Source organism: Juglans microcarpa x Juglans regia, chromosome 4D, assembly GCF_004785595.1.
Source record: "Juglans microcarpa x Juglans regia isolate MS1-56 chromosome 4D, Jm3101_v1.0, whole genome shotgun sequence".
In the NCBI taxonomy this organism is placed as follows: Eukaryota; Viridiplantae; Streptophyta; class Magnoliopsida; order Fagales; family Juglandaceae; genus Juglans; species Juglans microcarpa x Juglans regia.
In genome coordinates, this window is record NC_054600.1 from 20,100,939 (window position 1) to 20,171,896 (window position 70,958).

Below are 70,958 nucleotides of genomic sequence, written 5' to 3' on the forward strand. Positions count from 1 at the left end.
GGTTTGTACTAGTCCAGACATTTCACAGGCAGTGAGCGTTGTTAGCAGGTACATGGCTAATCTGAGTAAGGTTCAGTGGCAGGCTGTGAAATGCATACTCAGTTATTTGAAAGGGACTTCAAATTTTACTTAGTCTTTGATAAAGAAACAGATTTCAATTCCATCGTTGTTGGTTATGTTGATTCTAATTGTGTTTAGGCTCTGGAATTGAGGATTTTTTTTATCTCTCCTACTCCACATTTGTTAATAGTGAATTCATTGAAACCAATCTCGCCAATGGATGTAGGCTCATATTGAGCCAAACCACTTAAATCTCGGTGTTTTATAAATGATTGTCGTTATTTTCTTTTGATTTTTCTGCCGCTATTTCACTTCAACTTAGCCTCTGATAACCAGTTAATCCCAACGAACTTAGTATCAGAGCTACACCAACTTGATGTTAAAAAAGCGTTTCCGCTTGGTGAGGTTGAAGAGACCATTTATATGCATTAGCCAGAGAGGTTCATTGTTGAAGGTAAAGAAGATCGTGTGTATAAATTGGAAAAAATCATTGTATGATTTGAAGCAGTCTTCGAGGCAATGATATAAGTGTTTTGATTCTTTTATAATTGATCATGGTTATTTAAAGAGCAGCTATGATAGTTGTGTTTATCACAGACAATTTTTTGATGGGTCTTTTATTTATTTATTACTTTATGTTGATGATATGCTTATTGATGTCAAAGGCATGTCTGATGTTAGCTTATTGAAAACCAAACTCAATAATGAGTTTGAAATGAAAGACTTAAGTGCTGCAAAAAATATTTTGGGAATGGAGATCCACAGAGATAGGAAAGTTGGAAAATTGTACTTGTCCTAGGGAAAGTATATTGAGAAAGTTCTTGAGAGATTTGGAATGTCTAATTCCAAACCATTAAGAACATTACTTGCTAAACATTTTAAACTTTCAGCATCCATATCTCCTCAGACAGACAAGGTGAAAAAGTTTATGGCTAGTTTGTTGTATTCCAATACAGTGGACAATATTATGTATGCAATGGTTTGTACACTTCCGAACATTTCAAAGGCAGTGAGCGTTGTTAGCAGGTACATAGCTAATCCGGGTAAGGTTCATTGGCAGGCTGTGAAATGGATACACAGGTATTTGAAATGGACTTTGAATTTTGACTTAGTCTTTGATAAAGGAACAGACTTCAATTTCAGGATTGTTGGTTGTGTTGATTCTGATTATGTTGGGGCTCTAGGATTGAGGATTTTGTAATTGATCTCTTGTACTCCATCTTTGTTGATAGTAAATTCATTGAGATCGACCCCGCCAGTGGACGTAGGTTCACATTGAGCCAAACCACTTAAATTTTAGTATTTTGTGTGTGATTGTCATTATTTACTTTTGATTTTGCTTCCGCTATTTTATTTCAACTTAGCCGCTGATAACCAATTAATCCCAACAAACTTGGTATCAGAGCTACAACAACTTGATGTTAAAGCAGTGTTCCTGCATTGTGAGCTTGAAGAGACCATTTATATGCATCAGCCATAGGTGTTCATTGTTAAAGTTAAAGAGGATAATGTGTGTAGATTGAAAAAATCACTATAAGGTTTGAAGCAGTCTCCAAGGCATTGGTATAAGCGTTTTGATTCTTTCATGATTGATTATAGTTATTTGAGGAGTAGCTATGATAGTTGTACTTATCATAGGCAGTTGTTTGATGAGTTTTTCATTTATTTGCTACTTTATGTTGATGACATGCTTATTGTTACCAAAGGCATGTCTGATGTTAGCTTGTTGAAAACCTAACTCAGTAATAGGTTTGAAATGAAAGATTTAGGTGTTACAAAGAAGATTCTGGGGATGACGATCCACAGAAATAGAAAAGCTGGAAAGTTAGACTTGCCCCAAGGAAACTACATTGAGAAAGTTCTTGAGAGATTTGGAATGTTTAATTCCAAACCAGTAAGAACACCAGTTGCTACACATTTTAAACTTTCAGCATTCCTATCTCCTCAGACAGACCAGGAGGAACAGTTCATGGCTAGTGAACAATATTTTAGTGCAGTAGACAATATTATACATGCAATGGTTTGTACTCATCCAGATATTTCATGGGCAGTGAGCGTTGTTAATAGGGACATGGCTAATCCAGACATGGTTCATTGGCAGGCTATGAAATAGACTCAAGTATTTGAAAGGGACTTCAAATTTTGGTTTAGTCTTTGATATAGAAACAGATTTCAATTACAGGACTGTTGGTTATTTTGATTCTGATTATGTTGAGATTTTAGGATTGGAAATTTTGTGATTGATCTCTTATACTATACCTTTGTTGATAGTAAATTCATTGAGACTGACCCCGCAGTGGATGTAAGCTCACATTGAGCCGAATCAGTTAAATCTTGGTGTTCTGTGTGTGATTGTCATTATTTTCTTTTGATTTTGCTTATGCTATTTCACTTCAACTTAGCCAATGATAACCATTTTTTTTTTATAAAAGAGTTGGGGCCATATGTCCAAGAGTGACCTCTCCTCGATTTTATTTATAAACCTTCAGTTATGGCGGAGGAAAACCGTAGAAATAATAACACATTTTGGAGGGGGGGTTACAAGATAGGAATAAAAGAACTCCAAAAACCCAAGTGTCAAAACCAACCTTAAACTCTATAACTATAACTCTATAATTTATAACCAAGAACCAACAAGAGCAACATAATATTATAAGAAAACAACAAAAAATCATAATTAAGCAAATCTAACATGAAGAAGACCCATTTTGTCCGTCTTCAACATTCCTTTTGGTAAGTGAGGGAGTAAAGAGAAATCCTCCCACATAATACTATTACCATCTGAACCCATTCGAGCCAAAAAGTCCACAAGAGCATTGTCTTGTCTATCCACATGAGAAATAGAATAGTTCAATGAACCAAGAATCTCAAGAATTTATTCCCAAAAATCTTCAAAATACCATAGACCACAATGAGATTTTAGCACCCACCGGAAAACAACCATAGAGTCAAGCTCAATATCAACATTAACTAGATTCAGACATTTCACAGTCCGCAATCCAAATAGGAGCCCCATCCCTTTAGCATAGTTACTAGATCGGAGGCCAATATGTTCCGTAAAACATCTAATCAACTTCCCACTATGATCTCTTATTACCCCTCCAGCACCCGAACGACCTGGATTGCCTAAAGAACTATCATCCACATTTAGCTTCACACGATCTCGAATAGGTTTATGCCACTTGACAATGCTCATAAAACTTGTTTTCGGTGGTTTAATAGGTATCTTGAGACTTTGTAAGATAACCTCATCATCATGAGAAATAGGGGTCGTACCTGCTTTCAGTTTTTCACCCACTCGTCCAATCCAGTATAAAATCTCCCTCCAAACTGCATTAATTGAGCTGTAGAGACCTTCCATACAGCATTTACATCTTTGAAGCCAGAGTCGCCAAGTGATAATCATAGGAATAATTCCCAAAAGTTGGCCAAACTGAGAACGTTTAGACGCCTTACCAAACCACATAGAAATAGTGCTATGCCAATTTTGCCGAGGCACATAATTCAAACCAACAAGCACAATAGCTTTCTTCCATATCACTTGAGCAAAATCACCATCCGCCAAAACATGGTTTTGATCTTCATAGCTACTATTAACACAACAATCACATTTGGAGACAATGGGAATGCCCACCTTTCTCAACCGATCATCAACATTTAACGAAAAATTGAGAGCCTTCCAAACAATAACATAAATATTATGAGGTAAAATAGAATTCCAAACCCAGCACGACCACTGTATCTTGAGAGATCAAACTCTCAAAATTTCCCACGCATTGTTAGTAGAGAATTTACCATCAGAGTTACCTGTCCACACTAAAATGTCTTCCCCTGCTTTAGCATTGCAAAGAGTACTAAGAATAACAGCCAAATGTCTCTCCCCAATTAATCTTTGAATCAAAGATAAATCCCACCCATATTCCACTCTACAGTCCATCACTCTCAGCTTCGGACAATCAGAAATGGGAATTATATCACAAAGTAGGCTCTCCTCAAGCCAATTATTCCTCCAAAAGGAAATATTGCCATCCTTTAGTTTCCATTTGGAATTTTTTAGAACCTCTAGCATGCAAGGCATAATACTTTTCCAAAATCTACTTCCTTTTCGCCTGATTGACAAGAGAAATATGATTATCTTTTATGTATTTGCCCTGAAAGAAATTCGACCACAATGAGTTCTCCTTAAAGACTTTCCAAGCAAACTTCATATGAAGAGATTTTTGAACCTCGTTGAGGTCCTTTATACCTAACCCACCCTCTTGACAAGGCTTGCTAATATACTGCCAAGAACACCAATGTTTCTTAGGTTTGCCCTCTCTAGCACCCCAGAAAAAGTTTGACATACATTTTTGAATCATGGTTAGAACAGACGAAGGAGCATGAATAATAGAAAGAGTATGAATAGGAATACTAGCAAGAATATGTTTAATAAGTAATAGTTGATCCCCATTAGATAAAAAATTATTTTGCCAACCCCCTACTTGGCATCGAATCCTGCTCACCAGATCATCAAGATGAATAGCCTTAAGTCTTCCAGATATAATAGGAATGCCAAGATACTTGAACGAAAGAGTACCCTCAACAAAGCCAGTAATACTAAGAGTCGATCTTCTCCTATTCAAAGAAATCCTCTTGGAAAAAATAATAGAAGATTTAGCTTTACTCACTATTTGGCCAGACCAATTTTCATGAAGCTCTAAAATCTCAAAGATCGACTTCATAGAAGCTTTATTCTCATTTGTAAAAATCACAATGTCATCGGCATAAAGAAGATTAGAGACAATAGGCGTACCTCGAGGGTGATAGAAAGGCAATATCTTGCCGTCCAGAAAGGCTTTCTTAATCATGTGTGAAAGATCTCCTCCACCATAATATTGCCATTGATAACCAATTAATCTCAACATATATTGGATAATAAGGGAAGTAGACATCCAATTAATACATATGAGATATATAATTAAAAACAAACAAAAGGATAATGAAGCCAAAACATTGGTTCAGGCTCATGTTTCTCATATAAATTCAAGAAATGGCCATCAAATTAAGGATGGTTTAGTTTTTATGCAAGACCACAAAAGGTTGGCAATACGGTGACTGAGAGTGGTTGACTATTTCAATATGTCTATTAATAAAGCTTTAATTCCAAACTCTCATCCTCCAAATCCTCGAAAAAAGAATTAATTAAGCACCGATGTTTACTTCTAATAAAAGAGAAAACATATGACTATCTCTCAAAGGAGGAGAAAACTGAAAATTGCTATTGGATTTGGTGGCAATTGGACCTCACTTAATTTCAGGTGGTAATGTAGGTTTGATGGTAAAGATTGGTAGATCAACGAATTTTCATCCCATTGAAAGGGTGTGTGGGATCACTGAATCCAGCATTAAACAATTACATATTTGGGATTTTTCTTCTAGAAAAAAGATTGTTGAGAATGGAGGAGATGGAGAGCTGGAAAAAAAATAGAGCTCGAAAATATCATAGGAGCCAATATAAAGTCAAATAGTTTAAATGAGGCATCAATTGCATGCATTGTGAGTGGGCAGTGGATGGAACTCATGCATGGAAGTAATGGCGCGTGAGTGTCATATGTTGGTTGTACAACTCGAATGTGGAACATTTTCTTTTTTGATCTCATTTCATCTAATCATTTCAAGTTTTCTAAATTTTTAAACAAAATACAATAAACAATTCAACCTGTTAAAATCATAAAACAAAAATAATATTCAAATTAGGAGGGGTGTTTCCTACCAGGGCCATTCCAAGTAGACCTCGACCCAATAACCGAGCCAGCCTTGGCCTAGGTTTAATTATTCCAAGGCCTTAGGGCTGATAAAAGGGCCCGAGCCCTCTACATCAAAGGGAGAAGAGTACAAAACATGGAAAACTACACATAGGGAACAGACGAAACCCGCCGACTCTGACACCCCTTGTTACACCTAGGATTAAGGAGTTACATCATTAGGCCAACGGAAGATGCAAACGACCCTCCATTCTCTGACGAAGGGGAACAGAAGTGACTGCGTCGTTCACCCACTGCTGAGACTTGCCCAGGAAGCAATGCAATGGCTCAAACCCAGGATCCACGCCGCATTATTGACTCTGCCTTAGAAGACCACATGGTATTAAATGCCCAAACTATTACAAACATGGACGGGATGACTTAACCCTGACAGGAGTGGCAAAATGTCCCCCAAATGACTTAGTATAAAAGTCTCACCCTAGGTATGAAGAACTCTCTTTGAAATTTAGATATGAAAGCCATTACTATATCCTTGAATGATACTAACTTAAGCATTGAAGGCTTTCTAGACAACCCCAAGCCCACTTTCTTCGTTGTATTTGCAAGTAACAATCCCAATCCAAGTTGATAGAGCCTTGTCCAAGCATACGAAACACGATGTTAACACTAATAATATTTTATTCAACTTTCAACTTTCAACTCAACTCACTATTCAACCTCCCATTATTTAATAAAATGTTTTATTGTGTTTTGTTTAACTTCAAGATTTGAAATTAAAAAATATTTGTATATATTTTAGTAATGTTTTAGAAGAAAATTATGAGAAATTTATAGATGAGATTTGTTTCCCCATAAAAACTGGTCCATCAATAACTCTGTCTTTTTCCTTGTCCCCATTTTTATTGTAATTTTGACAACCAACCTTCGGGCATGTGACCTTTTCCATTTACCTCAATAATACACAAAAGGGAAATGCTTATTCAACCGATGGTTTACCAATGTTTGACCGATGATTTTTTTTATTTTTTTATTTTTTTTTACTTAGTGATTAAGAAAGTCAATATTATTTAATTTATGTATTTTTTATTAAAAAAAAGTATTTAAAAATATAAAAAAAAATAATTGAAAGAAATGAAAAAAAAAATTTCTGAAAATGCACTGCATCGATTCACCATCGGTTGGAACTATCGGTCCCAGTAGCACTATCCTACACAAAATATTAGAAATGATCAAGAATCGCACAAATTTTGGGGTCATTGTGGTTTGGATTTCACAACGCACGATTTGACAAGATGAACAGCTTGCTTCTCTAAAAGCATTGGATTGAATTATGCATCTATATATTTGTATAATATAACTTTAAATTGGGCTGCATTGAATTATATATATTTAAAAATTTACATAATTATGAACAATATTTCTTTAAATTTGAAGATGTTCACTATTCAAATCTTATTTTACTATTTTTTCTCTCTCCTCCCCATCTCTCTCTCGACACCAACGCAAATAAACTCTCTCTCGAAACATTTTTTTTCTTTTCGCTCTCTCTCTCGACACCAATGGAAAGAAATCTGAAAAGAAAAAATAATTTTAGGAAAAAATAATAAAAAAATAAAATCTTATTATTATTTGGCTCAAAGATGCATAATTCAATATGAGAGTTTTTCTTGATATGCAAAATCAATCTCCAAAAGATGTGATTTTGTATATACATATAAAGAAACCAATATTAGTACTCTAAGATCGAAGCAACACCATTGGCCAAGCGAGTAGTGATAGGCTTATATGTTTATAGCTCTTTCACATTTATAGACAACTTTAAATATAATAGTATTATTTATTAAAATTAAACCCATCAAATTAAAAGTAAAAGTCTAAATAAAATTTAAAATAATATTATTTTATTATATAGTTGTAAACATGAAGTTGTTATATAGCAGTAAGTTTATCATTTCTCTTGACAAAAGGCTACTTGTTTTCAATTTTCAGGTTTATTGTCCAAATAATAAATTGTTTCTAATTAAGATCAACCACAATTTTTTTCTTAATTTTCTTTTTAAACTTTGGAACAAGTTCAAATAATTAAGATCAACCATATTATAATCTGTCTAAACCATTGGAATCAAACCGAAGCCAACCTGCCTAGCTAGTCCATCTCCTTCACGAGAGGTAGAAGCCAAAATTGTAGTCTATTAATTAGAACCCTAGAGGGAAAATGTAAGGAAATATCAAATAAATGATCACAAATAACTAAAATTAGTCATAAAAATTGATATGCATGCATTTTGAACACTGAATGACGATTCCACTTTGGGAAAAGCTTCCAGTCGGATGGGTTTAAAACCCAATTTCACACCAGTCAATAGATGGACGACACGTAGGCACTCCAAGAAAATGAAATCTAAACCCGTGTACATACAATTTTGCTCTCCCTCGCTCCGAATGTCTCTCCCTCCCCATTACTACACTCGAGGTTCACTTAGAAAAGGGAAAAAAACTCTGCACTCAAGCTTCACTCAGAAAAGGGAAAAAAAAACTCTGTTCAGAAAAGGGAAAAAACCCATCTTTGCACTCGAGCTTCACTCACACCAAAACGCCCACCACAAGTCACGACGAAAGCTCCACCCGACGTGACGCCCACCACCTGCACTCGTCTTCAGCCGACGGAAGGTAAAGTATCGATGGTGGGCGTTGGCTGAAGACGAGTGCAGGTGGTGGGCATCGCGTTTGGTGGGACTTCGTCGTGAGTCGTGGTGGGCATTCCGGTGTGAGTGAAGCTCGAGTGAAGAGATGGGTTTTTTTCCTTTTCTAAGTGAAGCTCGAGAGTCATCAACCATGGCCTCGACTCTTGCGGTGTCATCTGTGGGTGCACGGTTACTGCATCTACTGCGCATATTAGCACCGTTCACCACCCGACTTAGACCGACATACTCCTCTAAAATGGGTTTTACCCCGATGCATCTCGGGACCACTCTACTAGCAAGAAAGCTTCCAGAGCCACTTACTAAGACGATTTTGAACCATATCCTGCTTTGCTGGTTATGTTTGTTTGCAACCACTGCCCATTTGTTAAACACTTGAAGAAAGCTATTGTGAAGCTGACAAATTTTTACCTGAAGAAAGGACTTGTAGTGGTTGCAATATCTTCAAATTCTATAGCTACTCACCCACAGGATGGACCACAATTCATGGTAGAAGAAGCTAAGCTACTTAACTATCCTTTCCCATATTTATACGATGAGTCACAGGATGTTGCACGAGAATTTGTAGCAGTTTGCACACCAGAGTTTTTCCTATTTCAAAAGGATGGTCGAAGGCCATTTAAACTGGTATATCATGGTCAATTTGATGATTCCCGACCCAGTAATAATGTACCTGTTAGTGGAAGGGACTTGAGCAGAGCAATAGATTGTGTTCTCAGCAGCCAACCAATACCATCAGTTTAGAAACCTAGTGTTGGATGTAGCATAAAGTGGCATCCTGAGACAACTTTGTAATCTGTAATCAATTGGTTGAACTTCATGAAGACAAATTACAAAACAGTGTAGTGTTTCTATCTGGTATCAAAGCCTCTTATGTAATGGACGAACACTATTTTGATTAAGCATGTACTAGTATTTTTCTTCCTTCTCTTAATCTTTTCAGTCTTTCCGTTTTTATCATTTTGGATTTCTTAAGGCAAGAAAGTCAAGGAATGCTGTAAGATTTGATATTTTGTATATGATTATGTAATATGAGCTTTGATCGTAATATTTTTCATTTGGATGACAGCCGTTACTTGAAAAAAAAAAAAAAAAAAAAAAAAAAAAAAAGAGTGAAGCTCGAGTGCAAAGAGTTTTTTTCCCTTTCTAAGTGAAGCTCAAGTGCAGTAATGGGGGAGGGAGAGACATTCGAAGGGAGGGAGAGCGAAATTGAGTGTACACAGGTTTAGATTTCATTTCTTGGAGTGCTTACGTGTTGTCCATCTATTGGCTAGATGTGAAATTGAATTTTAAACCAATCCGACTGGAAATTTTTCCCTTCTACTTTGTCCAGCTTTTGCACACTTTAACTTTGTTAAGTAACAGTAAAGAAGGGAGACAGATAATCCAAGTGGGGATGAGAACTGGCCTGGGACATTGGTTTCTGTTCTCTTAGGCAAACACAAAGCTTTAAGTACATGACATATTGCACCAATCTAAGCCCATATATGCAAAGGAAGGAACCATGCAAAAAAGAAATGAGAGGTTTGGTTTGGCTCGCTTCCCTAAAACTAAGAAGCCAAATTATTAATAATGATCTCATCCTTTAAATATCTCTTGATCTCCTTCTTTACACGGGGCATTGCAGGTGTGACACGTACGTACTCTAAGCTTCTTGGGATTTTTTTTTCTTCTCTGTTTTGTCTAATCTAAATGCTATGTCAATGTCATGATAATAGACTGATGTTGAAGGCCAGCTTGTGATTTGCTTTAGTGCTTGACCTTGTGAGGCATATTGCATGGATTAGGTATTAATTTTCCTTGCTTTTTGAATCGATCATATATAGGTAGACACGCTGACCAACTTTCCGAAAGTGATGAAGATATATGATTTTGGAATGCATGCAATCCAATTGACATTAAAATATTTAAAATACTTTTAAATGATGACTTCTTGTACTAAACTCCTTTTCACTACCTTATCTCACCAATAATATTCTTTATGATTGGAGGTACAGTACCTACTACTTGCATTCTCAGATAAAGAGGAATCCACCGTGCATGCATGCACTTCGCTTTTTTTTTTTTTTTTTTTTTTTTTTTTTTTTTCTCTTCTAACCAATAAGATCCCGTCCTTTTTATAAGATATGAGTGAAAACAAAAAAAAAACTTATTTTTTTCTTCTTTATCCACTATTTTATTCTATTGTTATTGTTCTGAGATATTTTTCGAGACCAGTACCCCTCTTCTTGCATGCACTTTGCTTTTATTACAGCATGCATGATCTTCTACCAGAGAATTACTCCTTAAAAAAATAAGATTTTAGCTCATATAATATATATATATATATATATATATATATATATATCTTATCTTTTCAGAATAAAGAGGCATAAGAATCTCCAGATCATGATGCTGGATTTAGGTTTGCTTTGAGCTACTAGCTAGGACGGTCATGAAACAGCTAGGATAATTTATAGTACTACTTGCACATTTATTGTTCTGCTAATTCATTTTCATCTCCTATTTTTTAACACGATTAACCAAACTGTATGTGGAGGTGAAAGTAGACGTACCTCACTAGCTAGAAAATAATACATAGGAATAACCAGATTATCAAAAATACATATCCAGTTTCTTTTAGGACATTTTGATCTCTTATTTTAAATTTTCCTGGATATGTTTTAATTTGTTCTTCCCTTTTTTTCATTTTGCCATTACCAAGATGATATACTAAGTACCAGACCTTTTGATCTCTTCGATGTAGAGTAATACTTGCATGTAACTCTTAAGAGTGACTATTAGGCTATTTGATCTCTTCAAATATATATCATGTGGTGCCATGTGATTTATTAAAAAAATAAATAAAATATATCCAAAACAAAAGGATGAAAATACAAAAAAAAGAAGATTGAAATCTTAAGTTCTCTGCATTTGTATTTTTTTTTTTAATTTTTAAATAAACAACCTGACACCACGCACGTCAAGAGAATCATCTTACCGATAAATTTCATATCATCTCTATAACCAAAATGAGGCCTAAGTAACATTATTTGTTAGAAAAAGATCCATTGGGAGTAAAAAAAAAAAAAAAAAAAGTTTTATTATTCATCATCTCACACATCCGCTTCAAGTTAGGGATGACATGACTAATCAACCAATCTTAGGGTAAACGGTCTCTTCTTCTATTTATTTATGTTCAACTATTTAATTCTTCTTATAATATATATAATTTTACTGTGAATATATATATTATATAGCTGTAGCTATTTTTTTTTCACTCATATAACTATCTAATTTAATTCATTAATCCGAATAATGAATAAAAAAATGAAGATGTGCATGCAATTTTTTCTCTCTCTTTTTCTATAAAGATTAGAAAAAAAAAAGAATAGGAAAAAGTTTATGTTTCAACGAATACACACCACATTTATTTTTATTTATTTTTTTAATTTATTTTTTAAAACAAATTGAATTTTTTTTACTCATTATTTATATACTATATATTTAATAAGAAAAGAAATATAGTATGTTGTATATGAAGATAATGAGTAGAATTTAAAAAATATATATATATTCAGCTTGTATTCTGACTGATAATATTCTTTTATCAGCGAGTGTAATTACGTGAGAATGTGTGAATATCATTTATAAATAATTAATTTGTCGTTTTCTTCCTCTGACCCAATATTTTCCCGTGATGTGTTTGTTTGGTCAGTAAATATGATTAATAATAATTTTTTTAAAGTCAGCCTGAGCCCAACTCAAGCATGCCTTTCAGGCATTTGTACCGTGTTCCCAGTACGGCCAAACACACTCCTAATAAGATGTACGACTTGGGAATTTTGTACATGTTCAAGCAAATTTTCAATGTATTTTTAGACCAATAGGAATAAATAAAAGCAACTCGAGATTAATTTTTTTCTTATCTTAGATAATATTGCATAAATGTAGAAATGAAGATAAAAAATCTATTTATAAATTTGTTTATTGGTATACTGGCTGATGCGAAGTCTGTCACATCAACTATATACAATAAGATATATAATTTATATATTTTAATGATTATAGTAAATCTTACAATAAATAATGGAACCAAATGGAAGTTAGAGAGAAGCATGTATTTCTGGGTTATAAACAATAATATAGATAGATGAGATGATTTTAGATGAAAGTTAAAAATTGAATAAAATATTATTAGAATATTATTTTATAATATTATTATTGTTTTGATATTTGTGTGAGAATTTAAAAAAACTGTAATAATGAAATGAGATAAAATGAAATATTTTTACTATCTAAACGGAAAATGAAGTTGGTCTTTCATGGAAAACATAGAATCTTAATTTTTTTTTTTATAATTTAAAGGGACTTCGAATTGTGCTTTGGAGGTGCAGATTCATGTGGATACTAATATTGGCATCTAAATGTAATTAATTAATACTAAACTGATCATCTCCTACTAGTTTGAGCCAAAGACTTGAGATCTAGTGGGGTCATATATTAATATCTACAGGCAATTCTGACCTGAAATTGGTCCCAACTATATATATATATATATATATATATATATATATATATATATATATATATATATATATATATATATATATATATATATAATAGAATAGATAGCTAGATTACCTGCAAATAATTTCGAACTTTGCATGCATGCAGGCTCACATGCACACCCATGCACACGGTGAATTCTGACAACTGCCGCACGCTAGCTTGAAATATATAGCAGAGGGCATGACCGGCCACCTTTTGGATAATTTTCTTCTTCTATACAAAAGTGCATATATATATATATTGGATCACAATCTCGAAAATCTTATCAAAATATTGGAACAATCCCTCAATTGGGAGGTAACTGATTCAATTTTTTTTTTTTTGGGACCGGTCCTCTGGGATTGAAGGAATTCCAATGACTGTTTCTTTATTTCGCAAGAGGAATTTTTTAGTGTTAAGTCAACTTGCATTAATATTAAAAATGAATCATATTTAGTTCATGATGTCTAACCCATTTGTACTTTTCTTGAGAGTTTTTCGGGACTCCAACGCTTTCCTTTCGTAAGTCGGATAAACTTTCAAACCAAATTAAGTACTTAAAATAAATAAAGTGCAGAACTACAGATCCTTTACACAAACAAAATATAATGTAAGATTCTGTGGATAGCCACGCGGCCAAAAGCCCCAAGGGGCCCTTACCTTTGTGGTTCACTTTAGATTCTGTTGCTGCACTGAATCAACTGGGAGTTGGTGACAAGGATCGAAAGTAACATGCAAATATATAGCAAGGACTGAGCAGGGAGAAGAATGCATGCTCTCGAGAGCCAGAGGCCCTATATATATATATATATATGATCTAAAAGATATCGATATCTAGAAGACAGTGATAGTACAGGGAGACATAATAATGGGTTTAGCCAAGGATTTTGGTTTTTGCAATTAATGTGTATGTAGGGTAGGTATGTACATTAGGCATTCCTTTTAAAAACATCTGTAACTACAGGTTGATGCCGTAAGTAGCCAATGCTTGACCCTCCGCTTCTTGCTTGCTGTAGTAGAGAATTAAGCATTCAATTGATGCAGAAGGAGGGGTGATGTCACGTACAATTAGCCGAGTCTTAAGGACTTTTTTCTGCATGGTCTAAGTTGCTTGTTCAGCAAAGTTGTCAGGAAACAGACTTCATCAAAGTCCCTCAGAGGAGGCACACGAGAGTTGGGTTTTGTGGCGTAATACAGATAGATAAGTCCAAAGCACCCACTTCATACGCTCAGATACTGACAGACTGACTACAAATGTGAGTGATATCATCGTTGGCGTAGAGTGACGAGTATTTGGCATCTACATGTACGTGCTTTTCTCTTATGAGTTAGTCAAACCCTTGTTTCTTCCGAAGTTTTCTTTTTTGTTTTTGAGAAAAATAAAAAAAGGATGCCCTCGGTTCGGTGTGGAAGGATGTCATCCATAGGTAATCGGCGTCACGAGTACTTCATGGAGTACTTTTGGGTTTGTGTTTGTGGCTAATAGTTTGCAGAGAAGTTTGCCTCAAAGGCAGCGAGGATGCCTGTTTTAGTGTCTTATACCAGCTGATTTTGCCCGCTCCGCCTCTTGCTAGGGCCCAGTACCACCCCCATTCGTTTCTTCCTTGCCAAAGAAATTTGTCCGCATTGGAGGGTAAGTTGTCGTGTTTGGATGTTGAGCTGAAGTAAAATGAGTTAAATTCTTTATGAATAGTACTAATGAGTTGAGTGGTGAAGTGAGTTTTATGGATCCACCTAGGATGAGTTTAGATATGTTTAAATGTTAAGATGGATTTAGATATATTTATGGAAAGTTGAAAAAGATTATGGGTTCCACGTGTAAAGAGGTGTTGAGTTAAAAAAAAAATTGTGGATTTCATGTATAAAAAGATTTTGAGTTGAGTGATGTTTAATAATTTAAGAGTTGTGTATTTAGATATTAGGATAGGTCTAAAACAAAACCAAATTGAGATGATCTGATCTCATTCAAGGATCCAAACAAAGCCTAACAATTTGTTTGGAGAATCTAATAAAAATCAAATCAAACATATTATAGAATTGCAAACCAAAGCAATTTTAAAATTACAGATTTGATAATTAAGGGTTTTTTTTTTTTTAACAAAAGGACACCAGGAGCTAATACAATATAAAAACAACACCATGCATTTGCACAACATACTAAAGAGCTGAAATTTAAATCGAAACCCAAATGCCCGAGATTGAGCGCATGACTTTGTGGCAATGGTCATGATTAGTAATTGCCATAAAAGAAAGAGGGTAGTACATGGGGTCAAAAGGAAATGGATTAATGTTCGCCTAATTTTGGATGTTTAGGACCTTGATTGAGCCTTTAGGTAAATATGATAGATGGGCCGGTCAAGCCCAATGGCTAATGGGAGCATCATATATTGCCTACATGTATGGAATACATGTATGGAATGGAAATGAGATATTAACTTCATATTTTTTAAGTAAAAATTCTTCTTATCAGTTATTATTTATTATCTCACATCCTATTTAAAAAAAAAAAACTATAAGTATAGAATGTGAAAATGAATAGTAGTTAATTCATAGAATTCCTCTTTTACATCAACTTATAAATAAATAAAAATAAATAAATAAATAAATTGTTTTCGAATGCATCTCGAGATTCATCATTCAACACTAGATTGGCACTGATATCTGAAGAAGTAAATGCTCCAAAAGGAAAGGGTCCTATCCACAACTACTTGTATACACCAATATTTTTAATGATATATTGTAATACCTTACCCCCAAATGTGCAAACGAAACGAGTTATGGCTATAGATTTGATGGGTGGCTTCCCCAGTTCCCAAGTATTTGAATGCTTGAACAAAAATGCTTGACTCCCTCCTCATCTTAATCAATCAGAAATTAAAATTAAAAAAAAAAAAAAAAAAAACAACTATCTAGCCACTAGTGAACGCATCATCTAGATCAAATCAAACCTGTACAGATAAGTTATTTGAAATAATATTCCCTCCATTCTGTCAGACCACTTTTACGGTGTTCTTAACCATTGAATAGATTCTTGTTTCTAAAAGCAGTGGCAACAAGTCAAACAGAGTCTTTTCCAACACTAAAACAAGAGGCAAAAGGACACAGATTCCCCTCATGCACTGGTTGAAAAGCATACCAAATAAAATTGGTTGCCATAATTTGAGGGTCTGGTATCATAGCAACAAGCAATCATGCCCCTAGTCTTTTCCTACAACCATTGGAAATACAGGGTTTACTCCCTTGCCTACTTCAACTCTAGTTCCTATTTGGAATAAAAGGATACCAAAAATGAAAAGGTTTCTCAAAGCACTCTGCACCTGCAGAAGAACCTAATTGAGTGGTTTCTCAAATTTAATTAGTTCGTTATTGGTGCTACTTGAGACAAGGTCACCCAGTCCAGCGTAATACATTGTCACTCTGCTGATACATGCAAGGAAATGATAACATGACTAGCACATGTAAAGATATATTTCAAGACATAGGCAAAGCACACACATTTATGTTTTAACCTAGGGCATCAAGTTCCTTTGACAAAGGAATTATTACCTCAGTAGAAAATCCGAGTCATCAAACTTCTGCCACAACGTTGTATAGGAAGATTGAAGATTTGTAAGTTATCGTTTTCCAAGTAGATAAGTTTAGCACATGCTATGCTAAACTGAAAAAATAAACATCATTCCTATAGTTCCTACGACTACGTTCTAAAATTAAGGGCAAAGGGTTTTAAGTATGGCTCAACATACAAGAGTACTTTCTACACCATTTCTAGTTTTCTTTTGCAATCCAAACTCGCTAATCATAAGAGATTGGCCAGACAGAAGCTTGACCCAAAATAAGGTACAACCCAGATCAACATCTTCATACTTTTGTTAAAACACCAAAAGCATATTTCAGCTTTCTCATTGTGCAACCTACATTCTTTGTGCTCTCCAGATCTTAAAACTGACCGGGAAAACTGGTCTATGCAAAAGGAATATTCTAAGAACTAAATATTTTCTGAATTCTTGTCCGTGCAATCATCTCCATGATCTACAACACAAGAAGCACTCCACCAATTATGATGGATGCTGAGTTCTGGCTGATAATGGACATAGTTCTGAATGTATAAAGACTTCTTTCACAAAAAAATTACCTCACAAGATTTTGCATATGCAATTCAAGTTACTCGCGCTTAGTGGTCAGCAGAAACTCAGAAGTGAAATGAGAGGGGAAAAAAAAGGGATGTCCTAGCCTTTGATGCCATAATCAAACCTGATTTGTTGAGTCACCGAATTGCACTGGGTATGATAAGCCTTTCTGAGCAATCCTAGTGCTTTAGGCTGTGGGTCCAGATGGTAGAGCCCATCATGAAAGCAATGTGAATAAAAGATTGCTTTTCAATTTAACTTCTGGGTTATACGTGCAATAGACAACAAATTTGCAGCCAGAATAGGAACATAAAGCACAAAGGATGATGTTATGGATGGAGTACTAATAATTGAACCTTTACCAGAAATAAAAGATAAAGAACAATTGGCAACTTTAATTCTTTCTTGTCAGAACAAAGTTCATGGGATGAAAAGTAGGAAGTTGTATGTATCATGTGATCAATAGATCTGACTCGATTACCCAAGGATCATCAAACTTAATGGACAATGCATTTAGAGACATTGCTAAATTACTTGAATGGGCAAGATATGAGGATGCAACAGTAGGTGTTTCCAATCAAGACATGAGCTGAAGAAATTGTTCTAGCTCCTCGGTGCTGAGTGGCCCCCCAGATTTAGGAGGTGCAAAAAAGGAATGATTTGCAATAAAGCGAATCAACAAGAACGGCCTCCTGTTCATCAGGTAGGATGGCCATGAAGTTTCGAACACATCTCCCAAGTATGGGGTGTCTTATGGTAATAATCACAAAACAGCTTTCCCTTATCATCAGAGGCAACCTCAGTGCCATGGCCTTTGTCTCAAATTTTAGGATCTCCCATAGTAGCCAATGCAGAATGTTCGGGAGGAGATGAATGAAGCATAATAGCCTAATGACTTTCTTCATTCTCTTGAACTGGGGACAGAATCTTACGCCAAGATTTGAACTCTAATTTGAAATATTCTGACCATAGTCGTCCCAATTAACTCATAGATACGCCTGTCTTCAATGAACTACTGAAGATCTGCATAGTGTACCAGTGAAGACAACTGTGGAGTTCTCTGCGTCCCATTTTTCATAAGTGGGATTGGTCACCAAGGGCTCTTTGGTCTTTCTGTTCAAATAGCTAATTTTTCCTTTTCTTCGAGGAAACATTATTGCAAGCTATGACCAGTTTAGATAATTGATCCCGTCCAATTTCACAGTTGTAATCTGGAGGTTTGAATCCTCACTCAGGACTCAGGGAGGTCACCTGACTCACTGCCCCTTTCTTATGAGTTTCGGAATGCTGACCAACTCCAGACATATCCTAATCATCCGTTCAACTATAATTCCAGTGTCCACACCTAGTCTCAATACAATATAAAAATATGACTAAGTAGCAAGAATCAAATCATAGAGCAGTAGTGAACATGATGTTGAATCAAGAATCGCATCAAAGAACAACAGTAATAAGCATGTCGGTTTCCCCTTAAACAAAAAAATTAAAGATAAAAAACTTAAAACTACCCAGCCTATAAAGAAGCGAAGAAAAAAAAAATAGACAGGTTAAGCAACATTTTTTGGCATGAATGGAGCTCACCATTAATAGTTGCCGTAAACTAGCGGGTGGCGAACTGGAAAATTGTGAAAACCTCTAAAATCACTCAGATAGAGCAGTCCTGCCCTTCTTGATATTCAACTAAGCCAAAATATAAATGAAAAATGAAGTACAAAGAGGCAGCTTACCCTATGACCATGAAGTGATGTTGGAAAAAACACCATCGTGCCAGGAAAGATCTTTAGATTATCAGACAATGGCAAGAGGCTTCAGTGGTGCCACTTGCGACCGAGAATAGAGGGCACCCAAACCCAAAAGTGCAAGCATGGTCTGCTACAGGTTTACCTTCGTGAGCCTAGTAACTCAAAGTAAATGACTGAGACACTAAATAAGCTCTGACACTAATGAAATTAAAAGAAGAAATGATAGAATATGCTCCGCTATTTATACAACCGCAGGAGAATCTAGACTTGAGTAACAAAATCCTATAATTAAGTAATTATAGACAAAAAATGGGGAAAGCATAAATTTAGGAGTAAATTAGCTACGTTTTTTTTTTTTTTCTTAGGACAGAGGGATGGGGGATTCAAATCCAAACCCTTAAGGTTCCCGGCTCATTGCCACTTGAGCCAAAGGCCACTAATGAGTAAAGTAGCCAATTTTTCCAGCCTAGGATTGAAACAGTCTTTCAATTCTATAGAGTGATATGACAAGAGAGTGGTGGCCTCATATTTTGATTTTAATGGTTTTAAGGTTAAGGGTATTTTAGCTGGCATTGGTTCGGTCTAGCGAACTAGGCCCCTCACCAATGGCCAAACCGACCCCTTGGTTGGAACGGATTGGTTTGACCAGTCCGGTTCGGTTTTTGGCCCCTTTTAACACCCGTACCTTTATTTTCCCACATTGTATAGTGGGACAATTGGTAAACCCATATCAGTAGGGGAAAATAAAAAGTAATTAGCAAGAGCTGGACCGCATTTGGCACAAGTCTAGTTTAACATGGTAATATATTTCAATGATCCTATATTATTCCATAGTATACGCACAAGTCGATACCTAATTGCAATACAGAAAACTGAAAAGAAACTCACGGTCAAAGTCATTAATTCAAGAACACAGTCCTGAATCTAGAAAAACTACTGTAACTATACAAGGCCAAACGATATTGCAACCACGAGAATCTAATAGCATATGATGCTCATTCTATGCAGAAAGTGCATGCCAATCACAAAAAACCTGACAGCTATGCACCACAAAAGTTAGTACCAGCTACTTATATTTGAGATAACAAAGATGCTCATTTTCACAGTTGAACACCAAACAACTTCACATTATTCTTCTTGCCACTTTGAGTCTTGCTTTCTATTGATTGCCCAAACACTTCCTCCCCCAGCTTGTCCATGTCGATCTGTTTGGCACGGCATTCAGAGGTGCAAAATGCACGCAAGTAGCTGCATTGCATCATCAAGTACAGTCTTAAGAAAAAGGTAATGCAGTAATTTACTGAAAGTGCCAGAAAGAACTGTAAGAAAATAAAAATTACTTTCACTGAAGAAATAGATTATCTATGCATCATTTCATCAACCGGTTTTGATGAAAAATAAGCATTCGAGATAATTTTTTTTTGGTCGGTAAACAAAATTTTATTGATCATAATAATAGGCACAGGTATACAAGAGTATTGCATTGCAAGCTAGTTTTGTGATACAAGAAATCCATGGAAGTTCATGCCATTAAAATCAATTACAACCGATCAATGGAATAAGGTATTGAAAAAAAATTCTAAGTTCATCCATTGATTGCTCTCGATCTTCGAAGCTTCTTATGTTCCTCTCCCTCTAAATGCACCACCATAGGCATATTGGGACCATCTTTCATATTGCTGAAATTTGAAATTTACCCCTAAAGACCTCTCCAAGAAGCTGGGAGATCAATCACCCTTCTCGGCATCACCCAAGTTAGTCCCACCCAAGTGAAGCAATAATTCCACAAGGTTGTGGCAATCTCGCAATGAAGTATTAAATGATCAACGGACTTCCCACTCTTTTGCACATAGAACCCCAATCTATAACAATGTTTCGGCATTTCCTTAAATTATTAAGTGTGAGGATCATTCCCAAGGAAGCCACCCATACAAAGAAGAGTGCCTTCAAGGGTGCCTCTCTCTTCCAATACTCTTCCATGGGAATGGACTTGTATTATGAGTGTTCATGTCATGGTAGGAGGAGTGGAAGGTGAAATTCCCTTTCTTGGAGCGACGCCAAAAAATCTTGTTGTCAACTTCACCCCTCATGCAAGTAGAGTATACTAGATCATAAAACTCTGAAAATGTGTCGACTTCCCAGTTTGAGTACCATTAGATAGAACCAAGAGGTCCGCAATCAAGGCTTCTTTCATTCTTGCCATACCATAGAGTTTTGGATAAGCTTCCTTGAGTGCCCTATCACCACATCATATGTCGTGCCAAAATTTGGTTTTGGCTCCGTCACCCACCTTAGAGTGTGTATTTCTAAAATTCCTGTTGCCACATTCATGTTTCAAAATTCCTGTTGACCAATCAGATCTGCCGCCACCTAATTTATAATAATGAAGTCTAAAATTTAGGGCACATTTTTCTAAAAGTGTGTGGCCAGCTTTTTCCTAGAAGAGTTAGAATTTAGTTAGAAGGTTATCATGGGGAAAATCAATTCCTACTAGGAGTAGGAATGCCATTCTGTTTTTTTATTATTATTATTGGCAAAATAAAATTTTATTAACATAAGAGATTAGGCATAGCCCAAGAACGAAGGAGGTATACAAAGAGAAGTAGGAATGGCATCCTTCACCATCAATATAATTATTCTTCAAGTTTTTGCAATTATTTTCATGAACGTTCAAGTTAGATATCTAAAGCCTGCTAATAGATTCCTGCATCTTTCTTGAGTTTTTTTGTCATGAAGAGTGCAAGATCCAGTCTTTAATACTAAATTCATCAAGAACTGAATACCGACCCACTCTTGGTATTTTTCCTATGATTTTTATCCAAACCCTATTAGGTCAGGTGAAGTTGATTCAGCTCTTGAAGCTAAGGAGTGAGGTAAGTAGTATGATCATGCCCTTGTTTTCAAGGGGTCAAGTTGAGTCCTTACTGCCTTTGGCTCCTAGAGAAGTATTGAATGTTCTAAGCCTTAATAAATATGTCACATTGTAATTTTTATGCTTGAAGAGATAACCAATATAATTTCAGCTTCTGACCTATGGTTTTTAGGGAATACGTAATGCATTCTCTGCAATAAAAAGATTAGATTTTGAGCAAAAGTCTATATAAAGAGGGTACGCCAGCCGCACCTAATTCCATCTATAGGAATCACCCTCCAACACGACAAAATTTAGTTTCTAGTTTCCTGATCTGATCACAAATTCAAGAATAAAACCTTCTAAGCTGGATTTTGGTAGAAAAAAGAAAAAGGAACAGCACGATCCAAGGGGCATATGATGAGATAGATTGAACAAATAGATAAAAGCAAAAATCTCCAACCAATCAACTAGAAGAGCATCAGATATTCATATAATCATGAGAAGCACAATTATTAGGATTTCCTCTACCGTAATTTTCTTAGCAACCAAACATAGCGCAGCTAAAATGTCAACAAACATCAAAAAAAGGAGGAGAAAACAGAGACAGAAAAACCAGAATTTACGTTAAATAAGGAACATTTAATCGGTCCCCGGTAATCTCCACTCAGCTGACAATAGTTGAACTATATTGCTTAATCGAAGCAAAATAAAACAAAAAATCATATCTTCTTTTTATTTTGTCTTAGCTTCATTCTCTCGGGAACCGAACAGACAGCTAAGAAAAGGAGATATGGAAACCTTACCTGTACATGAAGACTTCATCATTCTCGGAAATGCTCCTCTTGCAGCGGTAACATTTCTCAAGAAAATTACCAACTTGCCCCACAAGGCTGTCCTGCTCAACATCCGGGTGCGCCAATGTCAGAATCCCCGGCGGAGGATGATTGCTCTCCACTGAAACGCTAGGCGGTGGCCTTGCAGTGGAGGGAGCCTTACGCACATCGTAACGGAGCTCCGGCGAGGCGGTAGTCGGCGGAGGTAGGACCTGGTTGAGAACGCTGGTGTCACCGAAGCTGGAGGAGCGAGCGATTCGCGAGCGTTTAGCCGCCATCCTTACTAAGAGAAAGGTAGGGTTTTAGAAAGAGATAGAGGCAGATAGCGATGACAGCACAGAAATGAAACCGTGAAAAGCTGAGAGAGTGAGAGAGAGGAGGAGCGGGAGGGGGCGAAAAAGCAGGGTGCTTTAGTGAGGTGGTTGAGTGAGGCTTCATGGCAGGTTTATATAGGCTACCGTGGTCCCCAGTTAGAGCGCTTCGTCGTCCCAAAGGAAGGGATCGGTGATTTTTTCTCTCTCTTTTTGGGGGACGGATAAACGGTACGGATGGAACGAATGTTAGTAGGAGACTCGATCAATTGTGTGTAGTTCATGAATAGTGCGAGTTAGGGTAGATGGGGAGGCCAAGTGTTATCAAATATTTTTAGATATTTTTTTAAAAATATTGTTCAAATATAAAATTTTTTTTAAAATTTTTTTTTTTTTTATCTAATCATTACATATTTTTCAAATTTTTAAACAAAACGCGAAATCCTATACAAATTTTTCAGATTTCCAAATAAAAATTGTATTCAAACAATTTTTTTACTTATTCAAGTTTTTCTCTCATTTTTTAAAAAATAATAAAATATCTTAATTCAAATTATTTTATTATTATTCACAAATATTCTGAGATATTCTTAATATTTAAACGAACCCTTAGATTAAGTTTGAGTTAGATTTGTTTCATTAATTTATCGAATATTCATTTTGATTTGAATATTACTTAAAAAAATTAAGTTTAAATTGATTAAATTTAAATTTATAAACAAAATTCATATAAGACGCGTTTGGAATCCTAAACAAAATTCAAGAAGTTGGGTAGATCCACCAAACGAAATAGAGGAATGCAATCTAAGCTAATTTGATTTAATTGTCATAAAGAAGGACACTTTGCTAATGAATTTGACTTTACGTTTTTATCACCTCAAGAATTTGCAATACGAGGATACTGCTGTTGTATTGACTAGTAGTGATGATGTTTCTTATGCTTTGCTTAAACCCTTCCCTGTAGAACAACATCAAATTGAAACTAAACCAATTTTTCTAAGGTTTTGTTCAAACTTAGGAAAACGAATATATTTTATCTTCAAGCAGTTGCTTCTTCGAGTTCTGTCAGTATTGCAGCAAATCCAAGCTGTATGAGTTTATGATACTTTAAGATACAGCATATGAGAAGAAGACAAAGCCGTCTTAGCTCAGTCGGTAGAGCGCATGGCTTTTAACCATGTGGTCGTGGGTTCGAATCCCACAGACGGCGTGTATCGTTTTTTTATATGCTGTTTTGTAAAAACATTCAACACAGCTCAAGCATCAAAGCCACCCTCGTCAGGAAAAGATAGCTTACTGTTGGGCAATGTATGTCTCTCAGGAGACACTTGAGCCTCATGCTCAGCTATTGAAATTCACAATATTAATAAGAAAACTCTTGTATATAATAAGTTTTTCCATAAAGTAGATATATATATTCCTTTCTTAGAATATGTTATGCAACATCCTTAAACTAAAAAGTGAGGTGGTGGCTTCATTGCTTCAAGCCTCACATCTCATGGTTCTCATGTTGTCACAGCCAGGGGGCAGAGCAATGACCTCTATGCAACATAGGAACATTCTCACTAATATTCTGGATTTGGGACTCTCCATAGTTGTTTATAGAGGGCAAATGGACCTGATACATTTAGGAACCACAATACCCACTACACAAAACTGACATTCTCATCAGGGTCTTCTTTACCTGCAGTTCTCTTGAGCCACACGGTATTACCAGTTGGCTCTGATGCCAATTGTTAAAATTCTGGAGCATGCTGGTCAGGTCACTCGACCTAGTACCACCTGCTGTAGGACTCAGGCATACACTAGCATAATGCTACACAAAGTAATTCTTGGGTAGTGCATGCCTTCCTATAGTTGCCAATTCAAACATAAAGTGTTAAGGCAAATTGGGTCTTTGATCACAGAAATTGCAGGATGGGAAAACAAATACACCTGAAAAATAATAGCTACTGATCTAAGCAGGATTAGCTAAACAAAAAGTAAAAGGAAAAAAAGTGGGGAAAGGGAATAAGCTTCCAATATGTACCAATTGTAGGCCTTGGCCTAGTCCTTATCTTCAAGATTTCAGGACGAGGTATTATGGATCCAGATGCCCCATACCCCTAGATACTCTTAACTTTAGTGCCATCTTCAAGATATCGAGTTTCAACCTTACATGGCTTCCTGCATAACCTATGCATCACTTTAGAGAAACAGATGTCAAACAAAGAAAATAATACCAATGATTGTAAAGCAGATGCCAAAAAATAATTCCATAACCACTCACTGGGTCAAAAACTTGAACATTTGATACATGCAATGGTGCCTCAACTGTAAAGATTCCACCTTCATGACCTTGCCCTTGTTTTATATGCTTTTTTATCTGAGAAAAGGTATGAACCATGAAATGGAAAAACATAAGAACAAATTATGTCAAAAACATGTTCAAATGGTACGACATATGTAACGCCCCGATCCCGAAAGTCCGGAGAGTTATCTCTTAATACTTAATATCAACTTCAATAACACAACTATAAAATCCAGAAAACTCCATAAAATGTTAATCCATTTAATCAATCCAAATATCTAAGTTCCTTCATAGGGACAACAAAGAAATTCTCAATAACATAAATTAAAAATTCTCTAAAAACTCGAAAATATATTTAACTCATCAAATCAAAATACCCGAAAAATAAATCAGTTTACTAACTACGAGTCTCAAATAAGCACTTGCCCTCAGGCACGTATTCCACTACGATCATCACACCTTACTAAAACTTCATACTCTTATTCTCCAGCTGAACCATCAAAATTATCTGAAAAGTATTTGGAGATAAATGGTGAGTTATCAACAACTCAGTAAGCAGAGGACATATACTAGTGTGTAAACATGAGCATTTACAGAGTTCAGAATGCAGAACAAAATATTTTCTTTTAGAATGTTGAATCAGAATATTGTTTTCAAAATGCAGAGTCAGAACATGTTATCAAAAATATCAGAGGGAAGATTTACAAATAATTTCATTCAAAAATATCATTTGGCATACCATAAATGATCATCATCATCATCATCAGAACATCATATCAGAATAGAAGCCGTATATAACCTCTGTGGTAGGGTTGTGCATCTACGGATAGCCGAGCTGAACATAAATCACTCTGTCACCAAGGTGTGCACTCAAAACAGAGACCACTACTATAAATCGTGGCAGGGCCGTATCCACTATTATAACTCGTGGTTGGGCCGTATCCACTATTATTACCCTTGGTTGGGCCGTATCCAATATTGTAACCCGTGGTTGGGCCATATCCACTATTGTTACCCGCGATTGGGCCATATCTACTATTATAATCCGTGGCAAAGTCGTAACTGAACAGAGCGGAAACAAAATCAAATTCAAAATCAGAGAGTCGTGCCAAAGGTTTTCAGAAATCACATCATATCCAAAAATCATACCATTTTCATAATCAAAGCAGATCTAAATCATATTTACATAATTATGCACAAATTTTCATATTCGCTCTTTTTGCATGGGTCAAAAATAGAATGCCAAAAATAAGCTCATGTCTACACCAGTCATGACAAAAAAATACTTTCTCTTTCATCAGAGTTCAATGTGTAATGAAGAATAAATAACTGAGGTCATTTTCACATTTCTTTCAAAACTTATGATGTAAATTTTCATAAATCAGCCTCAGTTCATTTTTATTTTATGCAAAGTCTAGCATAAGAACTCCGCTTATCTGGACTTCTTAGTTTTTTAGAATTTTCCTCATATCAATGTCGAGTCAACTATAAATCGTCACCTATAAAATAATCACGTAATTCTATAAATTTCCACTCAATTACAAATTTACACCATTTAAACCTAAGCTTCTACTATATCTATTTTAATCCTTCAATACTTAAAAAAAAAATTCTCATAACCCTAAAATATCCTCATTTTCTAAATTTCCTTGATATTAATCAACATTTAAGGTAAGTACTAGTAAAAAATTCATTAAATAAAAAATAGCTTTAATAATAATTTAAATGTTCAAAATAAAATTACACACCTACTAAAAAATAATTTGCTACCAATAGTACAATTTAAAAATCCTATTTATTTTCTGTACAATTTCTTATACTTCCCACAAAAATCATGTAAAAACATATTTAATATAAGCAACATTCCAAATTGAAACCATCCAATAAATAAGGGCAATATTGTAATTCCACATCCAAAAAGTATGCAAAACTAAGGTTACGTAGACTCTAAAGAGTAAACGTTGCATGCGTTTTCGGTGAAACAGTCGGCGAAGATAGTGGCGCGAGGTACTCACCGAGAGCAAATGGCAACAACCGATCGGAGTGGCACTAGGATGAAGACAGCTTCCAGTTGGCCGTGGTCTCTGTTACGTGGTGGTGGGGCTGTGAGGTGCGAGTGAGAGAAACTTAACGTGAGGGCAAAAGGGGCAGAGAGAGAAAAAAAAAAAAGAGTAAGGGGAAGAAGGCTCGTCATGAGCTTACCGAGAGGGACACGACGGACCTGGGTGCACGACCGGCGTGTTTTGGAGGTTCCCACTTGAGGCTAAGCAGTTGGGCGGTGGCGCTGCAGTTCACTATGGAGGGAAGTAGGTGCTCTGCTGCGATGCACTACTGTTGCTGGGCGTTTCTTGGACGTGGAGGCAGTGGCTGTTCCATGGTAGTCCCATGGTTGACACTAGGAAAACTGGCTGCTAGGCTTCACGCAGTGGTGAGGACAGCACTGAAGTTGGACGGTGGGAGGGGCATGCAACACAACGATGTGGTTACTATCCCTATGGCAATGCACATACTTTGTGGTTTAGGATAGCAGAGGTTGTTGTTCTGCCATGGGGTTCACGGTTTGCCAATGGGCTGGGTGGTGGGGCTATCACATGGTGGTTTCCGTCGAGCAGGAGATGTTGTTCGTGCTTGAGATTGGTGCTGCCTAAACGTGGAGGCGTGGGGGAGTTAATCCTGCGGTAGCCCTAGCTTGGGGAAGGAGACGGCAACCCTATTCTAGGTTTTCTTCATGCACGAAGGATGTGTATTTATAGGTGATTGAAATACCAAAATAAAACCCTAGAGATGAGAGAAAGTGGCGTGCATGCATGGGCATAAAACGGACGTGAAATCGTGAAGAACGTGGAGTCTGAAGTAAGGTAACACGGGCTTGGGCTTTCAGTTAATTAAAGGCCTCGACTCAATCTCTAAAAATAAAACAATGTCTTAGAAAAATATCTTGACCCTTAAAAGTTTTTTTTTTTTCTTTAAACCTAAATATCAAACCCACAAAAAAAAATCATAATACTCCAAAATAGAGATTTTAGGCCTGTAGTCTATTTAAAAAAAAAAAAACTATTTGAAGACTTAAATGGGCTTTTCGCACATAAAAATTCAAAATTTTTGAAAACAACTTCGCACTGGACCCGAGTGTTACAACATATACACAATACATACAAATATCAGAGTTCAGGCACTTTCTAAAAAACATCTATCAGAGATGGGAAGAAATATCCTTATAATATAAGCACATAACCAAAAAATGGGCAAGCAAGAACCAAAACATCCTAATAAATGAAAGGGAAATGATATTCCTACCGAGGAATATCCTCGAGAAAAGTCACCGATTCCCATTTTATTTTATTTTTATTTTTTTACTTAATTATTAAGGAAGTGTTTTGAAATGAGTTTGTGAATTTTATCTCTTTTTTTTTTAATGTTAAAAGGGATTTAAAAAAATGCTTGAAAAAAAACACAAAATAAAAAAGTGCATTGCAATTGTCGGGAGGAATCCTCGGGAGCCACTCTGGGTGGCTCTAGCAAGACTCTAAATGAAAAAAGAATATTACAAAGACATTTGTGTCATAATTTATGCACCTAACAAAATATCATGCCACAGCATCATTCCAACATTAAATGCAAAAAAGGCCTAAATTTGAACTTCACAATTAGTTTGGTACATTCTGAAACATTTTCACCATTACATGAATGGGGAATAGCACTAACACATGTAATTTCATTGAAATGGTGTTTTAAAGTTATCTTTAGTCTCTTTAAGTCATTTAATGTGACACAAAGATTATACAAGCAAAGGAGAATGGTGCAAAGCGACATGGGGAAAGAGTCAACGAAAATTTGTTTGAGTTGTTTCAATCTAGAAAACTATTGCAGATGCTAACAAATACTGACTTCTAAGAAGCTTGGTATGTAATTCGGTTTCATTTACTAGCATACCAAATTGTACACTTTGACTTGCTCAATGTCACCAGGCATTACACGAATGGAAGAATATCTTAACAAGTTTCTTCAGCAAAAGAAAAATGTTATCCACAACTCTAAACCGAATAGTAATGACTTGGTTGACATGGCGTGGCGATTATTCTTTCCCTGCTAGGGTTCTGTGCATTTTTTGGATGGCGGCCGCTGCTGGTAAATCGGCGGCGGCTCCTAGGCTGAGATCCTTTGTTGATCTGGTTCAAGATTCTCCCCAGCCCATTCCTGAGGTCCTGGTTCCTTTCCGTGCTCCTAAAACTGTGGATGGAGAAGTTTGTGTTCTGTTCTCTAAGGATGAACTTGATAAATCTGCTTTGCCGTTTCGGTATTCTTTGGTTATGAAATTCTTATGGCAACGTCCCTCTCTCGATTCTATTCGTGCATTTATTCGATCCAGATGGGGTTTACTGAATCAACCAGTAGTTTCGTCGATGTTAAGGCCTCGTAATGTTTTTATTATGCTGACATCAAAAGATGATTTTGTCAAAGCTTTTGCAAGGGAGTCGTGCGACATAGAAGGTGTACCTTATCGCATCTTCCAGTGGAACACTGATTTCCAGGAGGACAAAGAGCCAGTGTTTGGATTTCGTACCGTACCGGCCGGTACGGCCGATATTTTTCGTACCGGCCAGACACTATACCCATTTCGTACCGGCCTCCATTTCGGCCTGTACCGGCCTATATTTTGGCCTGTATTTTTTTTCATTTTTTCAAACTACAAGCTTATTTTTTAACCCCCAATTCAGACTAGACTATTTATAATTTATATATATGTATTTATATATAGACTATTATTTTGGAATATAATTTTTATATATATTTATTTATATATCGACTATCCCGAAACGCTATCTCGAAACGGTACCGATACTAAAATATTTCGTTCCAGTGCCTTGACCGGTACGGTGTCCGGTACGGTATTCAAAACATTGCAAAGAGCCAATCAAAGTTCCTATTTGGATTAATCTGCCAGGTCTTCCGCCAAATTTTTATCATGATTCATTTTTGCGTAGCATTACGGCACCTATTGGGCGGTATCTCAAGAGAGATAACCCTACAAAATGCGCAATGCGTACAGATGGAGCCAGGGTCTATATTGGCACCCCTCTTCAACCACAAAGTTTGTATCAGGTAGTAAATTATGAAACTTTGCTTGCATATTGTATTGCATGTAACATGCAAGGCCATAATGAAAAAACTTATAAATGGCTTGGGAAAAAGCAAATAGGACTTGTGAAACTTAAAGGGGATGGGAGGAAGAATGATCAGGTTTGGGTTCAGAACGATCAGAAAAAAAAGGTTATCAGCGATAATCCTAAGGCCTCGGATCAAAGTATTGTGATTTTTCAGTCGAGGGAATGAAGTGGATCAGGGTGTAATCCAGTTTCAGAACCTGTGGAAAATATAGATCTGTCAAAGATTCAAATGAATGATTCGACCAGGTTGATTGTGGAAGGAAAACAATTAGATGGTGCAACGACCTCCATGCATATTGCGAAATCTGACGCTATTGTCGTGTTGCCTTTGAAGACTGCAGGTATTCTAGAAGAGATCCATCAAACGGAGGTTCATGCTAATCAGTTGAATGAGGGCATGGATTCCACCGATGTGGGTGTTGCGGCGTCTGAGGAGGTACTAGTTTCGGTTGGTCTGGAGCATATAATGATAATAGAGGAAGGAGAGGATCGAGACTATGCAGAAAAGAATCTGGTTGATTCAATTGCTTTGGATCAAGAGGAAGGTGAAGTACAAGTTTGTTCTGACTCAGAAATGGATCAAACATCACCCCATTTGGCCAAAGGAAAAGGTTGTCTTTCGGAATCGGATACCCATGTGAATTTAGAAAAAACTGGAAAAAGTGCTGTAAAAATTCGAGGTTCCTTTAGGGTTAAAAGCAAACCCTCTCGCCTTGATTTATGATGAGTTCTTTTTTATATTGGAATGTCCGAGGAATAGGCACGTCGAAGAGGAGATTGAAATTATTAATTGGAAAAATAAAACCTATTGTTTTGATGATTGCGGCACCTATGATTTCTCACTCGAGATTACAGGTTTGGAGGGACAGGCTTAATTTTGATGAATGTACGTCTAATGTGGCTATAGGAGGCAAGTTGTGGTTGTTGTGGAAAAGTGAAGCTAATCTTGTAGTTCTGGAAATGGGCGATCAATTCATTACTGTGAGATTGACTGTTTCTTCTACTCCTATTCTTTTGACTTTGGTTTATGCTAAGTGTTGTTATCAGGATCGGAGAAGGTTATGGCATAGTATGGAAGATACGAACTCGTTTAATTTGCCATGGTTCGTTGTTGGAGATTTTAATATAATTAGAATGGATACTGAAAGACGAGGGGGTAGGCCGAGGCTTGCTTTGGCGATGGAGGAATTTAATTCCTTTATTGATGCAGGTGGTCTATTGGAGATGCAATATAGTGGTAATTCCTGGTCGTGGTGCAATGGCCATCATAATCAGACTCATAGTTGGGCTAAACTGGATCAGGTTCTTTATAATGTCTCTGGTGGAGATGAGTTTCCTGAGGCTCATCTGAGATATTTGCCACGGACTACGTCTGACCATGCTCCTATGCATTTATGTTGGAAAGGAAAGCGGCTCCTTATGGTTTTTCTTCTTTTAAGTTTCAACAAATGTGGGTGAATCATGAATTATTTTTCGAATGTGTTTCTCAGTTGTGGAATGATGTCGTTGGGGGCTCTGCGTTATGCCGTATTGTTGCTAAACTTAAAAGATTAAAGTCTACGTTGAGGGTGTGGAATAAAGAAGTTTTTGGGTGGACGGAGGACCATAATAAGTGTCTGGAAGCTCGCATTATGGGGATAGAGCAGAGTTTGTTAGCAAATTTTTCCCAAGAGGATGAGTTGGACCTTACTATATCTCAACTTGAACTTAAAATTTGGATGGAGAGAGAGGAAGTAAGGTAATCTCAGTAGGCGAAACAGTCTTGGCTTTTAAAAGGAGAAGCATCAGCTAGTTTTTTCCGTTCGGTGAGCAGAAGAAACCATACACAGGTGAAGGAGATGAAGTTGCCAAATGGTTCTATCCTATCTTCTCCTGAAAGTATTCATAATGGGGCGCACAATTATTTTCAAAAATTCTTGGAAGCTCGTGTGAGTCCAAGGGTATCAACTCAGGAAATTTATGATGCTATTTGTTCCATTCCAGTAGACAGTAGCCCGGGACCAGATGGTTTTGGGTCTGATTTTTATCGGTCTTGTTGGTCTATTATAAAAGAGGATGTGGTGGAGGCTGTGGTGGAGTTTTTTAGTGGTGCATTGCTTCTGCGGTTTTATTCGGCCTCCTTCTTGGTATTAATCCCTAAGGTCTCTAATCCGGAAAGTTTTGACAAGTTTAGACATATAAGCTTGTGTTCGATGTTCTACAAGGTATGTTCCAAAATTTTGGTTAATCGTTTATCTCCACTTTTAGCCAAGATTATATCACCGGAATAATGTTCTTTTATTAAGGGCCGAAGTATATTTGAAAATATTAGTTTGACACAAGAGATGATGCATGGGTTGCATAAAAAAGTTAGGGGGGGGAAATGTTGTGTTGAAGATTGATATGGTAAAGGCATATGATAGTATTGATTGGGGGTTTCTTATTCATGTCTTGAGATCTTTTGGCTTTTCTGAGCAGTTTTGTGGTTTTATTAGACAGTGTGTCACAACCCCTTGGTATTCAGTGGTCATGAATGGTATTCCGAAAGGTTTCTTTCAGGGTGGTCGAGGCTTAAGACAGGGTGATCTGCTCTTCCTGTATCTTTTTATTTTAGTGGAGGAAGTTTTATCAAGAATGATTAAAAGGCAGGTGGAATCGGGCAAGATTATTCCATTTTATCATCCTAGAGGAGCTCCCATTATTTCACATCTTTTATATGTAGATGATATAGTGATTTTCGTGAATGGCGGAAAGGCATCGCTAAGGTATGTTTCGAAGGTGTTAAAGCAATATGAGGAATGGTCGGGTCAAGTGGTTAATAAGAAAAAATCTTCTATTTGTTTTTCTAAGCATATTACCACTTCTTGGAGTCAAATGCTACTTCGGCTGACTGGTTTTAGTGAGGGCAGTCTTCCTTTTTATTATTTGGGGGTTCTTATAATTTCTGAAAGGTTACTTTCTGTACACTTTCAAGGGTTGCTGAATAAAGTGAGGGATGAATTAGAGGGATGGAAGACCCGTCTTCTATCCAGAGGAGTGCGGTTACTTCTATTAAAACATGTTTTGCAAAGTATTCCTTTACATTACTTGTCGATCTTGCAAACTCCAAAGGCTGTGCTTGACAAATTGAAGAGATATATAAGTACTTTTTTCTGGGGTGTATGTGGTGGTAAGCCAAAAAAAAAATGGAGGGCTTGGGACGATTTATGTAGACCAGTGTTAGAGGGCGGTTTGGGTCTTTGAAAATTACAGGAAGTACAAGCTTCGTTACACATGAAGTTGACGTGGAATCTTCTCTAAGGGAAATCAACTTGGGCTCAGTTTTTTCTGGCTAAATATGTAGGTAATAAGCATATTTCTATGGTTGATTCCATGAAGGGATCAAAATTTTGGAAAATGTTTTTGTTTCATCTTCCTTCAGTTGCTCAATTTTCTAAGTGGAAGGTGAGAGAAGGAAATGTGTCATTCTGGAAAGATAAATGGCTCATGGATGGTCTGCTTATTGCTCACCATCCTGTTAGTGAATTGCCAGAGATCTCATCATCGGATTGCAAAACAGAAAATGGATGAAATGTTGAGATATTTGATCGTTTGGTGGGAATTGAAAAAACTAATCAAATTCTAGATGAGTTGGGTAGAGTTAAATTTGGTAAAGATATTCTTATTTGGCTGCCAAATTCTCAAGGGAGTTTCTCAACTCGTAGTGCATGGGAATGTATACGGGCTTGTTCTCCTAAAATTCCTTGGATGAAATGGGTGTGGCTGTAACGCCCTAGTCCCGCAATGATCGAAGAGTTACTCCCTATAACTTAAAACTCACAATTCCTCAATACTTTTACAGACTCCAAAAATATAAAGTCATCATAATACTACAAAAATCTCTTAATAAAATCCACCGATTCTCAAAAATCCTCTATGAGTAATCCACTATGCTTAAATAATCATCTCACCGATGCTCCATAATCCTGATCCTTAGCTGAACTATCCAAAATCATCTGAAAAAAATTATGGAGATAAGGGGTGAGTTATCAACAACTCAGTAAGCAGAGGACATATACAGTGTGTAAACATGAGCATTTTCACATTTTCCAAAATAGATTCGGAACATCTTCGCGTCACATGCAAAATTTATCAAATTTTCATATTCGTTCATTTTTCTCCGTTCAATAACAGAATGCCAAAAATAAGCTCATGTCTACACCAGTCATGCCAGAAAAATACCTTATCCTTATACAGAATTTTCCTGCATATGCAGAACAAATATTTGAGGTTGTTTTCAGATTTCTTTTCAAAACAAACATGCATATTTTCAAGATCGACCTCGTTTCATTTTATTTTTATGCAAAGTCTAGCATAGGAACCCCGCTTACGTGGATTTCTTAGCCCTTTCAAACTTTTTCTCAAAAATGTCGAACAATTAATAATCGTCACCTATAAAATAATCAAGTAATTCCTGTAAATTTCCAATCAACCATTTATTTTGATATTTAAACCTAAAATACTAAAAGAACCTATTTTAAAACCACAAAACCTAAAATTCTCATAATTCCTAAAATATCATCATTTTCTAAAACCAACAATATCCACTTAATTCCTCTCACGATTATACTCTAAGTCATTTCTAAATTTCATAATAATATTATACTAAATACAATTATGCCACAAAAATACATCTCTAGTTTAAAAAAATTCTCTTAACATAATTATAACAAAACTGATTAAAAGTTAGGAAGTAAAAATTTCATTTAATAAAAATAGACTAATTAGTTTTTCTTAAAAGATCCCTAAATAAAATTTTGCACTTACTATGTACTTCTTAAAATTTATATATTATCACTATAATATCTCAAATCTTTCCCTATTTCCTTTATAAAATCTTGTATTTTAAAACAAAGCCTACTAATATATATAAACGATAAACCTAAAATCAGTCTGATATAAGGGTATTTTGGGGCTTAAACAAAACACATAAGGACCCTTTTGGAAATGACAGGTTCATATATATTACAGTTTAAAATCGTATGGAGCCATACTCACCGAACGATGGAGGGCACGAAGGCGGCGAGCTAGGCAATTGCCTACGATGGTGGCGGCGGCTGCAACACACTGGTTGGAGAGAGAGACCAACTAATGAGAGAGAGAGAGAGAGAGAGAGAGAGAGAGAGAGAGAGAGGAACCTTACGTAGAAAAAGAGAGAGAGACGGAGAGAGAGCTCGGCGCGAGAGAGAATGAAGCTCACCGTGAGCCTGAGGTGGGGCGCAGCAAACCAAAAGGGCTAGGCGGAGGTTGACAGTGGTGAGCTCAATGGCTGGGCAGTGATATTGCCTGAGGCTGAGGCAACCGGCGTGGAGGAGTTGCGGTATGTGAATTGCTCTGTTTTTAGTGGTGAAAAACAGAGGTTCACCGTGTGACTGCAGGTGACTTGGTGCTTCCTTGCACGGTGGTTACAAGGCTGGATCCGGTGGCTGGCCAGCGGTTGTGAGTTGGTTGTGAAGGAGCTTTGACAGTGGGGGTGGTTCACGGTGATCTGACCTATAGTTTCTGCAAGGGTGCACTCTCCATGGCTGGGTTGTGGAAAGGAGGAGGTGTGTCCGGTTTGTTGTTGATTGGGTGGACGCTGGTGGCAGCGGCTGAGGCCGTGAAGGAGGTGGTGGCACACGGTGAGGCTTTGAGCCTTGATGATGGTTGTGAACGGTGGAGGGATGGGCGTTGTTTACGTGGAGATGGAGGTTGGCGTCGAAATAGGAGGGGCTGGGTGGTCTGGCTGGTTGCAGTGACGATACTGGGCAATTTTCAAAGGTATAAGATGAAAATGTATAATTATATGGGTGATTTATGTGATCAAAATAGTGGTATATCTAGCGGCCGCTGATAAACCTAGTGGGAAGATCACGTACGTGCATGAAATATGGAAGTGAAAACTGCTTCCTGGTTGTGACAGCTTGGGCTTACTGGTCCATTCCATATATTTGGGCTCATGGGTAAGGTACGACAAATGGGCTGGGACCCAAAAGAAACTAAAAAACACTTAAACAGGCCCAGTCAGAAAAATAGAAAAGTCCAACAGAAGAAAAAAGCACAATAAAAATAAATAAAAGCTAATTAAAAACACTGCAATGCAATATTAATAAAATAAAATAATTAAAGTCCAACAATAAAATTATTCATTAAAGTAAAGAGCAATTTAGATGCAAACACTGATTAATATCAAGAAATCACATCAAAGTAAATTTCCCAACTTAAGAATTATAAAATAAATCCAATGAGAAATCCGATAAATTTAAGACAGGAGAACCAATATTTAAATTAATAAAAAAATAATAATCTTTCACAAAAAAAAAAAATACACTAAAATACGGGATATCACAGTGGCACTCATCTTTGTCGGGGAAAATGTTGATTATTATGTGGAAGGCTTGGTATGGTTGTCTTCCAGTTGATGACCGTATAAGGAGAGCTGGTATTTACATGGTCTCCAAATGCGATTGCTGCATTCAAGGGATTTATGAGGATCAAGATCATATACTTGCCTTGGGGAATTTTGCTGAACAGGTGTGGGGTATTTGTTCAAATCAGTTGGGCATGCCTATACTAGAAGGTCGCACTTGGAAACAAAGGATAGAATCCTGGTTCAGGAGAGCCAACAATTCACAAAGTGGCCAACTGATTGGATTACTTCCCTCTATTATAACTTGGAGGCTTTGGTGGCGCCGATGTAAAGCTAGAATAGAAGGGATTCATGAATTAGTTCTAGTTGTTTGGAACTCAATCAAATATTGGTTGGCTATTGCAGGTGAAAAATTAAAAGAGTCCTCCAAGTTTAGCCGTAGAGATGAAGAGGTACTGAAGGTTTTAAATTTTCCATTTAAACAGAAAAAGTTGAAGTCTGTTCAGATTGTAAAATTGTCTCCTCCTCCCTTAAGTGAAGCTCAATGTGGATGGAAGCTCCTTAGAGAATCCAGGGCCTTCAGGTGCGGGTGGAATAATTCGGGATCATTGTGGAAATTTGATTTCTGGTTTCTCTATGTCAACTGGTGTGTAGACTAATAATGTTGCAGAATTTATGGCTTTGCTGCAAGGTCTTAGGATTGTGCGATTTTTGGGTCTGAAAATGGTGGAAATTGAGATGGACTCTATGTTGGTGATTGACTGGCTAAGGAAGAAGAGATGTGGCCTATGGTACTTGAAGGAATATTGGGAGGAATTAATTCATCTTATGGATGGTCTCTGCTTATGGGTTCGGCATATTTACCGTGAGTGTAATTCCTTAGCAGATGGTTGTGCGAGACTCGTTGCTTCAGGGGTCTGCAAGGTCTGGACTCATAGTTCTGAGTTCCCTTCATTTATTAAAGGTCTTTTTCAAATGGATAAGGGGGGTTGTTTCTGCATTCGGTCCTTAGAGCATCCACATTGGCTTCTTCAAATAACATTTTATCTCTAAATTTAACTAACTTTATCAATAGTTGGCCCACATTGAATTAGCCAAATATATTTCATCCTAAATATTAGCTACAGTAAATTCATCTTTTTCTTCAAATATGAAAAGCACTATTTCATCTCTAAATTAATTGTTTATTAATATCGCGTCTCTCTCTCCAGTGTCTCCTTTCTCTTTCTTCTTCCCTCTTCATCTCCTGCGTTTCTTCTTCTCTTCTTTCCTCTTCCTCTCCCGCGTCTCCTTTCTCTCATTTCTCTATTTTCTTCATCTATTTTTTTTTTCTCTTCTTCTCTTCTTCCCTCTCCTGCATCTCTTCGTTCTTTCTCTTCTTCTCGTTTTTTTTTTCTCTTCTTCCCTGTTTTTCTTCTTTCCTCTTTTCTCCTCTTCCCCATTTCTCTTCTCCCGTAACCATTCCTTCTCGCATATGTTCTCTCCCGCGACAACACTCCCCAGCACAGCACAGCGGCAGCACGACACTCCCAAGCACACGGTAAGATTCGAAACCCTACCTTGATTTTGATGATGATTTTGTTGGTTTGGGTTTGATTTTGTTGATTTTGTTGATGTTGCTTGGGTGTGATTCGAAACCCTAGCTTTGATTCTAGCCCTGATTTGTTGACGTTTGGGTTGGATTTTGTTGATGTTTGGGTTTGATTTGTTGATGTTTGGGTTTGAATTGGTTGGTCTGGGGGAATGAGTGGCAAGGGAGCAGAGGGTTTAAATTTGTGGATGGTCTAGTACATTTGCACGGTTCTTGAAACAGCGATGCAAAATGGCCAAGATAAACAGCCTGTATATTTAGAACAATTATAGGTCTCTCATGCTTAATCTTCCCACCATAGCCACGGTCTAGCCCTGATTCGAACCCCGATAGTGAAATATCCACTGGATTTTTTGAAATTAAAGTGGTTAATGAACATTATGGCTTGATTTTGGGATCAATATTTTTTTTTTTCCTTTTATGAAATGTATTGTACATTGTATGTGACTGCTCTTTTCCGAATCTGTGGCTTTGCCTTCCTCTTAGTTACAACTTTGAGAAAAATTTAAATGTGTTTAATGCAATATATTTCAGCAAATAGGCAAACTGTGATTTGTCAAGAAATTCCTGTGTTTATAAGAAACCTAGTTTATGTAGTTTCCTTAACTTCTTGTGCTTATGCTTTGGTTTTTTTTTACCATTCAACAAAGTCAAGTTGGTTCTTATTAGGTTGTTTTTTTATGCCAACAGTATACACATAGTCGAGTATACTTTTTTTTTTTTTTTAGATAGAAACTTGTTGCCTCATCAGTCATGCTAGTTGCCAACAACCAAAGAAACTTAGTGATGGGAAAGAAATGTGTGACACTTGTCTAACCCAAAAGAATATCATCAATTATAATGTAGGTAAAACAAATTTTCAATGTGTATCAATTGCTCAACGGAAACTTGTTTTGAGTCACCACACAAACTGAGTGTTGCATAACACTTGTGATTGATTTGCTTTGCGAGTGTACTTTTTTGTTTTTTGTTTTTCAGTTTAAGTTTCAAGTGGCATAATGCTTGTAACTGGGTGTTTTTATTCTAAATTACGCCAAGTATATTAATGGAAAATGTTCCTTGCTCACTGAGTGTCTCAGGAATTCATCTCTTGGTGGGTTATCAAAGCCTCCCCAACATTCTTCTTTCATAGAGATAGACAACAAGTTGAGAAGTTTATAGGAGCTAACAAGCCAGAGGTATAGAAGAAGATAACTGCAATTGTGTCGATCCAACTACCCAACGTTAGAATTGAGTGATTTACTTGTTTCTGTCTAGTGAGAGAGGCTGCTTATTGTTATTCTATACACTTCTGTTGCCAGCATGGATGTTGTTGGTCTATGGGGTTTTTTTTTTTTTTCTTATTGGTTTGGACTCTGTTTTTTGAAAAGAAATTGATGTAGATGTAGAAGAGCAATGGTGGAACCAGTAAATTGCTTTCAAAGAGCTGAAATGAGATTATATGCAGTCTCCAACCGCTATGCACTATGAGAATATGATTGTTGGAGATTATAAGAGGTTATGAAAATAGAATTAATTAAAAAATAAAAATTAATTATAAAAATATAAAAATAAAAAATAATGATATTTTATTATTATAGAGAGTGTGATGACTAATCTAATGTAGACTTTAAGTTTTGAATGATTAGCTAAAAGTGAAAAAGTTACATATTAGTTAAAATTTGAAGAGTAAAATAGACAATCTAATACCATGCTCTAAGGACTTTGTACAGAGGTATCGTTTTTTACTTGGTTTTTGTCCTTTTCTTTCTGTGGGTGTTAGTTGGAAGGTTCTTGTTCTTTATTTGTTCACACGGTTTCTTCTCAGCCTTGATGAGGATGATTTATAATAAGGAGGCTTAACCTTCATTTAAAAAAAAAAAAAAAAAAGAGAATCTAACCAAATTCTTGCCCTTTAACGATTCAGCGAGCGGATAACACGCTTAATAACACCCGGCTCGCCTTTGTCTTTGCCCCTCATTATCATCACCTGCAACAATTAAGCCCAATCAAGTAAAAGATGGAAAACTTTCATCATAAAAAGAATAAAGAAGGGACTTTATGTGATCTATTAAAGACAAACGAATCTAGAAAAAGCAAAGAGTTTACGCGATCGTAGGTTTTTTATTGTTTTTTGCTTACATGATCTCCTCTGAGAATCTTCAAATGCCTAATGAGTTTCTGAGCCGCTTTCCAACCCGTTTCGATCTGACCCTTTTCGAAGGACAAAAAGGAAAGCAGGAAATGAAGATTTTCACCAAGTTCAATCAAATGTTAGGAAACCCCAATATTTTATTCCATATTTAAAGAAATATTAGTGGGATACTAGTCTAATAAAGTGATTCTCATTTATTCTCATAACAGTACAATTTTCCTATTTCAGTAGGAACTATGGATTTCCTAACATCTGAAAGCAGAGCGAGGTTTGCACATTTGTGGGGTGTTGCTGTGCCGTGAGTATATGGGTCAGCCTTCTGCGGTATGCTTACCGTGTGATTGAGCCGGTGGTGGTGGTGGTGGCGCTGTTGATTAAGGCTTTGTTTGGATCTTCAACTACTCTCAACTCATCTCAATTCATCGTTACAATTTTTTCAAATTTCAATACAAAATATAATAAATAATTCAACTTTTTCAAATCTCAAAATAATAATAATATTAAAAAATAATATTCTAATAATATTTTATCATCTCAACACACTTCAACATCTAAACGCACTCTAAGTTTTATTATGTCAATTAAATAAAAGCGTGCTTTGCACACCGACTTCTAATTTTTCTTCAATTCATTTTAATTAGGTTTAATCGATCTTATTGTACTTTCTAATTTTATTTAACTATTTTCTCTATGAAAAAAATGAATGATTATAATTAATTGACGAAAAGTATATATTATGAGACTGTTCATGGGAGAGGAAGAGGCACGAAAGTAGTGAAAAATTTTGAGAAATGATATTTGTAATTGTAGAGTGCGCAAGTATTACGTAATCTTTTTTAAATAAATGAGTAAATACGAGATTTACATGAAAAATTTAAAAATATGAATCTTATAAATTAAATCACGCCACATCAATAATATAAATTGTGTATTCATTCTCAAACTTGTAAATAAAATGGCTCTAAAAATAACTATAAGAATATAAACTCAACTGCATACCATTCAACATTATAAATGAATCGAAATAATAATATCTATTTAAGAATTACAATAAACCATTAAAAGAAAAATCGATGGCATGATCAGGGCCCAAAGAAACCTAAAAGAAATATACTCGCAAGCCACAAAAAGAAACTCAAACCATAATAGAGTGGTGGAACAGAAGAATTGGAACACAAAAAGTAAAAATGGAAGCATCTTAATTAGCAGGACTTTAAAAAGCCGTGACTCCTAGAAGAAGAAGAAGAAGAAGAGGAAGTCGATCAGATGCTGAAGAAGCATAAGATGGAGGAGCAGATGCCGAGGGGACGAGCACAGGTCGGATCCCAGAAGTTGTTGTTGGGGCTTCTGCATCAACAACTGGAGGTGGAGACGCGGGTGTTGTTGATGGCATTGTTGTTTCAGATTGTGGTGCTGGAGCTTGTGCCACCTCTTTAGAAGCTGCATGCATCATGTCCATTAACAAAAACAAACTTTTAACTTGAAACAACATTAATAATACTGTTTCCCATTCAAGTTGCAGATCGACATGATCATGTGTAATCCTATTTTGTGGAATAGACATTTTTTATGAGTTATCTACATACTCCCCTCTCATACAAGTTCGGACAGTTATATTTAAAAAAAAAATTAAAATTACAATAATATCATTTTTAAAATGATGTTTTTTTTCTTTTTATTTCTATTTATCAATGAGACTGCGCACGCAGTACTCTCCCACTCGAAACTGCAAATAAAATTTCTCTTTATTTATATAATCAAATCTTAGAGCAGGAAAATACTTGTAAAGAAAAAGAAATCTCGGAGCAAAATAATTACCTCGGGGACTAAAAGGAGAAGCACCTATAGGTGCGGGAGTTGGTCCAAATGAGACAGGACCTGTCATTAAGCTTGTAGTTAAAAGCATTGCTCAAGGTAGATAGTACGGTAAACATAGACGATTAAGATCTCCTTGCATTCTTATATATCCGAGCTTAGTAATCTATCTCGCACTTGACCCTCAGATTCAGACGAGTTGAGAAAGATTGTTTAAAGAAATGTAATATCAGTTACAGGAATTTTTCCATACCTTTTGCTGGAAGAGGTGAGCCAGAGGCTGCAAAATTCAATAAAAATGCATTATTAGATTTCTTTTTAACATTTCAGTTGAACATAAAGAAGCATTCAAATGTTGAATATGGCTGCTGAGATCATTTGAGTGGCAGTGGTACCTTTGCACTGTAGGGGCACGCCACCCATATTACATGCTTGTGGGAGGGAAAGTGCTAGAGTTCGGTTAATGGGTAGCGGAACAGGGACATTGGCAGTTAAAAGAAGACAAGCACAGTCCATGCCAGTGCCCATGAGCGATCGCAATGAACCGCAACAGTCAGATGTTGGTGATCTACCATTACTGGTACTTCCAGTAATAAAACTAAAACATGGGGTGAAGCTGCTAATCATTGAGGTTGTGCATGGTGTGCTAATCTGCCCATTTACTAGGATTGAAGAAAAGACTAGGAGAGTTGCTGATATTGCAGCAAGTTGGGAAAATTTGACAGCAGCCATGAGTCCTTATTGGAAAGGAATCGACTGCAAGTGAATGGTTTTTCAGAGTGATTAATGTGTGTGGAGCAGGGGATATAAGAAGTACTGGGTTCGGTTTTGTTCATCCTGATGAAGTGATTTATACACAAGGTTGAGGAAATTGAGGTAGATTTGAAGCGGGTTTTGGGGTTGAACTACTTTTAACTAACATCTAATATCATTGAAGGAACCTTTCTGATTAGGTATGTTTTGGCATGTTTGTTATAGCTTCTTCTTTTTTAATTGTTTTTGCTCAAAAGAAAGAGAGTCCCTGTCAGTCAAGTAATAACATCATGGTGCCTATTGGCACTTGTCTTGTAACTTCATATCATTTTAGCAATCTAATGCAAAAGAAGGCACATGTAGATGGCCCTTCTTATCCAATTTCTGCCAAAAGTTGAGCAGCTTGCTTAAAACAAAAAGGAAATACATTTTGAATCTACTATAATTATCCACCATTTTTTATTAATGTTGCATCTTAAATGGCCAGAATTATCGATTACGTACAAGCCTAAACTATCAAATTTTGACAATTTACACCATTGTTCAAGATTTGATTGTTAAGCTTGACAACATAGGACAAATGAGGCCTCGTTTGTTTTCGGAAAACATCTCATCTTATCTCATCTCATCATTATAACTTTCCTAAATCCCTACACAAAATAAAATAAATAATTCAACTTTTTCAAATCTCAAAACAAAAATAATATTAAAAAATATATTCTAATAATATTTTATTCAACTTTTTAACTTTAATCTCATATCATCTCTAAAAACAAATGAGCCAGACAATTGTAATGATCATTATTTCTTAACCGAGGTTATAAATTATCATCAAAATATATTATTTTGGGGTTTTAATATACGGTTATGGTCATTTAAGATGCAAAAAAAAATAGCAATGTAACTTTTCCTCTAAAAAATAGCACTGGAAATAGCATTGGCACTGGATTTTTTTTTTTTTTTTTTTTTTTTAGGTGTGGGAGGGGGGTTTCGAATTCCAGATATTCATTTTGGATGCTGTGGGTTATGTCAATCAGGCCACAGGACTTTGGCACAGATAGATATAATATATATAAGTTCTTTCCCTTATATACACTGCTGATAAACAACTCATGTAGAAAATAAAGAAAAATATAAAAAAGAGAGAGAGAACGCCATGTTTGATCCAAGAGCTAGCAGGTGGCTGTTTGATATTATGGGTATATCAAGATTATTGAAGCTAAGGTAATCCAAAAGAACGATCCAAAGTATTGCATTTTTTATTTCTTTAATGTCTAGAAAACATTTGGTCATCACAACCACCCCTGAATTAGTAGAAGTTGGCCAACCAAATACACCAATTCGTTTGGCCCCTCTACAAAACTTTCCCATATAAATCTCGTATCCCTTCTCTTCTTCTCCCCCTCAAACTCGAAACCGAAACAAACATTATCTCACTACCCTTAATATTGCTCACAGAAATAATCCATTTCTGATAGTTACGTACAATTTCTGGCAGCAAAAAGTTCCAACATAACAGTGAATGCATGGCTTCTAAAGGGTTGGAAATGGGTCTAGTCCTGGTACTAGTTGTTAATGTTGCCATGCTGTGGAGCGGAGCCATGGCGCAGTCAAGTTGCTCAAATGTGCTCACGAATCTAGCCCCATGCCTGAACTACATAACAGGAAACTCATCCACCCCATCATCTTCTTGCTGCTCACAGCTCTATATTGTTGTTCAGTCATCACCACAGTGCCTTTGCTCGGTCCTCAATGGCGGTGCTTCCTCTCTGGGTATTAACATAAACCGGACACTGGCTCTGTCATTACCAGGTGCTTGTAACGTGAAAACTCCTCCCAGCAGCCGGTGTCAAGGTAATAACATATACTAAGGCTAACATATATTATATAGACATTTGTTTTTGCTGAAATTAATACATGTTAATGGTCGTTGACTCGTTGTCCTTGTTTCGATTGCATATCTTTGTACTTGAAATACTTGCGTCTTTCTTGTTAATCCTTGTATGTTTTCATTTGGTCGTCTGGCCTTGTATATTGTGTCTCTCTTATAGTTTGACAACTTATTATGCTGTGGTGAAGGAGCTACAAATGGACCAACAACTTCAGGAACTCCCCCAGTAAGTTCTCCAGGGAGTGGTGCTACCCCTCCAGCATCGGATATTCCTTCAGGTATATATGCCAACATATTTTAACACGCTCTCTCTCTCTCTGTCTCTCTCTCAAGCCAGATTTAGGCTGAACGTAGAATATTTAATTAAATAGAAGTAAAGTATAGAACATGATTCGAATTTGGAACCTATATCTTGCTACTATGTTAAATCACTACTTTTTAAAAATAATTTAAACCGATGAGATACAGCATATTCTAACATATATAGTGTGATAAACTGAGACAAACAGCATTCTCATATATGATCAGTTTTACATTGAAAGAGTGTAAAAACAAGCTGTAAGATGTAGTACCTAATGATATCCTTTTATTTCTTTTTCTTTTTTGACAAACAGCTTTTGATGCCAATTCTTGGTTAAATGCAGGGTCAGGGTCAAAATCAATTCCATCGATAGACGGGGGAAAATCTGATGGAAGCAGCATTAAAGCGCCTCTTCATTTGATGCTCTTCCTGCTCTTCATTGTGTCTTGTGCTTCCACCATTATCACATTCTGAGACAGTTTTGTCTTGAGTCTTCTAGCTATATAGGAAGAGTACTGCGCGCCTGTTCTTGTCTTCAAATTATGATTCTTTGGTCCCTTCTTTTATGCTGTTGAAGATGGAGTTACTTGTATTGTTAGAATTGCAGGAGTGTGTGTTTTTTTTTTTTTTTTCGCCATTTAATTCAGAAGGAGAGTGAGAAGAACTTTGTTGTCTATTTTTTACTACTAACCAGATATCAACCATGCATCATCTCTCAGCATGCAAGAAAAATCATAGCAAAAAATTAATAGAAAAACAAGTTATTCCCAAAAAAAAAAAAAAGTACTGAAAAGAATGCTGGGGTTGGAAATCATATCCCCCATTCATTAACAGCTGGAATGATTGTCATAAACTTGAGAATTTGTTCCATCTTCGGGAGGCCAATTTATAAGCCTTGAAAGGCAAAGGAATATTTGCAGGAAATATTCATCTGACAATAGTCCAATGTTTTTTTTACATTTTCGAGATGGTTCAAGAACAAAATGAGATATCTCATGATTTTCATTGGATATACCTGCAATTCTGTCACACTTCTGACGCGGAAGGGGAGAAGTGATGAACTGAAGCTGTTCGAGTTGATTATGACTTTAAGGTTTGGTCGTGGGCTATGGGCTGGGCCATAGAGTGAAGCCAATATGGGTTGGGTTGTCTGACATTATCCTTTATGAGTGCAGCGTCCTGTATTCGTTGGTTATGCTTGAATTTTTATGAAAACTTTTATTTCCTCCTCTTTTTACCTCTCCTCTCTATTAATGGAGGTCCTCACCTGAGCAATATCCATTTACAGCCCATACAAATTCCAGTCAAAATATCACTATTAAATATCAAGAGTGTTACAAATTCCCAAACTCAAACGCTTCGAAACTGTTAGCAATTTTTTCGAATCAAAATTGTTAGAACTTGACACTATGCTTGGAAATAATTATGAGCAAGCAGTTCTTATCACCAATATGGAACTGGCCAAAACAGCCGTAAACGAAATCTTTTTTTTTTTTTTTTTAATCAAACATATACTACCTTCATTGATAACAAAAGTCAGTTATTACAAAGTTTTTCCACAAGAATATCATTTGCAATTTCTATTGGACTATCCTCTATCCATACCTTTTCATCACCAAAAGTGAGAGCTAATCTTGCTAATTTGTGTGCAGTGTTGTTGGCTTCTCTATACACAAAACGTAAATCCCAGCTTGATCTTCCTTGCACAACTCTCCTCACATCATCAATAATGCAACCAAACTCAGCCCCAATCTCTTCCCCACTCTTAGTAGCATTCACTATTAATAATGAGTCCCCATCCAACAATACATCTGATAATCCCAATTCAGTACAAAAGGTTACTGCCCTCCTTAAGCACAGGGCTTCAGCTACATTCGGGTCAATGTTGTAAGCAAATCTGGAGCAGAGGCAAGCAATAATCTCTCCATTTCAGTCCCTGACAACCACTCCAATTCCCACACAATTATTCTTAGCATCCACAGCAGCATCCCAGTTTGCTTTTATCACCTTTCCACTTGGTTTTTCCCATTTAGTCACACTCCTATCAACATTGCTTCTCACCTGGTTTACCTGGGCCATCTTGAACTCTCCTAGTCCATGCATTGCAGCACGAATAATAACTCTCGGGTGATCAAATTTTTTTTCATACAACATTGAGTTTCTTCTCATCCAAATCTTCCTCATGATACAAGCTACCATCTCCACCTCTTCTACTTTAAGAGCAGCATTGAGTTTCCCCCACAAATCTTCAAAACCAAAATCTGAAACACACCATTTATGCACTGGACTATCACATTCTGCCCATACATCTGAGGTAGTTGGGCAGCTCCACACAGCATGCATAATTGATTCAAGTTTCCTCTCACATATTGGACATCTATCAGACTCGGTGATCTGTTTTTTGTACAAATTTTGTTTTGTAGGTAGCAAATTATGAACTGCCCTCCACAAGAAATGCTTCACCACATTTGAGACATTTAAACTCCATATTAGCTTCCATCCATTCCTGGTTTTATTTCCCCTTGAAGTTTCCCCTTTCCTCTTCCTCATAATTTCATGTTCTAGATTATAAGCACTCTTAACAGAGAACTTTCCATCCTTTGAGCCTCCCCACACTAATCTGTCTATTGTTCCCCATTTACTCAAGGGAATCCCACATATAATTTCAGCTTCCTCACCGTTAAAAGTGTAAAAAATGAGGTCCTTTTTCCACACCCCTTCTTCAATATCAATAAGTTGCTGCACTTTTGCATCAGCAAGCAGGTTTTTAATTGTTGATTGTACACAGTGGGAAGTTTGAGTTGGTAGCCATTTATCCCTCCAAACAGTTATATTACTTCCATCTCCCACTCTCCACAAAAGCCCCTTTTTAAGTAACCCCAATGAAGACCACAAGCTTCTCCATATAAATGATGATCCATACCCTAGATTTGCATCAACGATTCCCACCTTCTTAAAATATTTCTCTTTCATAATCTTTGCCACTAGGGAATCAGGTTATTTCAACATTCTCTAGCATTGCTTTGCAAGTATTGCCTTATCAAAGCACTCAAAATCTCGGAAGCCCAAACCTCCATTACTCTTTGATTCTCCCATATTAAACCAACTTCTCCATTGAATCTTCTTCTCATTCTGTTTATGGCCCCACCAGAATCTTGTCAAGAGGGATGCTAGTTCCTTGCAAAGTCTTTGTGGAAGTCTAAACACACTCATAGAAAAGGTAGGAATTGCTTGAACCACTGCTTTCAATAAAATTTCTTTTCCTACTTGTGAAAGGAAGGAGTTCTTCCAACTGCTCAGTTTTGCCCACACCCTCTCCTTCAAACTCCTGAAAGTATTGTATCTTGATCTACCCACAATGGTTGGAAGACTAAGATATTTTTCATAACTTCCACATATAGAAACCTCTGCTGCTCTCTGAATTAGTGCTCTAGAAGCTCCAGGAGTATTTGAGCTAAAAAACATAGAAATTTTCTACATATTAAGGCATTGACCCGAGACTTGTTCATACTTCTTCAATAGATTTTTAATTCTCATCCACTCCTCTACCTTTGCTATTCCGAAAATTACATAGTTGTCAGCAAAAAGTAGGTGGCTGATTCTTGTTCCCCTCTTGAAACATTCACCCCCTTATTTCCCCTCTAGAATCAGCTGCATTAACCAAAGAACTTAACCCTTCTGCACAAAGGATAAATAAGTAGGGGGAGATAGGATCCCCTTGTCTTATTCCTCTTGTGGGTTTCAAAGTTATCCCGGGCTCCCCATTAACAAGAATTGAGTAGGTCACTGAAGTAGTACACCTCATAATCAGAGATATCCATCTATCCCCAAAGCCCAATTTTCTCATGACTGCCTCCAAGTATCTCCACTCTATCCTATCGTAGGCTTCTGACATATCTAGCTTGAGAGCCATGCTACCAATTCTACCTTTTTGTCTTGTTTTCATCGTGTGCAAGGATTTATAAGCTATCATCACATTGTCCGTTATAAGCCTTCCCGGTATAAATGCGCTTTGGTTACTGGAAATGATGGCAGACAGTACTTTCTTTAGCCTATTAGCAAGTATCTTAGAAGCAAGCTTATATAAAACATTACATAAGCTAATAGGTCGGAATTCACTTGGTGCTGAGGGGTATTTAACTTTTGGGATCAAAGCTAAGAAAGTACTATTCACTCCTTCAATCAATGCTCCCTCCCCATTTAGGAAATTCAACACAACTCTACTCACCTCCTCTCCCACTATGCTCCAATAGGCTTGATAAAAACAAGCGCCATAACCATCAGGGCCAGGGGATTTCAGAGATCCCATGTGTTTCAATGCTTCCTTCACCTCAAGCTTTGTAAATTCCTTCTGTAGCTCTGTATTCATCACCTCTGTCACTCTCAGTTCCAAGTCCTTCAGACACTCCTCAATAGCTTCTAATGTTGGTTGTGTGGAGCAGAAAAGTGAATTGAAGTAATCATAAAAAAGCTCTTCAATCCCTTCTTTATCTATCACCGTACTCCCTTCAGCATTTCTAATCTCCTTTACCTGGTTCTTTTTTCTTCTTTGAGTAGCACATGAGTGGAAAAATTTTGTGTTTTTGTCACCCAATTGATACCATGTTTTCTTAGCTCTTTGTCTCCATTTTAGATCTTCCTGCTCCAACAAAGACCCCATCTCCTCTTGTAGCATTATGATTAATTCAACATTATGTGGCCCTTCACTTTTTTGTTCCCTTTTCAACCTCCTAGTTTTCTACTTCAACATCAGGACAGCCTCTTTTTCTTTTAATTTACTCCACCTAATTAAGTCTCCTTTACAACCATTCAGCTTTCCTTGGATATTCCTACCTGGATTTGGATCTATTTCAGTCCTCCTCCAAGCCCCTTTCACCACAACTACTCCCTCCTCATCCCTTATCCACTTTGCTTCAAATCTAAACACCCTTCTTTTCTTTGTATTCACAAAATTTTGTTGTCTCAAATCAAGCAGTAAAGCCTTATGGTCTGATTGAGATACTGTCAGTGCTTCCACCACTCTATCACAAAAAATTTCAGACCATTGTAAGTTAGCAACAGCCCTATCAAGTCTTTCCTTGGTAAAAGTGCTATCCATATGCTTGTTACTCCAAGTGTATTTGTTCCCCTTCCACCCCAAGTCAAAAATACTATTATCTTCCAAGGCTTTCCTAAAATCAATCATCTGAGCCTCTGGCTTAGGTCTTCCACCCATTTTTTCATCTTGACACAAAATCTCATTAAAATCTCCTATTACACACCATGGCATATCACTAGAAGGATTTAATAAAGACAATAACTTCCATGTTTTTCCTTTTACTAACCTCAGGATGCCCGTAGAATCCAGTGAGTAGCCACGGCAGCTTCTTCTTTTCACTCATGACCGTAGCATTAATATGGTGTTGAGAGTAGTTGAGTATCTCCACATCCTTATCCCTGCACCACAACAATGCCAATCCCTCTTTCCTCCCCAGCGAGTCAACAACAAACCATCATTCTCATTCCAATCTCCTCTTAATTCCCTCAACCTTACATGCTATTAGTTTAGTCTCCATCAAGAAGACCATATTGGGTTTCTTGTCCTTCACTAACAGGAGAAGGTTTTGAACTATCCGAGGGTTCTCAAGCTCCCGGCAGTTCCAACTGAGTATTTTCATTGTTGTTGGTGGGGCTGACTAGCAGCCACCACCAACATCAAATCATTTCTAGAAGCCCCATCCTCCACATGTACTTTTCCTTTTTTCAGTACTCCTTTACTGCCTTCATCAGGTCTCTCACTTCTCAATCTGCATTTTTCACCTATTACTGACTCTCCTGCATCCTTCTTAACCGCCACACTGGCCCTTCGCTTCCACCTCCTTCTCTCCTCTCCCCCATAATTTTCAGACATCTCTTTGTCATGGTCTACTTGCTGGACTCTGGTCACTGCACAGCAATCCTCAACAGTCTTCCCGCTCCTTTCTACCCCCTATTCCCTCCCTTATCCCAGAGTTTTTATCAAACACCTGTTGTGCATCACCACCCTTTACAACTTGTGACTCATTCCCCTCATCCTCCGTCTCCTTTACTCCCACCGTATCAAATTCATGATGAAAATCACCATCACTCTCACCCATATTCTCACTAAACTTATTACTCAAAGACTCCGAGGACTTCCCCCTTCTCGAATAGTTAGCTCGAAGCCATACTCCGTATTGGGATTTGTCACTGCTGCCTTCCGTCTCCAGACAACCCTCTACCCCATGATAGATTTTGCCACATTTAAAGCACACTTTTGGGAGTTTCTCATAGCTCAGCGGAATCCATAGTTTGTTGCCCATGACGTTAGTAGTTCGGCCCCTTGTAATCTTCTTCCTCAAATCTATAACACCCCGTATTTTAGTGTATTTTTACTGAAGGATTATTTTTTATTATTCAAAAATTTATCCTCTTATTTTAAAATTGGTTGGATTTTTAGTAAGTTTATTTCTATGATTTTAATTTGGTGAAAATTATTTTTATGTGCTTTCCAAATATTTATTTATTGTTATGCATTTAAATTACTTTTAATATTTAAATTAATTACTGTGGGATTTAATTATTTCAATTTGACTTTACCATTACGTTTAAATTATTTTATTTAACTTGTGGTTTTAAAATCATTTCCGTTGGATCATTTTTGTGATCCAAGTTATGAGGATTGGACCTCATTTCTTTTCCCTCCATTTTTCTTTCCTCTCCTTTTATTTTCTTTCTTTTCTTTTTTCTTCATTATTTTCCTTCTCTCCCGCGCACGACCCAACCTCTCCCTCTCTCCCGTGCGTCCGTCGGCTTCAACGCCAGCGCCGCCGTGAGCCAGCGGTGGCCTTCACCGCCCACCCCATTGTGTTCCCCTGCCGTCGGCGACCTCACCCCACCAACCTCACCTCCATCCGCTCCGCCGTTAACCACCACCAGCTCTTCAAAGCCGCGGGCCACTTTCACGCCAGCGCTGCCGTGAGCCAACGGTGGCCTTCACCGCCCACCCCATTGTGTTCCCCTGCCGCCGGCGACCTCACCCCACCAACCTCACCTTCATTCGCGCCGCCGTTAACCACCAGTAGTCCTTCAAGCCGCGGTGTCACTTTCGCTCCAGCGCCGCCGTCGCGCCACCTCCGGCCACCATCTTCACACCACTTCATCCCCAACCTCTTGGCAACCCATTGGACCCAACCCCAACTCTGATCCGCCACCGGTGAAGCTCCACCATCTACATTTCTGATTTGGGTATTTTGGTCTTCTACCACCCATTCCGCCACCACCCACGGCAAACCACCACCACCATTGGTTTCACCGACCTCCCTAGGCCCTACCCTATCAATCTTGGGTCTTCGTTTGCCTCATTTTGAAAGTTGGTATTTGTGACCCACGGCCATAGTGTATTTTACACTGTGGTGTTGCTCAAACGTCGCCTTTTTCAACTTCGTGATCCTTCAGAAATTGTTATATTGCACTGTAAGTATTTTCCTTAAAGAACTTTCGTGATTTAAATATATTTTTGCACTAACACATATTATCTGTGAATTGGTTTGTTTGCCGGACTGAGTCCGAGGAGTTTCGGGGGTCGGATGGATTGTGGACGGAGTTGTTGTGTGTTTGTTTGCATTGTGAATTGTGGTTGTTGGTTGTTGGTTATGGCTTATTCATGTACATCGCATATTGCACGCATGATCATGTTTGTAAAGAAAACTGGGTTTTCGCATGATTGCATACATGTTCATGTGTTTATTGAAAATTGGATTCTCATGTGAGTAAAAGGAAAAGAGACTGTAGGGATGGTGGTAAGCAGGGATGGTGGTAGAGTCCCGCCTGTGATTCCCGCCTACAGTGCTCTATTAAGTATTCATTGTGTGTAAAGGAAAAGAGACTGTAGAGATGGTGGTAAGCAGGGATGGTGGTAGAGTCCCGTCTGGGTTTCCCTCCTACGGTGCACGCGATAGGGACGGTGGTAAGCAGGAATGGTGGTTGTGTCCCGCCTGTGATTCCCGCCTACGGTGCACGCGGTAGGGATGGTGGTAAGCAGGGACGGTGATAGAGTCCCGCCTGCGATTCCCGCCTACAGTGTCCGATAAATGGATTGTTTGTGTGAATCATTTTCTGGGAAAATGAAAAACTATATTTTTTGGGCCAAAATGGAATTTTTGGCGTGTGTTGGAAATAATCATTTTTCAGGAAAAAATAGTATTTTATGACTAAATGTATTTTGTCATATTGTTGGTAGCATTAATGTATTTTTATCCCGATGGTTGTTTGGTTTATACTTACCTGTAGTACCATTTTATGGTATCGCAGATGATGATGGCGAGCCTTGCTTGGCTCCGTTGGTGGAGTGATCTGAGATTGCTCCTGTTTAGCTAGTTATGTTTTTATCAATTTATGTATTTACCTTTTGTAATATATTTGGGATGAATGTATAACTTTTAAAGATAAATTGTGTTGAATATTTGTATTTAAATTTCTGGTACTTAGTTGACTTATTTATACTATCCGCTGCGACTTTTATTGTGCACATTTGCATGTTGCACACACACTTGAGCACATTTCGTTGGGATGCGTGATCGTGTTGTCACCATCCTGACGTCACGATTCCCTTGTTTTTGTACGTGGGAGTCGGGGCGTCACAAAATCTATCTCTATTTTAACACGCAAATAACTTCCCCAACCTATCCCATATTCTCTTATGTCTACTCCTTTCACACTTCCAATCGTAGCTCCAATCTGCATCCCCACTTCTCTAGTCATACAAGCCAATGGTAGATTATTTAGGTGTACCCAAAACTCCTCATAGTCGAAGTTCATTTTCTGCAGGGGTTAAACCATCAAACAGCTTCAAGACGAACATCTGATTATCAAATAACCACGGCTTACCCTCCAACACTCTCTGTCTATCCTTCTGATTCTCGAACGAAATTACAAACATGTTTGGCACAATGTTGTAGAAAACGAAAGAGCCTCCCAGCTTCCAGATTTTGTTCATAGTAGATCTAATCACCTCTTTATTTACTTTTCAGTCCGATAGCAATTTCCCTACCAAGCTTTTATTCCCATTTTTCTGTCCCCTTACTCATATATTCTGCACTCACCTCAATCACTTCATTTTCCTCTTCTGTGAGCTTAAGTTTGCCTCATCCTCTTTCCAAATCCTCCATTATCACTTTACCCCAACCTTACTAGAGTAAAGCTAGGGCAGGGTCGTCCTCCCTCACTCAACAAAGTAAGTCGAGACTGTTTCCTTCACCTGTTCCTTCTCCACAAAAAGAGCACAGAGAAGAGTGGAACCAACTCCCGTAAACGAAATCTTGAGATTTACAGCACACATGAGATGTTTCTAAAAGGTTTGAGATGACGCCAAAGTGTTGCACCAATGCCATCATTAGCCTATCTCATGCGCTTAAATGACATCGAAGTGTTGGAGTGTGCATGTCTACAATACTGTTCTTGCGACTATTCTAAAAATAGACTCGTGGGATGGGATATTTATGTGCATCTTCCTGAACATCAATTGGTTTTAGCTGGATTGACATGATGAATTCATGGCGACCGAAGGAAAATTCATTCACCTTCTCTTCTTCATGATATTGACATCTTTCCCTCCCATCTTATCCACTTACTTTAATTGCATCTTTCTAATCTTCTATGACCATAATACTCTTCTTTGTGAAAAATTCTAAACATATAAAAATATGTAATTTTATTTTTTTATCTGAAATATAAAATTTGAAGATAAAAAAATAAAATCACATATTTTTAAATGTGTATAAAATGTGTAACTTTTGTGTAATACGATCCATCTTTTAAATATTTGATGTGTACCTTTGGACGATTAAAAAAAAAAAAAAAACAAGTTGAAGCCAATCATGACAATAGTGATGCTACACCGAAGCTTCTAGTTGTAGCAGAGATTATATTATTTCCATCAACATAAAATATGCAGCAAAAGAGAAAAACCAGATCAGCAAGCAACCTTATTATAAAGAGAAGTTTGACCCGCATGAATAATTCAACGCAGGTTATGGGTCTTATTCTATAATTAGGTTTTGGTGGTCCTTTAATTTCATTAGGTACGTATTTGATTCAAATGCGCAAAAGTAGCACTGCTGGCTGTGAGGTCCAATTTCTAGTCACCTAGCTTAGAGATACAATTAATCTTCCACACAGCCCCGCCAAATCCTCCCAAAAATCATGGAAAATGCCTTATAACTCAGATGTCATCGTTGTCGTGGGGAGCAAGCAATTCTTGTTGCATTGCATGAAGATTTTTGTCCTCCTTCATCAACATGTAATTCTAATGTATTTTCAAATTCAACAACATTAAAATAATGTTGCAGTGTATCATGGAACATGTTATCTCTCTATAAACATACACGTGATGATGTCAAATACCATAGAAGATTTAAATATATTTTTTCTAATACTGCTTAATTTGCAGGGGATCGAAATTAGCTTAATAATTAAGCAAGTCGAATCAGAATTACAGGTCATTACGTTGAGTTGAGTGTACAAACGTCGTGCAATTCTTTTAAAAAAAAACGTAAGATCTTTAAAAAATTAATTTCTTTTTATGTGAACCTAGTATTATTTATTTTCTTAAAAATAATTACATAGCAATTTAAGTGTAAATATCATTTATTTTAATTTAATGAGTAGGTGAATGAAAGATCTTATAAAAATTGGGCTAATAAATGAGATTTAATTATGTTATTTTATGGTTGATTTAGATACAGAAATATTCTTAGATCAATTCATCTTATTATTATATTTTTTTTTAAATTCTTATATAAAATATAATAATTATTTAACTTTTTCAAATTATAGAATAATAATAATATTAAAAAATAATATTCTAATAATATTTTATTTAACTCATTTAAAATTATCTTATCTCATTTTATCTTAATTCATCTCAATAACTAAACCAGATTAGGCTGCGTTTGGATATTGAACTGAGTTGAGTTGAGATGATAAAATATTATTAGAATATTATTTTTTAATATTATTATTATTTTAGAATTTAAAAAAGTTAAATTATTTATTATATTTTATATTAAAATTTAAAAAAATTATAATAATAAATTAAAATGAGTTGAGATGATTTTGTTACCTAAAATGTAATTTAAAAAAAAAAAAAAAAAAGAATTAAGGAGTCGTGTTCTGCGTTTTGTGGTCAGAGATGTTGCTGCAAATTTGTCGATGGCAGAAGAGGGAGATCTGTCACCGAAACAAGTGACACTTCCATTTAATACGGGGGACAGAAACGTACATACCTACCTACCGCATTCAAAGCTAAAACACACGATTACTTGACAATATTTATTTGAGAGAAATGTTATGTATAAGTTATTATTTATTTTTATATTTTATATTTATAATTTTTTTTATAAAATGTGTAAATATTTTTTATAAAGTATAAGAATATTTTTTATAAAATAAAATATATAGATAATAAATAATGATTAATAAAAAAAAATTCTTTATTCAAATTCTCTCTACATGATCTCTTCATAACACTTGTTACTTTTGACTTTAAAAAAAAAAAAAAAAAAACACTTGGTACTTTTGTATCTTTTGGTTAGGGAGGGATCTATCAAAATGGGACTCCAATTTTTTTTTTTTAATAATATTACATACAATTCAAGTGTACAAATTACGCAAACTTCTTTTTATTTTTAATTTTTTTTTATTATAAAAAAAGTAGTTAACAAGTAGTATTATCATGACTAAACAAATAAAATATAAAATATGAATTGTTTTATTTCGTAGTTCCTTTTCTTATTCTCTCGATCACTTAAAATATTCTCTAACTTTTTTACCTCCTTTAAGAGGAAAGATAAATATAATATTAAATATTGTTATAAAGTTTATACTACTAAATTTACACACTGAGATTACACAAATAATTTCGTTATTAATGTTTTTTTCCCGCATGTCATACATGCACACCGCTCTACAAGGAGACATGATCACCGGTGGATGACCAGAGACAACTAAAGTCACATGCAACAACATTAATCAACTATGATTTTAGAAAACGCAGCCTACACAGCTAATTCATCAATTAGGCAAAGGATGTGACAGTCCAATTACAAATCACCTAATGCTCATTGAAAAATAAAAATAGAAATCACCTAATAAAAATAATATGATATATATTTAAAACCAACTATTCATACGAAGTTTGCTATGACTCGCGAGAAAATAATCATCTTGAATTAACGGAGATTATTATATATAAATGATATGAACTCATAGGAATTGAATTTCTTGAATTTATAATTAATTTAAAAACTCTCATCAATAGATCTATATATATATTTTTTAATGGAGATTGTCATCATTCATTCATCATAAAAATTTACATTTATAATCGGATACATGCAAGGATATCCACATATCAATCATTATCTCATAAAATTAATGCATTTGAAACTCTATCAATATACTATTTCCTTTTATGACTGGTTTGGTCTTTACTACTGTTGATATTCTCTATATACAAATGTCCAAGAGATAGTAATCTGCCTAACCAAAAATTCGACCTCACCTTTCACAAAAAGAGACGACTCAACTTCTACAGACAAATATCTAAGAGACGAACTTTTTTTTTTAACTAAATAATAAGAAAAACAATAAGATATATACGAAAAAAACGGATTACAGTTTGGATTAACTCTAGTAGACTTTGAAATATGTGATGGCACGTGAATGTATTACGCTTGTCTCTTTTTAGCTATAAAAGTCATATCTAAAAGATATGATGGTGGCAATTCCGGTGATTCGGCACATGTGGCAAGAAAAGCTGCTGGAAGGGGTGGCATGTGAAGACTATGCGCAGTTATGAGCGGCGTGTGAGGAATACGCGCAGTGATTTTCGTAAAACCACTATTATCCTCTGAATGATTTGCAGCTTAAGAATCTTCTTGTGCTGTGTATGTCTCTCAAGAGTTGACGGAAAACTGTAAATCTATCTTTTTAGGCTTTAAAGGAAACGAAAACAAACTCAGAAAAAAAAAAAATTAACTTAATAGACAAAGTGGATAGATGGATAAAGGGAGGAAGGAGAAGGAATTCCGGCGAAACTCAGATCTGGAAGCTTTTTACAAGAAAGAGTTTGCTCGGGATTTTTTGATAATATTCTTTATTTTAAACTTTATATTTTTAATTATTTTTATTAATGTTACACGTGTTAAGAAATATCATATGTCAACTGATATTGATTTAAAATGGATTTAATAAATGCCTACAAAAAATGCATTTAATAATTGAGACTGAAAATGATGGAATATAATTTCTCGTATACCAAACGTTGTGGGTGGGAAAATTAATTTATTTTCAGTACACCATATTATTAAAAAAAATATATAAAAAATCATGGAAAATTGAAATGTCAACAATCACACGGTAAAATTTAACCCAAAATAATAAATTACTCGACCTTATAAAAAATATATTTAATGAAATTATATATATATATATATAAAAAAATTATAGATCGACATGACGTACCACGTTGGAAACTTAAAAGTTTTCTTTTTATAATTTGTTTTAGGGACCCAAATACTTCTTTATTTTGTATGTTTAAAGTTTAAACAGTAAAGATGTTACACTTACTATTTATATTATTAAAATTGAAATATTATATCTATAAATTATAAAAAGTTATCATTTGTGTTATTAATTAACATCTAATGATCAACATTATCTTATATCTCTTGTTTTCTTATTTTTATTTATAATTTTTAATAGTCGGAGATAGTTTTAAAGAATAGAAAATAAAAGAGTAATATGAGATATAATGATTTATTATATAAGTACTGTACATTCATTTTAAAAAAGAATTGAATCCATTATAAAAAAAATTAATTTTTTTATTATAAATATTATTTTTCAAAATAAAATATTAACAATTCAAAATGTATCTTTTAAAAAAAGAAAATAGAAAAAAAAAAGAAAAAAAGAAAGGAAATCGAATTCTAATTCGCATTCTCATAACTCTCACAGAAAGTACACGTTACCTTCGGCACAAGTTGTCATAAAAACATTGTTCTGGTTAACAGTGTTGTTTTCCTAAAGCTGCGAAAGTCATCCCCATTGGCAAAGCTAATCCTACGCTACCCTCTTTCTCTATTTTTCCCTCTGTAGAAATTGAAGCTCCAGGCCGCAAATCTTTCGTTCTTCACCGGGTCTTGGCTTCGAGGTAACAAAGACTTCTCTTTCCTCTATCTATCCGAAGGGATATTTAAAACAGTTAGAGTTATTGCATAGATTTAAGCATAATTTACGGTAAATCGCTTCGAATTTTGGTTTAACTTTGAAATTATTGAATACCCGTTATTTCTGAGGTTGAATTCCTAGTGGGTGTTGTTTTGAAGCCGAACAATTGTAGTCTTTGTTCGGTTTGAGGATGCTTTGTTTTCAGGCTGAAAGTGCCGATTTGATTTTCGTTATGCTGCTTTATATTTCTATTTTATATTGTTTGTACATGAATTAGCAGAAGAGTGCTTGGTTGTGATTGTAGGATTTGATTTACCATGTGCTGAAAAACCAATGTTGGTTGCTGTATTGCCATCACGGGTCCGGGATTTTATGCTACATAAGCAGAAACGAATGTGGGTTTTACTTGAAAAGAGCTTTGTTGAAATCTTACTGTTTTAGGCGCGGATCATATGTCAATGGAGAAAGTTGTTTTTCTCCAATCAAATTTGGTTCGTCTTTAAGGTCGTTAAATTTCTTTGAATTTCTGAATGATGGAGATATGCTATCATAGATCTCATATTTTTAAACGTGCTTTTAGTAAATTATTCTTTTAAAAATATAGCTTAAAGAATTCAATTTGTGTACATGGTGCGTTCCCTCACCCAAATTCTCAGTTCATTTGCCGACTTCCTATTTCTTTTTTGATAATTGTGTTTGGGCTTTTTTTATTCCCTACCAGAGTGAAGCTGACTTCCTATTTCTAGCAATTGGATTCTGGAGTTTGAGGAATGAGGTTGACCTGGTGTTGGGCATAGCATAGTTTTCAAAACGGGAATCACCCAGTGATCAGCAATGGATGGTATTGCATATAGGGCTTGTGATATCATTTTTTTGGGGTTAATTGCATTTCCCCTCCATGAACTAGCACCTCATTCTCACTTACACCTATGAACTTTCAAATGCTTAGTTTTAAACCGAAGGTTATTATTTATTTTCTTTTTATACATATTTCTGTCCAAATTAATGGTGGTTTTCAATGAAGGGGGGGGGAACTGATGCTCAAACTACAAAATGAGATCCGAGTTGCACTGACTCAAAGTATATGGGTGTAAGGAAGAATGAACTGGTTGTTCAAGGGGAAAAATGTTATTAGGCTTTTATCCTCTTTTTTTTTTTTTTTTTTTTGTGAGTGCATTATATCATGATGTAAACTCCGTTCTTCCCTATCTTCATGCTTTTGTTTAAATTGTTTCCATGGAATTAATCACAAATTTGTGATAGCCCTTTGAGACCATTACTATCTTTAGGTGGTACCCTCAGTGGCCTCCTCCTCTTCATCAGACCTCACATGTCAGCCACACACATAAATTTTATTACTTTTCAAACTAGAAATCACTCAGAAAGCAACAACTATTCCCTTTTCCATTGTTGTGAGGGGTGGGCAATGACTCCCTCGGGTCAGTTGCTAGTTGTTGTTGGCGGCCGAACAAATGAGGATTGAGAACCCTATAGTTGTATGACCCCTGAACTGACCTAAGTCTTCTAGCCACACAAACCGAGCCAACACCATAGTCTGTTGGTCAGTTGGTTGATTTTAGATTGTGAGTGACTGATCAATTCTTGGAGAGGCTGATCTATGCCATTAGAGGCTGTTAAGGAGGATGGGCTAGTGGAATTGAAGAAGAAAGAGGCATGTACAGGTGGTAAAGGAGAGAAAGAGACTTGAGATACTCCATGACCTTTGTTCTTTGAAGAAGAGAGGCTCTGTTTTGTGGTGGAGAGGGGTGCAATTAGATTACAAATGACGAGAAACTGTAATTTAAAACCGACACCTGTCCCAACGGATTTAAGAAGTCAAAGTATAGGTGTTTTTCGTCATGGTATTTGACTGTTCAGATCAGGTCGGCCTTTCAGGGAGTTTGCTTGCCATTCATTGTTGTATGGCCTTCCCCCCTTCATAATTATATATTTGTGGGCAATGGAATTGGAAGGACTCCTCTTCTTCACGCAGTTATAGATCAGCCTAAAAAAAATGTTGCCATTGTTAGTTGTGATGCCTGCAGGCTCCAACTAATAGAAGTTTCATGATGCTTTTGTTTTTGCCTTCAAATGCACTGTGAATCTTTGAAAGACGTATATAGTGACTTCAATTTCATTAATATTCATTTGAACGTTGGTTTGTTGTTAATGCCTTAATTCATTGGCAATGGCTTTCTTCTCTTTCATCGCATCCTCTATTTTGATGTTTCAGATTGCATATCTCAATACTGCTCGAGTACAGTGGAGAATCATAAGAAAAGGGATGAAAAAGTGATTATTATGTCTGGGCTGATTGAAGGTCTTCCAGACGCCGTTGCTCTTAGGTGCCTTGCACGGGTCCCTTTCTACCTGCATCCTAAGTTGGAGCTTGTTTCTCGATCCTGGCAAGCTGCAATTCGGAGCTCTGAACTATTTAAAGCTCGACAGGAGGTTGGTGCAACAGAGGATCTATTATGTGTGTGCGCTTTTGACCCAGAAAATTTATGGCAGCTTTTTGACCCTCTCCACGACCTTTGGATTACACTCCCAGTCCTCCCCTCCAAAATTAGGCACCTTGCCCACTTTGGTGCTGTCTCCACTGCAGGAAAGCTGTTTGTGCTTGGTGGTGGTAGTGATGCTGTTGACCCGTTGACTGGTGACCAAGATGGGAGCTTTGCTACCAATGAGGTATGGTCATATGATCTTGTAACTCGGCAGTGGTCTCCTCGTGCATCTATGCCTGTACCTCGTATTATGTTTGCATGCTGCGTTCTGGATGGAAAAATAGTTGTTGCAGGTGGTTTTACCAACTGCCGAAAATCAATTTCTCAGGCAGAAATGTATGATCCAGAGAAGGATGTGTGGATTCCAATACCCGATCTCCACTGCACCCATAATTCAGCCTGTTCCGGGTTGGTGATGGGAGGAAAGGTGCACGTCTTGCACAAAGGCCTGTCCACAGTGCAAGTCTTGGATAATGCGGGGCATGAGTGGACAGTTGAGGACTCTGGCTGGCTTCAGGGTCCAATGGCAATTATTAAGGGTGCACTGTATGTGATGAGTCATGGAATTATTTTCAAACAGGAGGGAAACGTGAGTAAGGTGGTGGTTTCAGCATCCGAGTTCCGGAGGAGAATCGGGTTTGCAATGATTGGGCTAGGAGATGAGCTTTATGTTATAGGGGGAGTTCTTGGCCCTGACCAATGGAACTGGGACATTGAACCAATGTCTGATGTTGATGTTCTGACATTGGGGATTGAGAGACCAACATGGCGTCGGGCTGCTCCGATGACAAGATGCCGCGGAACCATTTTTGGGTGTACACATCTAAGAATTTAGTTCTATAAATTGTTCTGCTGTTCCTTGTGAAAATTATGCTCTTGCTGTGAATTCAGACCCCTTCCCTTTTAGAAACAATGAATGAGCTATTTGCTGTACCTCGTTTCATTTGTAAGCCTCCTTAGCCTTCTTGGCCTTGGTTTTTTGTTGCTGCTTTGTAGTTTCCTGAGGAAGCAGAGTTTTAAGTTTCATTCCTTTCAAGTCGGAATGGCCTGAATTTTTCGTTTCAATGCAGTAATCAGTATACTTCACCCACTGGTTTCGTTTCACCCTAAATTTCGACCCCGGTTGGTTGTAATTTCGCAATTTTTTTTAATCTGATGGTAATTTTGTAAATTTGAATTCGGACGCCATTTCTGTCATTTTGAATTTGAATTGTATTTCTGGAATTTTTTTTAATCTAATATATATATATATATATATATATTAATTTACAAGACAATCCCAACAGAGTTTATTATTTTTAAAATTTCCAAATATCTTCGGTAGAAAAGTCATTTATATTTAATAAAATTTAAAAATTGGACAAAAATAAGAAAAAAGTTTATTTTACTCGTTCAAATTAATTTATCAAATGATATGTGAATGTCGCCCATCTAATTAAAGACGCAACTCTTTTTAAATATTTTATAACGAGAAAATGCCTGATTTATAAATGTGTCTTACAAAGAAAAGCTTCTATGCGGCTTGAAATTATATATTAAATTGTAAATCACTTTTTGATGTAAAATAAATCTGAAGTATATAATATCAGTTTATAAATTTATTTTTTAAAATTTCTTTATAAATCTAACACTTCCATTTTATTGCCCACTTGTAGTGATTGCATCGGAAGAACCAATCTCCCCACCTTTGCCATCTTTGAGCAACATTGATCTAAGTTGAGGGTAACTTGATAAAATGAATAATTATTTTTATCAGTCACTATTTATTATCTCACATCTTATGAAAAAAAATAAAGAAAAAACTATCAAGTGTGAGAATAAATAATGACTGATGATAAGTAAAATCTTGATAAAATAGAGTTTTAAGAGTATCGTTATTTTACAATCCCTATGGGTTGATTCAAGTGATAAATGCCTTAGTCTTAGTGGTTTGCTCCCTCTAAGATCTAAGGTTCGAATCTTCTTGGGTGTAAACAATCTCTAGCACCTATCGAACTTGAGAAATTTTTCTTTTGAATTATCCTAAGTGTACTTATAGAAAATTCTTTACCTAAAGCTTATGCATTCCGGAATTAGTTAGAACGCTATTCTCGGACACCAAGTGTCAATAATAATAATAAAAAAAAAGTATCATTATTTTACAAAGTCACTGTCTATTATTTCAAAGAGATTGTGCGGGATTTAAATATTCTAAAACTGTAAATATAATTTCTTTTTAAAATAAAGTGTTAAAAAAGCTATAAAAAGAGTTGTATCTATAATCTGTCACTATTTTTTCTTTATATAGGATCATGCTACGTAGCATTTCATTATACTTTTATTTTTCATTCATCTTTTTTTCTTTCAATCATATTTGACAAACCTTAATAAAAGATTATCTTAATTTAAAGAAAATCTAAAAAGTTGAAAAAAAAGGTTCATGGTTGTTAAAAAAAGCCACTTACCTTCCAACCACAAAACCCTGAACAGTCAACAAAAGCAAAACACTGAACCACAAAACCCTAGAGGAAAAGAACTTTCCTGTATCTCGTGAGCGAAGAAATGGAGGATGCTCCAATAGAAGACGGAGAGAACCACAAAGATATTGAGGTGGCTCCGGCTCTAATCTCGGTTCATCCGGCCCAGGAATCCGTCGCTGTCACCGTCGGGTCGGAACTCCGTGTCTTCGACCTTCAGTAAGCAGCCTCTACTTTTTCTCTTCGTCTGATTTAAATTCTCGTTACAGTTTCGGATCTTTATTTGAATTGACCCGCATGAAATGCAATGTGTATTGAAATTTCGGAAAATCATAAAAGAACCGCATCTTTTTTCCCCCTTTTAATGGAAATTCTCAGCTGAATACGCATGCCTTTTTTTTTTTCTTTGTTTTAATTTTACGTTGGAATTTAAAATAAAAGGTTGTTTGAGCTTATGAGAAGTTTTTGCTCTGTTTAGTTGCTGAGATGCGAGGGAAATAGAGAGAAAAAAGTTTTGTTATGATGTTTTAATTTCCGTTGGTTAAAATATATTGGGGAAGTCTGCTCGGGTTTGTGAAATTGTTGCTTAAGATACAGTTCAATTCAGGATTTTGTTTTCTCTAATTTTAAATGTTGAAGATTTCAGCAATAAAATTCGGTTTTCTTTTATCTGTTTCTTTTAACTTCCTTTAAGAAATCTATTTTACATAATCTGAGAAAGCTAATGGAGCATATAAATATTTGGATTTGTATAAATTATCCATTATTTTATATACAACGTTCTATATGTTTTTTCCCCTGAATGTTCATTGCATAGAATTAAAAGTTGAGATATATGTTTCCCTGTGTACTTGGGCAACGCCTGTTTACCTGTTTCAATAAAATTATTTTACTTTAAAAAAAAAAATAGAAGACAATGTGTACAATTCCTTACAAAAGCTTTCATGGGGAGTAAAAGCGCAACTTGAGCAACAATTTTACTTTTTTTTTTTTTTTTGTGTTCTTATCACAGTGGAGGTAGTGCAGTTTCTTTGGTGGATGAGTCCCATGGGCCATTTCATAAGGATTCCATTAGAGCTATTCGCTATGGTGCAAACGGGAAACTCTTTGTATCTGCAGGTGATGATAAACTTGTCAAGATATGGTCCACGGAGTCTTGGCACTGCATTTGTACTGTGTAAGTTCTTGAAGCTCGTTTGAGACAATGCATTGTATGTAATACTTTCTCATTACTTGATAGAAGATATCATGAAATTTGTATTTTTACAGCTTTTGTCTGGTGTATGGCTAGATCAGAGACTAGGCACAATGTTTCCACAAATATGCCAAAGCAGATCTGATAATATCTGATTGGGGTAATGTTAGTGTTCAAATGACTTAAGTAGAACCATTGAATAGTGTGTTTGCACCAGTGTCATCTGTGCCATATCTATCACAAAACCACAACTTTGTCTATGGCACTCAGTTCACCCCATGTCTGGTGAACGTTTCTCTTTCCTGTCATGAAGTTTTCCAACTTTTCTAACAGGTCCTCCGAGAAAAGAGTGACTGCAGTTGCCCTGAGCAATGATGGTTTGCATGTCTGTTTTGCTGACAAATTTGGTGTTGTTTGGGTTGTGGACCTGGATAGCGTCGATAGCAATCAAGCTTTAGTCAATAAGAAGGCAGTACAAATGCTTGCTCACTACTGTAGCATCATCACTAGCCTGGTGAGTGTTGCTATTTTTTTTATCTTTACACATGTAATGTGCAAGAGAATCCCCTAATAAAAATTTTATGGTAATGACATATTTAATTCTCCTTTCGTTAATTACCATGATGATTACGCCCTGCCCCCCCTTGCCTCTTGTTTGAGGCATGCATCTGTGTATATCATACTTTTTCTCGAAAGATTTTGGTTTTCTTTGTTTTTTTAGTTACCAGGCAATGAAAGTCGTCAACCAACTTGGGAGCATATGTTCTTCTTATTTTTTTCATTTTTTCCATCTTATTTTTAACCAATGTCAGCAGGGCAATTGATCAACTGTATAATTCTTCATGTTCTTTTTTCCAAGCATACCCATTCTCTCTTTACTAGAAGTTTAGCTGATGTTAGCTTCTCCCCTTTTTCATCCTTGGATGGATTCTTTTCCCCCAATACTGACATGTATACCCTCCCTATCTCCCTATTTATTTTGATACCTACATGATTTTTACATGTTGCTGGCCGCAATTATGCTTTGCAGGAATTTTCACCGGATGGGAGGTTTATTGTTAGTGCTGATCGGGATTTCAAAATTCGTGTAATCCAACTATACTGGCTATTGAATAAGTGAAATAACCAATTTTAACATGGCATCTCTTGACACAACATTAATCTTGTGATAGGTTACTGTGTTTCCCAAGAAGCCTTCAGATGGAGCTCATGAGATACAAAGCTTTTGCCTTGGTCATACTGAGTGAGTGGGATTCTGTGATCAAATGGTTTCTGAATTAGTAGACGAGGATTATAGATTTGGTTGAACTTTTAGGCAAAATGATTATTATGTTTTCATTTTCAGAATTCTTTATTGGGTTGATACCTATTCGTATCTTCAACAACTTAAAAAGTGACGAGGAAGACATATTTCTATTAGCTTATGATAGTTGCCTTGGCCTTTCCCTTTTTAATCTTGATTGTATATTATGTGCAAGCACACTTGTACCTGATATTCATTAACTCTGTAACTTTTTCTGTGTCTATACCTAGATTTGTTTCCTGCCTTGCCTTTGTTTCTACTTCAGAGTACCCCCAGGGATTTCTTGTCTCTGGAAGTGGTGATTCAACAGTGAGTAATCGTGTTAACTTTGAATGATAAAGTCATTTCATTGAGGTGAGTTTTGGACTAAAGGGAGATGCATGTTGTTTGGCAGGTTCGCTTATGGAATATTTCATCTGGATCTCTCCTTGATACTTGTGAAGTTGAAGTGAAGGTATTTTACTTATTCTAAGTATCCCCGAGGTTCCAGCTGACCTCTGTATCCTTCTGAAATGTCACTTTTCTTGTCAAGCTCGATGTAGTTCAGTCATACAAAATATGTCTTCAGATAATGACCTGATTTAGTCATTGCTTACACTACAGGCAGAATTTTGAACAGAATGAGACTAATTAGTCATTAGGGACAAAGGTGATCTTTGGTCTGCACTTATGTGGCATTAGTGGCATGGTATTACCAGATATTCAACAGAGGATTATTTTTCTTTTGGTTGCATTTGCATGAAGAATTTTCAAAATGACCAAATTTGAATACAAATAAAGTTTGATCCCATTAATTTTTTTTTTCCATCTTTTAGAACCTGAGAAATTATGATATTATAGTAGTTACAATAATGATGTCTTGGTAAAAATCTGCCATTAATAAATTTGCAAATGTGGATACATATGAATTTTGGAAGTATTCATTTTCAAAAAGATGTCCACAGTGTTTGCAAATACTGACTTTTTAAATAAATTTCTTATAAGTTGATCCATAACAATTTTCGCAGAAACAAATCTGGATAGAAATATTTGATTGGAAAATTCAACCTTTATCTTAAAAGGAAGGGTAATGATGACAGCGGAGGCGATGACAATATTATTGGGGATGATGGTAGTGTGAAGTAAACTGGTGATGGTTTTGGCATGATGATTGTAAAGTTTGTGTGACATCTCCCCCATTGAATTTGACTTTGGGATTTGAATGCTTGAAAATTTCTAAATTAAAGTTCTCTCATAATTTTAAATTACTTTCTTGTTGACCTAAACAAAAGGAAAACGATGTTAGAAATTCCTAAATTACTTAAGTAATAGGGGTTGGCTCAAGTGGTAAGCGCCTTGATATTGGTGGTATGTTCCCTCTAGGTTTAAGGTTCGAATCCTTGAGTGCAAATAATTTATTGGGGGCATCGGTGAAAAGCTGATGACTTACTTGATTTGTGTGATGGGGGTGCATGACATGGGTCCGGGGTTTAATCGGGTAAAAGACATGTTTTGTTTGCACGGTCTCCAAGATTTCTCGTCATTGAAAAATCTTACAAAATCTTTCATCCAAACAAAGCATAATATAAAACATAACGGTAACTGGTTCAGATTTATAAAGTAGGAGGCACGATTTTCTTAGCTTTCTGCCATTTGTCAGGTTGTTTACTTGGTTCAATTTTCACTTGCTTCCAGGCTGGTCTTTTAGAGTCTAATAGAAGAGGAGAGGAATGCAATTCCGCTATTACTGATCTTTGCACCATCCCAGATTGTACAATGATTGCGGTCGCTATTCAAAGGCAACTCCCCAAGTCTCAAGATTATTATGTCCCTATGATAATTTATTTTTGGGATTGTTTTCACTTGTTAACGTTTTGGATTGTAGCTTGCAAGGAATAGTGCTGTTGAGCTGTGACCTTTCTGCTCGAACCCTTTCAATTGCAAAGGTAAGAAACTAAACCTCTAGACCAATATTGAACAGTAGCATAGTGCAACACTCGGGATGAACAGACTGCCTCAGGGTTTTTTATTTAGTAGTCCCTGATGTCCCAGGGGATTTCTTGATCGATCTTGCTTGGCATCAACACGAATGTGTAATTGCTGCATCCTGTTCTGCCTCTCAGCAATCAATTTTAGGACTACATTCCATCTTTTATGTCAGCTGTTGGAGGAAAACTTACAGACATGTATCATCAAAATATACAAAATTTGTGATTTTTCTATATCACCCATTTGATTCTTCCAGGTGGTTTCAATCATGGGAGAGACATTCATTCCTACAAGCTCAAGGGCTAGCTTTTCTGCGGGACTATTGTGGATGGTAGCAGGTGTCTCTAACTTGCGTGGTTTCGATCATCCTTCTTTGGCTCGGGTTAGGATTATCTCAGGTTTTAACAAAAGCAACCTCGACCCTCAAGAGTTTGAACCAATCGTCTTGAAAGATAATGAGATTCCTGGCGGATATAAACTGCTTGAAAAGTTGCAGGGAAGTGTGGCGGTGGAGGAAAAGGTTTTCCTGGCAGCTGCTGAAGCTGTGAAAGCAGCAATGAGCAATTTGCTAGTTAAAAAGCAGTACTCTGTGGAGAAACGAGAATTTAGAAAGAGAACTAGAAATGATAGAAAAACCAAACAGTGATCTCGCTGTGGCACTGATTATTCTGAAACTGATTTTTGGAGCAACTGGGTTTGATCTATTGAGTGGGAGGCCTTTCTTTTCTTTTTTAAATTTTATTTATGCAACTCCAAAACAAAAATCATGGGCGTTGATCCTTGTAGTGTTCTCCATTTCTTCAATTTAAAGAATGAAATAAATATAAAAATGAGATGGAAAAAATCAACTAAAACTTGAAAAAAAACTTGGACTTTTAAAAAAAGTTTTTTTTTTAATATCAAATCAACTTAAAAACGAAAACACAAAACCCAGTACATTAAATTTAAAGTACGATGACATTTTGAAAGGAAGGTCAACATAAAAAAAAAAAAAAAAAAAAAAAAAAGATTTTAGAAGACCATAAAAAGAACTGCAATTGGAAAAAAAAAAAAAAAGATTTTAGAAGACCATAAAAAGAACTGCAATTGAAAAAAAAAAAAAAAAAAGTTGCCATCCACAAAGGTTGTCGAGTCACCTAGGGCAATCAAGCCTATGAGGCACCAATCCACAAAGTTGGTCTAGGGTGGCCCGGGTGGCTCATTCGCGGGGGCCACCCAAAAGGTCATGGCCTGATCTATCAGCAGTCACCTCTGTGGATTGCCCCTTGGCTAGGGCCATGTCTGGGCCCATCAAAGGTAGTCCTTTAGAGGACTACCTGCCACGAAGATGACACTCTATTAATGTTGTTTTAATAAGTTATTTTTGAAGCATAAAATTTTTAATTTTTGCTAATTTTTTTAGCTTTTAGTATTTTTACTTTTATCACTTTGGTTTCAAATTTTAGTTGATTTTTCTTCATTTGGTATCTTTTTATTTTATTTTTAAAATTTTGACTATATAAGCATTTTTTTAATCATATAATAAGGTGATATTGAATGGAGGGATAACTTGAATTTTAAGATTCAAGAAATATCACAAGGATTATTATTATTATTATTCAAAATATTTATTTTAAGGACTCGTTTGAAATTGGGGAATTTACCCAAAAATATAAGATGTGAAATTTATATTTCTTTCATAACACTGCATTCTCTAAGGAATCAAAAGAGAACATAATTTAATTAATTTAGCCACCATCTGGATCGGCTAGCCAAAGGCAGAGCACATAACTAAGGTTGTCCTGTACGTTGTTGTATTCGGGATGAATACCACCAAATGCCTGTTTTTCTTCATGTCCAACTTGGGATTGCTAGCAGACAAATAAAAGTAAATCTTTCTATATATATATATATATATATACACAGAGACATGGTTTTAATCTCTTTATATTCTTTCTATTTGATGGGATGGATCAGTAAGGGTGCTTTGGATTGTTGTGTTGTTTAAACTTGCAACTTTCATTCATTTACAAGCGGAAAAAAAAGAAAAGACAACAATGGATAAGATTTATGGAGTCCCGAATTATTGAGGAAGGTTCGTTACTTCATAG

The 70,958-nt window shown here is 36.2% G+C and overlaps 6 protein-coding genes, 1 non-coding gene and 1 pseudogene across 9 annotated transcripts; 5 read left to right on the forward strand and 3 right to left on the reverse strand.

Annotated features, from left to right (window-relative positions):
• The first annotated feature begins 8,815 nt into the window (after positions 1-8,815).
• Positions 8,816-9,471, forward strand: LOC121260562. Its single transcript, XM_041162494.1, has one exon. It carries the CDS (start codon positions 8,846-8,848, stop codon positions 9,248-9,250), a length of 405 nt encoding a protein of 134 aa, XP_041018428.1. The 5' UTR covers positions 8,816-8,845; the 3' UTR covers positions 9,251-9,471.
• A 10,221-nt stretch (positions 9,472-19,692) lies between these two features.
• Positions 19,693-23,181, reverse strand: LOC121259079 (protein MARD1-like). Its single transcript, XM_041160570.1, has 2 exons — positions 22,563-23,181; positions 19,693-20,153 (listed from the first exon to the last, which is right to left on the reverse strand). Exons 1-2 carry the CDS (start codon positions 22,868-22,870, stop codon positions 20,006-20,008), a joined length of 456 nt encoding a protein of 151 aa, XP_041016504.1. The 5' UTR covers positions 22,871-23,181; the 3' UTR covers positions 19,693-20,005.
• Positions 23,182-24,040: 859 nt separating this feature from the next.
• On the forward strand, positions 24,041-24,113 carry TRNAK-UUU. The gene has a single exon. It is a non-coding gene; the product is annotated as a tRNA-Lys (tRNA).
• Positions 24,114-24,870: 757 nt separating this feature from the next.
• Positions 24,871-40,572, reverse strand: LOC121260206 (annotated as a pseudogene).
• Positions 40,573-41,437: 865 nt separating this feature from the next.
• On the reverse strand, positions 41,438-43,103 carry LOC121259126 (non-specific lipid transfer protein GPI-anchored 16). Its single transcript, XM_041160621.1, has 4 exons — positions 42,664-43,103; positions 42,522-42,548; positions 42,272-42,331; positions 41,438-41,893 (listed from the first exon to the last, which is right to left on the reverse strand). Exons 1-4 carry the CDS (start codon positions 42,998-43,000, stop codon positions 41,667-41,669), a joined length of 651 nt encoding a protein of 216 aa, XP_041016555.1. The 5' UTR covers positions 43,001-43,103; the 3' UTR covers positions 41,438-41,666.
• A 1,304-nt stretch (positions 43,104-44,407) lies between these two features.
• Positions 44,408-45,877, forward strand: LOC121259113 (non-specific lipid transfer protein GPI-anchored 5-like). Its single transcript, XM_041160605.1, has 3 exons — positions 44,408-44,875; positions 45,101-45,190; positions 45,557-45,877. Exons 1-3 carry the CDS (start codon positions 44,548-44,550, stop codon positions 45,685-45,687), a joined length of 549 nt encoding a protein of 182 aa, XP_041016539.1. The 5' UTR covers positions 44,408-44,547; the 3' UTR covers positions 45,688-45,877.
• A 13,365-nt stretch (positions 45,878-59,242) lies between these two features.
• Positions 59,243-62,976, forward strand: LOC121260683 (F-box/kelch-repeat protein SKIP30). 3 transcript variants are annotated; one of them, XM_041162637.1, is made up of 3 exons: positions 59,243-59,425; positions 60,467-60,522; positions 61,676-62,976. In XM_041162637.1, exons 2-3 carry the CDS (start codon positions 60,480-60,482, stop codon positions 62,779-62,781), a joined length of 1,149 nt encoding a protein of 382 aa, XP_041018571.1. In that variant the 5' UTR covers positions 59,243-59,425; positions 60,467-60,479; the 3' UTR covers positions 62,782-62,976. The 3 variants fall into 3 exon arrangements, with proteins under 3 accessions (XP_041018571.1, XP_041018573.1, XP_041018574.1); XM_041162639.1 differs by lacking the exon at positions 60,467-60,522; XM_041162640.1 differs by lacking the exons at positions 59,243-59,425; positions 60,467-60,522 and adding an exon at positions 59,791-59,946.
• Positions 62,977-64,385: 1,409 nt separating this feature from the next.
• On the forward strand, positions 64,386-69,572 carry LOC121260786 (tRNA (guanine-N(7)-)-methyltransferase non-catalytic subunit wdr4-like). Its single transcript, XM_041162803.1, has 10 exons — positions 64,386-64,621; positions 65,415-65,579; positions 65,931-66,111; positions 66,628-66,684; positions 66,770-66,840; positions 67,131-67,209; positions 67,295-67,354; positions 68,575-68,678; positions 68,765-68,825; positions 69,125-69,572. The coding sequence occupies exons 1-10, from the start codon at positions 64,488-64,490 to the stop codon at positions 69,512-69,514; spliced, it is 1,302 nt and encodes a 433-aa protein (XP_041018737.1). The 5' UTR covers positions 64,386-64,487; the 3' UTR covers positions 69,515-69,572.
• The last annotated feature ends 1,386 nt before the right edge of the window (positions 69,573-70,958 follow it).

What these genes read in the sequence shown, in the direction of transcription:
- LOC121260562 (XM_041162494.1), top strand. Translation starts at nt 8,846, where the DNA reads ATGTTTGTTTGCAACCACTGCCCATTTGTTAAACACTTGAAGAAAGCT.
- LOC121259079 (XM_041160570.1), bottom strand. Translation starts at nt 22,870, where the DNA reads ATGGCGGCTAAACGCTCGCGAATCGCTCGCTCCTCCAGCTTCGGTGAC. An exon ending in GATGAAGTCTTCATGTACAG is followed by an intron (nt 20,154 to 22,562) that starts GTAAGGTTTCCA and finishes GATGCAATGCAG; the next exon opens with CTACTTGCGTGCATTTTGCA.
- LOC121259126 (XM_041160621.1), bottom strand. Translation starts at nt 43,000, where the DNA reads ATGGCTGCTGTCAAATTTTCCCAACTTGCTGCAATATCAGCAACTCTC. An exon ending in CGTGCCCCTACAGTGCAAAG is followed by an intron (nt 42,549 to 42,663) that starts GTACCACTGCCA and finishes TGAATTTTGCAG; the next exon opens with CCTCTGGCTCACCTCTTCCA. An exon ending in CTCACCTCTTCCAGCAAAAG is followed by an intron (nt 42,332 to 42,521) that starts GTATGGAAAAAT and finishes GCTTAATGACAG; the next exon opens with GTCCTGTCTCATTTGGACCA.
- LOC121259113 (XM_041160605.1), top strand. Translation starts at nt 44,548, where the DNA reads ATGGCTTCTAAAGGGTTGGAAATGGGTCTAGTCCTGGTACTAGTTGTT. An exon ending in TCCCAGCAGCCGGTGTCAAG is followed by an intron (nt 44,876 to 45,100) that starts GTAATAACATAT and finishes GCTGTGGTGAAG; the next exon opens with GAGCTACAAATGGACCAACA. An exon ending in AGCATCGGATATTCCTTCAG is followed by an intron (nt 45,191 to 45,556) that starts GTATATATGCCA and finishes GGTTAAATGCAG; the next exon opens with GGTCAGGGTCAAAATCAATT.
- LOC121260683 (XM_041162637.1), top strand. Translation starts at nt 60,480, where the DNA reads ATGCTCAAACTACAAAATGAGATCCGAGTTGCACTGACTCAAA. An exon ending in CCGAGTTGCACTGACTCAAA is followed by an intron (nt 60,523 to 61,675) that starts GTATATGGGTGT and finishes TTGATGTTTCAG; the next exon opens with ATTGCATATCTCAATACTGC.
- LOC121260786 (XM_041162803.1), top strand. Translation starts at nt 64,488, where the DNA reads ATGGAGGATGCTCCAATAGAAGACGGAGAGAACCACAAAGATATTGAG. An exon ending in CTGGAAGTGGTGATTCAACA is followed by an intron (nt 67,210 to 67,294) that starts GTGAGTAATCGT and finishes GTTGTTTGGCAG; the next exon opens with GTTCGCTTATGGAATATTTC. An exon ending in CTTGTGAAGTTGAAGTGAAG is followed by an intron (nt 67,355 to 68,574) that starts GTATTTTACTTA and finishes ACTTGCTTCCAG; the next exon opens with GCTGGTCTTTTAGAGTCTAA.